We start from the raw sequence: 72089 nt of genomic DNA on the forward strand, positions 1-72089 counted from the left end.
GACGCACAAATGACGGGGGCGGGTATGATCATTCGTGCGATCGCACGATAGATCGTATTGTGTGACGCCCGCATTAGTCTGTCCATCTGACTACTTCTTCTGTGGAAGGGCATATGTTGTGGATTTCTCACATTGTTTTGGGAATGGAAGCTGCCCTCCAGCTGAGCCTTACAGTGAATTAATTGATGGATTCAGGTGGGACTAATCTGAAATTGGAGCTCGGGCTCTACTGTGGTGGGTTTATTCTGAGTTCACAGTTGCATTGCTCTCAAGGGTAGTCTGAGGTTCCTTTGCTCCTTCAGCCTCATGGCTCTAACAATACGGCTCTGGCCTCTCACCTCACGGCTGTGTCCACTCGGCTCTGCCAATACACACACCACTTATCTCTATTTAAAAAAAAAAAAAAAGGCCTCATTTAGGGGTTTTTACGCCTTGGGATTGTTGGGGCATTACTATCTTGTGGCTTGGTCTCACTGCTTCTCAGCTTTGATCTTCACTGCTCGCCCCTGGCTCTCGATGCCTCCGGGCTGGTGCCTCCGAGCTTGTGCCTCGTGCCTCTGTGCCCAGTGCCTCTGTTGTTTGTGCCTGTCTGTGCCTAGTGCCTCTGTGCTTGTGCCTAGCGCCTCTAGCTAGCGCCTCTGTGTTTGTGCCTAGTGCCTCAATGCGGGTGCCTCTGTGCTTGTGCCTAGCACCTCTGTGCTTGTGCCTATCGCCTCTGTACTTGTTCCTAGCGCCTCTGTGCCTTTGCCTAGTGCATCTGTTGCTTGTGCCTCTGTGTTTGTGCCTAGTGCCTCTGTTGCTTGTGCCTCTGAGCTGGTACCTGGTGCTTCTGTTTGTGCCTAGCGCCTGTGTTTGTGCCTAGTGCTTCTGTGCTTGTGCCTAGCGCCTATGTGCCTGGTGCCTCTGTTGCTTGTGCCTAGTGCCTCTGTTGCTTGTGCCTCCGAGCTTGTGTCTGGGCGCCTTTGAGCTTATGCCCGGCGCCTCTGTGTTTGTGCCTGGTGCCTCAGAGTCTGCGACTTTGGTGGCCTTGCGTATATGGTAGCCTCACACCTTGCATCTTTGGGGCCTTGCACCTTTGGTGGCCTTGGTGGTCTGACCAGAGTTATTGGTCAGTGTTCCATGAGGACTACCGGTTTTGGATATTATTACGACCGATGCCAGCGCACTCAGCTGGTGAACTCATCTGTGGAGTCACGTAACTCAGAGGGGGTGGGGTCTCTTAGATTTTCGGAGTTCTAAGTTTGGGGAATTGTGCACGTTGGGAAAGCTCTTCCCGCTTTCTCCTCTGCTAGTAGGTCCCCATGTACGGGTCCTGTTGAACAACAGGGTAGCTGTATCCTACATCATTCACCAGGGGGGTACATAGTCAACCACCCTAATGAGGCTAGCACGCCATATATTCTCCCTGACTCAACTCCACTTATTGTCGCTCACAGCTCTACACATCAGGGGGGTGGACAATGAGACTGCCGAGTTTCTCAGTCGCAGTTTCATCTGTCAGGGGAGTGGTGTCGTTACTAAGAGGAAAATTGTGAGGATGGAAGGCACTCACCAGTTTTTTCTTGCAGAAAAATTCACATTTATTCTTTTTAGAGAAGGAAAAATATCCTAGGAAGGAGGGGGAGAGGGAGACACGGAGCACACAGATGACAGCTGTTTCGCAGCGGCAGTCGGCGCTTAGACTTGTCAAAGCGCCGGCTGCCGGTGCAAAACAGCTGTTGTCTGTGTGCTCTATGTCTCCCTCTCCCCCTCTTTCCTAGGATGTTTTTCCTTCTCTAAAAAGAATAAATGTGAATTTTTCTGCAAGAAAAAACTGGTGAGTGCCTTCCATCCTCACAATTTTTATGTTGATTGTTATTTGCTTATCCTTTGAAGTTGCACCGCCAGTTGCAGACCCGTACTCAGGAGTTAAAAGTCTGTTCACCGAGGCAGGTGAATGAGGCGCAGTGATTACTAGCTGGATGTTAGTGCTCGGCTTTCCTTCTACCCTGGTTGTGTCTTTACCAAGAGGTCTTCAAAAGCATAATACACCTTTGGGGGCCCCAAGGGTTGGATTATTTACTACCAGGGCCGGTAGGAAAGTGATCAGGGATTGCTTCCTGAACCCCATTGACAGGCCTTGAGTGGTGGTTGCCTTTCAATTTCCATGGTCTTCAGTCTCCTCTACGCCTTCCCTCCCTTTATCTTAGTTCTGGCGGTGGAGGAACGTCCAAGGTGATGCGGCTCATACCATTCTAATTCGCACCTCCCCCCTGGCCCAAGAGACCTTTGTTCTTTTTGGCTCAGGACACGGTCAGTGGCAGATCCCTGGATCCTGACGGAGAGACAGGATCTTCTCTCCCAGGGCCCAATTCTTTATCCTCAGGTTTCAGGCCTCCATCTACGGCCTGGATTTTAAGAGGTGACTGTTAGAGAATCGTAGTTTTCCTGGAACCTGGTGCCACTCTTTTAAGCAGTAGGAAACCTTCTACCCCTGGGTTTTATAACAGAGTAGGGCAGAAATTCGGTCCTCTGCAGGCCGTTGCCCAGGGGAAGAGGCCCCTGTTCAGGCGATTCTAGAGTTAAAAGCAGTCTGGAATTGGGGTTGTCAGTCAGTACCTTAAAAGTGCAGGGGTCAGCCTTAGGGGCAGTGTACAGTTGCAATTTGGCAGGAAATAGAGGGGTAAAAGATTAATTTCATACTTGTTTCTTGTGTAGTTTTTCTCCCTTGGGATCTTATTTGGTGTTAGATGGTCTTATGGGGCACCCTTTGAGCCCATTGCCCACTCCTCTGTTCGGTTCCCTGCCTCTCAAGGTGGCTCTCCTAATTGCACTGACCTCGGCCCGAAGGGTTACTGACCTTCAGTGCCTCTCTATCACCCCTCCATACACTCAGATTAGAGATGATGGGGTCATCCTGCATACAGACCTTGCCTTTCTGCAAAAGGTGGCAGGGACTTTCCACCGTTCTTAGGGGATTGTCCTTCCCTCTTTCTATTCCTTTCTCCAGGACCCGATGGAGAAAAAGTTAATTCCTTCGATTTTAGAAGGGCTCTTTTTCAGTATCTAGAGGTTACGGAACCCTGGAGGGAAAGTAGGGCTTTGTTTAGTTCTATAGTTCAAGAAAGGACTTTCAGCATCAAAGGGGTCTATTGCTAGCTGGGTCAAGGAGGCTATTAGAGATGCGTATGTAGCTCTAAGCTAGTGCCACAGGGTGTTACGGCACACTCTACCAGGTCTGACTCTACCTCCTGGGCTAAATGTGCGGATATGCCTCTGGATTAATTTGAGGGGCAGCACTTGCTCTTCTCTGACCAACTTTTTTAAGCACTACCGGCTAGGTATTTCTGCCACGTCTGATATGACTTTCAGTAGAAGGGTTCTACAGGGTGTGGTCCCTCCCTAATGGTGTTATCTTTCTATTCTCTCTGGTGACGCTGTCGTGTCGATGTGAAAAATAAGGATTACTTATGGTAATGTTTTTTTCCAAAGCCACGACAGCGCCACTACTTCCCACCCCCTGTTTTTCCTTTTCACTCACGTTTTTGACTTGAGTGATCCTTGGTGTTGGATTAACCTTAGTTTTTTCTAGTACTCCTCTCCGTAACCTAACTGATGTGGTGGAGGAGTGCCGCCCTTTTATTTTAGTGGTTTCCTGTCCAAATGTGACCTATATCTCTGGTGGCGCTGTCGTGGCTTTGGAAAAAAACATTACCGGTAAGTAATCCTGATTTTTACAACAAATGAGATTGACAAGCAAAAAAAGAAATTAATGAATAAGTGCAGGTAGGTTACTGTAGTTGCAATACCTCGGTATATAAACAAACACAAGCATACTGTTTAGTTACGAGATTTATTTGTATGCTGTTACCATGTAGTCACAACAATCTGCACCTGTTCATTTATTTCAGTTTTCTGGGTAATGCTTATCTATTTAATGTTTTTGCAGTGTACATTTGGGGGGGCAGTGATGAGTGAGTTCTGATCTTTGGTTGTGCCACTGGCGCGTCCTACACGGATTGAGATATGGGGGAATTTTTATCCCAGATGGGATACTTTAATCCGGTTACAAAATGGCACAGCAAGTCAGTCACCCAATGCCTGCTTCATTCACCAATCAGAAAGTTATCTCCTAGCCAGTGGATAGCTGAGAGCTTGATTTAAGCAGACAACCCCTTTAATGTTATCTTTACTTCTGAGGAAGCTGCACAAGGTGGGGATTCTATCTGCAGTACCAGGGTGTTGATCCTACTGTTCATTCTCTAACCCCTTAGTGACAGTGCCAATATTAACCCCTTAGTGACAGAGCCAATTTTGACCTTAATGACCAGACCAGATTTTGGAAATCTGACCAAAGTAACTTTATGTTGTAATAATTTTGGAACGCTTCAACTAATTACAAATCCCAGTGATTCTGAGAGGTTTTTCATGACACATTGTACTTTTTGTTAGTGGTAAATTTAGGATGATATTTTCACTTATGAATGCAAAAACTATCAGAATTTTGGTGACATTTTTTAACCTTTCAATTTCTATGCCCTTAAACCTAAGCGTTAAGTCACACAAAATAATTCATAAATGCATCATTTTTAATATGTAATTCTATTTTGTAAGGATCTTAGAAGGGTTAGAAGTTTAGCAGCAATTTCTCCTTTTTTCAAGAACTTTACAAAACCTGTTTCTTTAGGAACCTATTGAGATTTAAATTACGTTTGAGGGCCTGTATATTGGAAACTCCTCAAAAGTGATAGCATTTTAAAAAATGCACCCCTCAAATACTTCAGAACTACTGTCAGGAATATTTTTGAACCCTTCAGGTGCTAAACAGGAATGCAAAATGGAATGAAAAAAATTTAATTTCACCTCTAAAATGTTGTTTTACGCCCAATTATTTAACTTTTGCAAGGGATAGCATGACAAAATGGACCGGACAAATTGTTACCCAGTTCCTTCTGAGTGCTCTGATACCTCACATGTGGTCAGAAACGTCTGTTTGCATAAACGTTTGCAAGCGATAACACGAAAACGTGGACAGTACAGTTTATTACCCACTCTTATGAGATACGGTGATACTGCACATGTTGTCAAACAGAACGGTTTGGACAAATGGGAGGACCTGAAACAGAAGGAGCGCAATTTGAATTTTGGAACACAAATTTGACTGCAGTAGATTGCGGGCACCATGTCATATTTACAGGGCCCCTATAGTATCTAAACAGCAGAAACCCCACACAAGTGACCCCATTTTGGAAACTACATCCCTCAAGAATTTTATCCAGGTGTACAGTGAGCATCTTAGACCCACTGGTACTATACAGAATTTGATATTAGGTCATCATATTGGAAATATAACCCCTTTACAACCAAGGGAGACCAAAAAATTTGTAGAGCTCCTGAAGAGCAGAAAAACCCCAAAAGTGACCCCATTGTAAAAATTGCTCATCACAATGAATTAATTTACAGTTTCAGTGATTATTTTGTAACATCCACACCGTGATTTTTTTTCTGGATAATTCCAAACATGCCAGCCTAGTGCCCACCATGGTACCCATAACTTCTCAATTGGGTTCTCCCCACAATACAGAACTGTTTACGACGTTTTATTCACAAAGGAGTTTAGAAGGAGAGAGGCATTTAGATTTGGGAGTGCAGATTTAACTAGATTTTATTTTCCAGAGCCTTTACCCTACCAGTAACATGGGAACCCCCGATATTTCCAGTAAAAGATGACGGAACTGAGTGGGGGCTGGTTTTGTGCTGAATAAGTTAGTGGTTTTGTATGTAACATTTAGAGGTAAAGAACATTTTTTGATCGCTTTCAGTATAAGGCTGGTGTAAAGCTTGCTTCCAGAGATGGTGCTGCGGCAAGCTGAAGTGGACCCACTGGACCACAGGGAAACCCTAGGCATACCCTTTCGTGGGGTAAAGTCCAGGACTGTGGCAGCTGATCCCCATGGAAGAGGTGGACACAGGAGGAGACAGGACAGAGTCTCAAGTGCAGACAGGGACCACCAGGGTAGATTGAGGCAGACAGCACAGGCAGGACAGACAGGCAGAGTCACTAGCAAGGCAGATGGCATGGCCAAGATAGACACAGTCCATAGTATCAACAATGCAGGACAGCCTGGGCCTAGGTACAGGCAGGAACAGGACTGGAATCAGGCGCCAAGAGGCAGGATGAGCAGGGACCAGGCCCAGGCAGGAACAGGACTGGACCAGGTGCCAACAAGCAGGACGGGCTGGAACCATGTATAGTCAGGACAGGTACAAGCGGGACAGGATGAACAGGGCAACCTGATAACTAACTGGACAGAACACACTAAACTTAGTGGGCGCGTGCCTTAAATAGCCAGTGCCTCTCAGCAATAGGCTGCGAGGCACTTCCTAGGAGTGGTGCACTGGCCCTTTAAGAGAGGGTTAGCAGTACACACATGTGCTAGGAGCATTCCTGGAGGCCCTGTGCTCACAGGCCCCGTGAGACGGGATGAGGAACCCACGTGGAGAACAGGGACGCTGAGCAGCGTAGAAGGAGCCAGCTGCGACGGTGACAGTGCGTCCTTGCAGGAGGGGAGAGCAAGGAGTGCCGGGACACAGCGTTACAGTACCTCCCCCTTACGCCTCCTCTTCCTTAAGGCTGAAGTAGGGTTTCTCTTCTCGAAGTTGATGGTAGGCAGCAGGTAGGCGTAAATCAGGACAGGCTGGCAAGAGAAAATCACATCAAAGTCTATGGTAGCCGGCAGACAGGCGGAAATCATGACAGACTGGCAAGACGAAAAAACACAGGAAGCTGGCACGGAGGGGCAAAAACCGGGCAGTTCACGTGGCGGAGCAGGACCCAGCGGGGCATGTCACCGGATTTCTAGTCCAGAACAAACTCAAGAGCACGGATCCAAGGCAAACCTAGAAACACCACACAAGACAGACAGGACAAAACAAAGAGGAAGATCTTCTCCAAATGCATGTCTCCCATAGGTTCAGTAACGAGGCATCTGGGTTCAAATCGGAGCATTCCATCCTTGCACGACACCAACAAGGGCTTCAGGAGGCATCCAAACACTTATTTAGCAAGCTAAGACCTGCTGTGTATGTGCATTTTTTGCTAATGTGAAGGGCCTGGTGGCGTCCTCTCCTGCCCCGATATGTGTCAGCCAGAAGAGAGAACTGTGTTGCTACATAACTCTAAGATGATTAGGAACAATGCTATGTCTGTGTTCTCCTTCATTAGAGAAAAGTTGCCTCTGGACTATAAGACATGCACATTTTAGATGTTCTCTTGCTAAAACACAGGTCTTATAGTCAGAAAAATACGGTATTTGATTTTACTAAGACATTTAGATGTGCTCAAATTTATGTATGATGTATTGCTGTTTCCACCGATATCTTTAAGATAGGTTATCAAAAATCACATCAGTGAAGATCCAACATCCAGGCCTCTCAATCATCAGCTTGACCTTGCATTTCCCAATCCAGCCAGATGTATATGCTGTATGTCTCTGTACAGTGCATAATGGCTAGACTCAGGTAATACAGTCCAGCACCCACTGACTTCAATAGAAGCCGATTTTCAGAACCTGAGGGTAGCCACTTCACATTGTATGGATCTCTGTTGTCCTAACTCTGTACACTATTTACAACCTGCTGTAGTGGGAACTTCAAAAATCTGTATATGAGTGCTGCTTGTTGGATCCCCACCGATCTGGTATTGATGACATATGCAAAATTTAGGGCATCAATATATAAAGACTGGAAAACCCCTTAAACTGCTGCATCCCAAAATCAACAAAAAAGTGAGCTGGAGTATGAGATGGTATACATGCAGCTTGTAAGCTCATGTTCACACTGGCCATAAGACAAAGAAAAACCAAGGGGAAAAAATTGTGGACATATACTCTGCTGTAACTGAATAAAAGTATAGTGCATATAAACATAGGGTACTTAGTAAACACTGTTTTTGATTAAAAAAAAAAAAAAGCATAAAGCCATCCCACCAACGACAAGGTGTACCCAGTTGGGACACTACCTACACTCTCTAATATTAAAACCTTACCATGGGTCAAAATAGGACTCAATGTGAATAAGGGCTGAGAGTGAACGGGTCCCAACAGGACACACAGCCATGGGACTGCACAGAATGAAATGCCCAGCTCACTGAGAAGGAGGGTCACACCCTATTTGTACTAAATACAAGGGACTACATAAAAACAAACAAACGTTTGTTGGATCCCCACCGATCTGATATTGATGACATATCCAAAATTTAGGGCATCAATATATAAAGACTGGAAAACCCCTTTAACTGCTACATCCCAAAATCTGTGCTGAGACTAATGATGGAACTTGTATTATAACCAACCTGGTCGTGTGTTTTGATACAAACAGCAGAGAACAAGATAACCACCGATACCAAGCAAGAAAATATGAAGTTGACATTTAGTTTCCCTCCTAGATTATGAAACATATCTTCCAGAAACAATTGATTTTATAGTTTACAAGTTCATTTTACAGTATGAGGTAGTAGATATCTCATAAGCTTAGTTATGAGGAAAACTGGGTGCATAAAAACATCCATAATGGTCAATGATCCTCCATCAACATGTCCTGATCAGTTTCATCACTTGGAGCACTTGGGCTCCTTTTAACACGAACAATCAAGTCTATAGTGACAAGTTGACTAATGCATTGGACCACAGAAGCTAGCAATTGGTACTTACAGGAAACAGGTTCAAGACCTGTCTCTGCTATGTTAAGTGTATCTATGTGTTTCATTTTTTGAGTACACTGTAAATAATTTAATGGTAAATGGACGTGTCCTGTCTTTGCTTTGTAGAACTGCCTGGGAATACATAGAAAAGCATTTCCGAACAATGTACATATAGATGCCAGTTCTGCATCCTGGCATGTCTTGGCAAACTTGTGGAGATAATCTTTCAGCAAAAGTTCAAAAACACCAGTGCTGGGAAAAACTAGTCCAATATTTGCAAATGGTACTGTACCTGTTAAATCAGTAATATTACTAGAGTCGCCGTGGTTTATAAATGGCTCTTGATCCGGTTTTCTTATCTCATTGATTGTGTCCCCACATCTGTAGGATGGACTTAAGTTTGCTGAACAAGAAGCACTTGCCAAATTCTTTTCCTCTGACATTGTGAGGACTATGTGCATGGCCCGGTCAGTATTTTCTAGATGGCATTTGACGCCAACTGAGTCATTCTGGCAGCCCTTACAAGTCCCACTTTGTTCTTTAGTGAGAATGGCTCTTTCTGGAAAATAGCGGTCCGCATGATTTGGTGGCTGTTCCTGAATGGCAGTAAAAGGATGGAATAACTGTGTTAGCATTTTAAAAGCACCATGAAAGGAAGAAACAAGCTGCTCAATCAAACCTTTCACAGGGCCACATAACACAAGGCTGTGTGGCCTAAAGGGCAATGAACTCTGGAAAACAAGCTGCACATACTTCTTACAACCAATAACAATGGGTTTACAACTTGCTATTGGAAACGTTTCAGTCTGAAGGTGTTCATTGAGTGGTCCAGACATTTTGGATGCTCCAGTGATCATGCAAAGTAGATCAATCTCCTCTGATGGCAAACATTCTACTATAGATATTCCACTTAGTTTGGCATAATAAAGTACAATCTCATGTTGCTTCACACTTGAAAATATGACCTTGACTTCTTTGTGTTGTAACTGTCTCAGAACACTTTCGATTCTTCGATTTAAGAATAGTTGGGACTGTTGTAGTTGATGACTTGATGAAACCAAGAAACCTATATCTGTATCTGAGAGAGACTGGTTGAGCTGCTCTGTCACAATTAGCGCTCTTACTTCCCCCTCTGCTGGACAGTATACAGAAAATGTCCGGTGAAGCAGTAAGCCAGGCAATATCCTGGAATCAGCTACCGGAAGGCCAGATACTTCTGTGAGAAGCTCATAGAAATGTGTGTTCACTAAACTGACCACACTGGGAATGTCATCAATGTGCAGAAAACATCTGAAAAGGAATTCACAGGCAAGTTTACTAATGAACTCTCGGAGGTTGCATCCAATTCTTCCACTGAAATATGTATCTAATATTTGCTGTACGGATACTCTGCATAAAGTAATATTTCCTTCCATGTGTTTGAAAACTGACAAAAAGTATGGACTCAGGTGTGTGGCTATAATGTGATCCAGAACTCTACTGTGGAAGGTCAAAAGTAAATTGCTTAATCTTCTTAATGCGTGACCTTGTCTTTGATATTGGTTCTTCAGTGTTGTCTTCCCAGATAAAAGCAGATCTTCATTTTTATTAGCTGTTGCCTGGAGCTCTCGGAGGACAGCACATAGGAGAAGAACAAAGGATTTCACACCATCACCAGTAATACTGTAATGCCTGGAGGCAGAGTTCACGATCATTCTAGAGAAAAACAAAATAAGACTGAAGATTAACTTCAATGGTAGATCATTTATTTATGTAGTGACTACATAACCGGTATTAAGCTCATTTTTAAAAGGTTTATTGAGAGACAAATATCATCTTAATGTCATAAGATATCTGTTTCTCCACACATACTGATCAGCCAAACATTAAAACACAGGTAAAGTGACTAAAATTCATCATATCGTGACAACAGCATTTATCTAAGGTTCAGATATATCAGGGAGCAAGTGAACAGTCAGTTCTTAAAAATGAAATGGCGGGGGTAGGAAAGTGAGAAAGTGTAAGGATAGTGGCAACCCTGACAAGCCCAAATGTACATCGGATAGATGGCTGAATTCGAAGGTCACCAAAACTTCAGGTCTTGGTTATTCCTAGGATGCAGTGGTTTGCGTTTGCAAAAAGTGGTAAAAAATTAAGGCTACTTTCACACTGCGTTTTGCCTTACGTTTAGTGCTCTCGTCGGGGCATCCGTCCAAACCGCCCCTCCCCACCCCGCACAGTGTGTTTCAGACGCATGCGCCGACAGGGCCATTGACTGTAATGGTGCAGACTCCGGTGTCCTCTGTTTTGTACTATTTTCGGGCACATAAGTCTTCTGCAGGCGGACACCCGAACGTAGTCGACTACGTTTTGGTGTACGCCTGCAGAAAACGTATATGCTCGAAAATGGTACAAATCAGAGCACACACTAACGTAGTGTGAGCCATTACAGTCGGTTTTACAGTCGGTTTACAGTTTTGCAGCCGGCCCGCTATGATAAAGGGACACAGGAGCAATATACCCATGAGACAACCACTCTCAGCTTACCATATCATGGAGGGGGTGGTTGCTGGTATTAAACATGCATACAAATGAGGTCTGCATAGGGTGTCAGTCACACAGACATCTATGTTGGCTATAATAGAAGGGTATGGAGTCCAAAGCTAAAAGAACCAACATCACATATGAAAGAATCAAAATTGAACTATAGAACAATGGAAGAAGGTGGCCTACCCTGGCCTGGTGTGTTATATAACATCATGTGGACAGCCAAGGGAAGAGCTGTATCTGAGAGACACTGATTGATCTGCTCTGTCACAATTAGCGCTCTTACTGCCCTCTCTACTACAGTATACAGAAAATGTCACATATACTATTAAGTATTGAGTGTTATTTAACACCATGTGGACAGCCGAGGTAACAGATGTATCTGAGAGACATTGATTGATACACTACAGAAAGAAGGCAAGCTGATGAAGGCAGAATGATGCTCTTGGCAATTCCTGCATCTTAGGAGTAAGCTTCTTTTGCATATTATTTCAAATATGGTGTCTACCTTATCATCGGGTCAGGCAGGAGCCAACAGAGGGAACAACGCCTACTGCTGCTGTCTCTCTCTTCCATCCTGTGCTGTTAAAGTGGACTTATGACTATGAGTAAAAAACATTTTTTATTTACAAATAAAGAACAACATTATAATTGTGTGTTTATTTGTTTTAGATACTGACTTTCAAAGCAGTCAGTATCTATCTAAAGTTGTTTATGTAATTTTTAATGGAAGCGTGCTGCCATCTTGTGGATAGCACGGCATTGATCCTTCGCTGAAGTAACTGAGGATCACTGCACCCTTAGGGTATGTGCCCACTATCCGGACATGCTGCATCCAGGAAAAATAATAATAATAAAATTATATATAAAACTTTGAATCACCCCTCTTTTCATCTTTATCCCCATCACAACATTTGATATAACTGTACATCATGATCAGGCAGGAGGTACAGTTATGTCATGGCAGTAATGTGGGCACGTAAGCTGTACTCACAAGATCGCCGTCCGGGAGCTCAGCTTAAGTGATAGCCAAGCTCCAGCTGTCACAGCCAAGGGCAATGCTCACACTGCCCCCAACTGTTTAACACCTAAATGACAAGATTGAAGCATTTAGAAATCTTGAGTGGGATGGGGCTCCCTCTCCTACCCAATCAGCACCCCTACAATTACATTGCGGCCTTCTCATAGTAGTCATGGTAACCAGAGGTCTAGCTTTGCCAGCCATGGTAATCTTTTATACATGCAAAGAGTATAACACTAACAGGTGTGATGCATTGCAATGCATCACATCAGTGATCACAGAAATAAAAGTTAAAGTCCCACTGAGAGACTAAGTAAAAAAGTAAATAATTTAAAAAGTCACAAACCAACAAAAAAATTATGAAAAACAATTATGCCAATAAATCCATATCGTTATGTAAAAAGAAAAATAAAAAAGACCACAAATTTGGTATTGCTGTGTCTAGAACGACCTGAAGTATGAAACTGTCTCTCTAACCCCTTCAAATAAACACCGTAAATAAAAAAAAAAAAAAAAAAAAAAAAAAAAGGGATATGGCAAAAACTATGTTTTTTCATCGTACCGCTGAAAAAAAAAGTGGAATAAAACACAATAAGTAGTTGAATGTAAATAAAAATGGTATGGCTGAATACGTCATCTTGACCTGAAGAAAACAAGCTGCCATAAAGCTCCGTCAGGGGAGAAAAAGAAAAAAAGGTATGGGTCTTAAAATATAGTTATGCAAAATCAATTCTTGTTTTCTATAAAATAGTTTTAGAAGCGGCAAAATATATAAAAAAAATTATCTAAATGTGGTACTACTGCATTCGTACTGACCCAAAGCTAAAGCTGTCTTATCAATTTTACCACATGGTGAACGGCACAAAAAACCCCAAAAAATCCCTGAATTGCTGGGTTTTTGTTCATTCTCCCTCCCAAAAATAGGAAGAAAAAGCAATAAAAAAAAGTTTATGTGCCCAAAAATGGCACCAATAAAAACGCCAACTCCTCCCGCAAAAAACAATGACTCAATTGGCTGAAATATAGAAAAATTATAACTGTCAAAATATGATGATGCAAAAACTTTGTCAAAAAAAATAAATAAATAAAAATAAGTGATTAGTAAGCAAACATAAAAAAGCTCTCTGGTATTGCCTGTAATCACATTGCCTAAAATCACATTTTAGGCTGTGTTCCTACGCTGCATTTTTGCATGCGGTTTTTCTTGCAGATTTTCATCACTACTGCAAAGAAAACTGCATGCCAGCAAATTAAGCCTATGAGAATCCTGAATTGCTGTGATCATGTTGCAGATTTTTTCCTTGCAGATTTTGGTGCATAAAAAATCTGCAGCATGTCAATTCTTTCTGCGTTTTTTTTGTTGCGTCTGATCTAATCCACTGCAGTGGTGAAACTTCAGCACTGTAGTGGATTATATCTGTCAGTCCTGCATGCACAGCACTGACAGTTCGCCTATCACAACATGCAGCTGGCATGGTGTGTGAGGCAATCCGTAGCGCAGTAACCTTGGGTCGTCACGCTCTGTATATGGCGGCCGCAAACTTCTAAGAAAATCTATTCCAAGAGTAAAATAACAGTCCTTCCATCCAAAGTCTAGCTGTGTGGCTAAGCAGTACTGTACAGCCATTTATTGCGTATTGCCACGTTCAGCAGAAAAGGTGTGATGAATTTTGATATCATTTTTACCATTTCCTAGTGTGAAAATGTAAAATCTGGGGCTAAAATAACATGTTCGTGGTAAAAATGTAATTAGTTGCTTCACCATCCAATGGTATAAAGGCACGTGACACATCTGTGGTGTCAATATGATCACTGCAACCCTACATGACTTCATTGATGATGTTCTTGCATCTCAGATGCTCTGCCAATGTGACATTTCACACGCAAACAATAAATGAAAAATACACATTATAATATAGCTATGCTTCCCTTTTGAGCTTTGCACTTTCCCTGAAAAGTAGTTCACGATTAAATGTAGGGTATTGGTATACTCAGGAGAAATTGCACAACAAACGGTATGTCCATTTTTTCTATAAAAATTAAAACCTTGGGGCTAAAACTAAAATTTAGTTGTAAAAATGTAATTATTTTTTCTTCACCACCAAATGGTATAAAATTATGTGAAGCACGAGTGGTGTCAACATGCTCACTGCACCCCTAGATGAATTTATTGAGGGGTGTAGTTTGTAAAGTGGGGGGTCTTTGCATGTCAAGTGCCTTTCCGCCATCTATTCCAGCCGGCGCTCCTTCCCTTCCGAGCCCTGCCGTGCACCCAAACAGAGGTTCTCTACTACATATGTCAAGAGACATTGCATAACAAATTTTGGGGTCCATATCTTCCTGTTAGCTTTGTGAAAATAAAAAGTTAAGGGTCAAAGCCACATTTTTGTAGGAAAGATGTATTTTTTAAATTTCACAGCTCAATGTTATAAAATTCTGTGAAGCAACTTCAGGTTCCATTGTCTATGCACATCAGGGACTCTACAAACTATCTATTCCAACCAATTACCGTATACAGTATATGCTACAAAAGTCAAATTGGTGCTCCTTCCGGAAAGCCCTGCTTTGTGATCAAACAGTAGTTTTCCACCATATATGGCACATCAGTGTACTCAGGAGAAATTACACAACAAATTGTAAGTTCCATTTTCTCCTGTTACTATTGTGAAAATAAAAAAATTTGAGACCCATGCAACACTTTTGGGCAGAAAATTAAAATCTTCATTTTTTTTCCTTCCACTTTGCTTTAATTCCTGTGAAGAACCTAAAAGGTTAATAAACTTTCTTGAATGTGGTTTTGAGCACTTTTAGGGGTGCCATTTTTAAAATGGTGTCACTTTTGTTTTTTCTGTCACATAGGCCCCTTAAAGTCACTTCAAATGTGATGTGCTCACTAAAAAAATTGGTGTTGAAAGTTTTGTAGGAAAATTAAAAATTGCTGATAAATTTTTATCCATTGTAAAGGGGGCTTTACACGCTAAGATATCGTTAATGTTTTATCATCGGGGTCACTTCGTTAATGACGCACATCCGGCGTCATTAACGGTATCGCAGCGTGTAACACTTACCAGCGACCTTAAACGTCCTCCAAAGTGGTGAAAATCGTTCACCACGGAGAGGTCGTCCTAAAACCAAATATTGTTAATGGTTGTTTATAGATGTTGTTCGTCGTTCCTGCGGCAGCACACATCGCTGTGTGTGACACTGCAGGAGCAGGGAACCTCACCTTACCTGCGGCCGCCGGCAATGAGGAAGGAAGGTGGTGGGCGGGATGTTATGTCCCGCTCATCTCCGCCCCTCCGCTTTGATTGACCAGCCGCTTAGTGACGTCGCGGTGATGCCGAACGCACCTCCCCCTTGAGGGAGGGTTTGTTCGGCAGTCACAGCGCCGCCGCCAACCAGGTAAGTGCGTGTGACGCTGCCGTAGCGATAATGTTCGCTGCGGCAGCGAGCACACGATATCGCATGCACAACAGGGGCGAGTGCTTTTGCATACGATATCGCTAGCAATTCCTAGAAATATCTTAGCGTGTAAAGCCCGCTTAACTCTCTTAACTAAAAAATTATGTTTCAAAAATGGTGCTGATGTAAAGTAGACATTTGGTTGTTATTTATTATCTATTTTGTGTGATATACCGTATTTTTCGGATTATAAAACGCACTTTTCCTCCCAAAAATTTGGGTGGAAAATGAGGGGTGCATCTTAAAATCCGAATGTAGATTACCAGGGGTGGTGGAGAGGGGTCACAGGAGGCAGGGGCAATGCTGTGCTGCTATGTGCGTCTCTGTACAGCGGGCGGCGCTGCTCTGTACAGCTCTGAACGGCGGCCGCTCTATGCAGCAGCTCTGTATGGTGGCCAGCGGCGCTGCTCACTACGGTGGGTGGTGAGGTACGGGCAATTCTGAACATGCCAGTGTTAAGGACTTCAAATAATGGTGAGCACAGTCCGCTTGTGCGCAGATGGAGCTCTAGGCTCAAGATCTCATCTGCGCATGCGCCGCCTCCGGGAGCAGTTTCTCTGAAGCCCTCACCACCGACATCTTCAGAATGGCCCGTGCCTCACTGCCCGCAGCACGGAACAGAGCCAGGACAGAGCGGAACAGAGCCAGGACAGAGCAGCGGCAGGACAGAGCAGCGGCAGGACAGAGCAGCGGCAGGACAGAGCAGCGGCAGGACAGAGCAGCGGCAGGACAGAGCAGCGGCAGGACAGAGCAGAGCTGCCTGCAGCCCCAGGACAGCAGTAAGACACCACCGGATTATAAAACAGACCCCATTTGGGATTTTTTTACCTTTTTTTTTTCTCTGAATTTGGGGTGTGTCTTATAATCCAGTGCGTCTTATAAAACGAAAAATACAGTAACTATCTGGTTTTAAGGCATTAAAAAAAAACAAAGTTTGCAATTTGCAAAATTTTCATATTTTTTGTCAAATTTTCCATATTTTTATGAAGAAACGCAAATCATATTGACCAAAATTTACCACTCTGTCAAGAAAAAAATAAACAATCTCAAAATCACTGGGATCCGTTGAAGCGTTCCAGAGTTATAACCTCATACGGATACTGCTTGGAATAGTAAAATCTGGAATAATCAGGAAGGTGGAAACAGGCTGGGGAGTAAAGGGTTACAAAGAAAAATACACATGTGGCATCTGCACATCTGTAAATGTTCGTCTATCATAACATAAAATGAGTTAACCTGATTGGTAAACGCTGTGATGGAAAAATAAATAAAAAAAGCCAGAATTTCAATTTTTGAACCACCGAATCACAGCAAAAATATGCAAAAAGAAGAGATCAAAGCCAAAATGGTATCAATAAAAACGATAGCTCAGGGTGCAAAAAAACAAACTCATCAACCGAAAAATGAAAATGTGGTGAATCTTTGAAGATTATCACAAAAGCAATTTTATTTATATTTTTTAATTTATTTTTGCCACTAGGCAATTTGCGATCACCCTTATTGTACTGACCTGGAAAATCATATTGTCAGGTAATTTTTCTGTATAATGAACGCTGTCAAAACAAAACCAAAAAAACAAATTGTGAAATTGCACTTTTTTCACCATTATGCCGCTCCTGCAATTTTTTTTCCCCCATTTTCCAGTACATCACATGATAAAATGGATGGTGTCAATTAAAAGTACAGCTTAAAAAACAAGCCCTCACTCAGCTATATTGATGGAAAAAAAAAAAAAAAAAAAAAAAGTTATGGTTCTTGGAAGAAAAGGAGCAAATAACAAAAATGCAAAAAAAAAACAAAACTGAAAATCGCTATGCCAGCAAAGGGTTAAAGGGCTTGCTAAATTTCCCGAGGAGGCAAGGACTGAGCATCAATGAGATCGGACTGACATTTTCTGCCTGAAGAATTTCGTTTGATTCATTTTGCAGATTAGGAATCAAATCATTCATGTTTTTGAAACCAAATGTATTGGCCAGTTATATAAAAAAAATAATAAATAAAAGAACATAAAATTAGAGTTAGGTCAGGGATCACTCTTTTCTATCCACTTTGACAGGAGTCAAGATTGAACCTTCAATTATTCACGTAATAACTTCAATCTAAAGTTTTGTGGGCATGAAGTCAGTGACCAGACTATTAATTTCACTAACATATTGCCATCTTACAGTTGATGAAAATAAACTACCTATCAACCTAGTAACTAAGTTGTTATAGCCAAGCATTCACCGTTATGATCGATGTCAATTGACACAGCCGAAAAGTTTGCCGATAGAAACACAACAGTTTAGCTGCACTACAACAAATTACAGCCCACTCCCTAGTTCAAATGCTACTCTTCTCACAATGCAAAGCATCAGATCAGGCTTTACATGAGCCAAGAAGGAAAGCTTGAAGGTTTAGATTTTGGAGCTTTTAGATCTTGTAGCTCTGGGCTATAATACATTCTGAAAATTAAAGATGTTGTCCTCTACTGATCAGGAGAATGGGGGTTCAGGAGAAATAGTGTGGAGCCACATGCTCTTTACCGTTCTAAACACAAAGAGTTCTTTTTGTCCCCCCCCCCCGTTTTCTGGGTTGTTCTTAGCAGCAGGACCTCCAGAGAACATACACGTATCATCTATCCTATGGATAAGTGATACATGATTTATTAATGGACAACTCCTTTAATGGTCTTATCCAAGAGTGAAAATTCCCTTCAAAGCATATATTCAGTGATTTGCTTGAAAATCTCTTTGGATGTGGACCTCAGTGTGCAATTGTATTTTCTAGTCTGTGAATAAAATACATGTGATCTATGGTGTTTCTATGCTTCTTGGACATGAGTTGTTGAAGTCCTTTACTTCCTCCTTGATGAAACAGACAAAGTAGCTCTACATATAGATAATAAATAAAAAAATATATAAATATCTCAAATACAGTATATCACAAAAGTGAATACACCCCTCACATTTTTGTAAAATATTGTATCATTACTTTTCATGGGACAACACTGAAGATAAGACAGTTTGATACAGTGTAAAGTGGTCAGTGTACAGCTTGTATAACAGTATAAACTTGGTGTGCCCTTTAAATAACTCCACACACAGCCATTAATGTCTAAACTTTTAGCAACAAAAGTGAGTACACCCCTAAGTGAAAACGGCCAAATTGTGCCCAAAGTGTGAATATTTTTTGTAGCCTCTGTTAGTTTCAAGCACTGCCTTAACTCTCTTGGGCATGGAGTTCACTAGAGCCTCACAGGAGCCACTGGACGCCTCTTCCACCCTAAATGACGACATCACAGAGCTGTTGGATGTTAGAGACCTTGTGCTCTTCCACCTTCTGTTTGAGGATGCCCCACAGATGCTTAATAGGGTTCAGGTCTGGAGACATGATTTACCATTAGTGTCATACGGTGTTCGTCTTTGCACTTGTTGGGTGTCATGGCAGCTTCGGACTCTATTCACACCGTAGGATCAGACAAGCAACCTGAGGTCGCTTAGTTGCTCAGCCTGACTACGGCGTTGACTGTTTTAGCTTCACTGCTCTCCAGTTCAGCAGGGGTTAATTCCTGCTGGCTTTGTGAAATGTTACTAGGAGCTCAGACTGCTATAACCTATCACAGCCGCCTTCACTCTTTATAAAAGGTACAGTATCCGGTTGCGCCTCGCTGAATATAGCTCAGCGTTGTTTCACCTATATCGGTCCTTATTGTAGTGATCCAGAGCCTGGTGACCTGTGGTGTGCTTTCTTGTGTGGTGTGGAAATATCCCTCTTGATAGTTATTTCCTCCCTGTGTTTTATTTCTTCTTGGGCACTTGTTTTCTCTCTCCTTTGCCTGATTGCAGTATGCATGTGTTTTGGTTTTCCCGTCTGTGGAATTTGTTGGGTTGCTTCTCCACTCTTGGCCCACTCCTGGGGCGGGGGAGAGGGGGTGTCAGTTTAGTGTTTGAACAAGAGTTAGGCCCTGTGCGCACTTACCGGATTTTGCCACGGATTTTTCGCGGATTTGCTGCATGTTTCGCTGCAGAAAATGTTCATAACATCTCTGCAGTGAATCACCAGCAAATCCTATGGAGAAAAAAAATCCTGTGCGCACTGGGCGGAATTTGACAGCTGCATGTTTTGCTGCGGGAATCCCGCAGCAAAAACAAGTGCATGTCACTTCTTTTCCGCACATCGCTGCGGGATTTCACTCCATTGACTCCAATGTTAATCATGAAATCCCGCAGGGAATAACGCAGGCAGCAAATTCTGTGCGGTTCACTGCGTTTTCCTGCGTTATTCCCTGCGGTATTTCGCGGTTTACCTCCGGTAATGTACATCGCCTGTCTGCGGTTTTGCAGGGAAGTGATGTCATTACAGGAAGAGGAAGCGGAGCAGAGAGTAAACACAAACACATCACAGACACACACAGACATAGATCACAGACACAGACACATAGAACACACATAGAAAGAAAACGGACATATAGAAAACAAAGAACGTGGGCTCCGCTGTATATTTACCGTCCAGCCGAGGTAAGCACACAGCGGCGGCCCGGTATTCTCAGGCTGGGGAGGGAGAGGGGCAGGGTTAATGTCCCCCGCCTCACTCCCACCTCCCACAGCCGAGAATATCAGCCGCAGCTGCCCCGGGACTGTCGCATGCATTATGCGGCAGTACCGGAGTGTCCCCGGCTCTTCCTGCCGCCATGTAGCAGTGGCGGTCAGGGTAAAATAACAAGGGGTTAATGGTGGTGGATCACCGCCATTAACCCCAGGCTTGATCATGGCAGCGTCTATGTGACAGCTGAAATGATCAACCCGTAAGTAAAGTGACTAAAACACAGACACCGAAAAATCCTTTATTTTAAATAAAACCAACAAGCCTCGTTCACCATTTTATTAACCCCTCCCGCAACAAAACTCCGGCGTAATCCACAGCTCCGACATAATCCACAGCTCCGGCTCCGGCGTCCTGCACTGCTGACATCCAGCCGCGACTGTCACAGACACAGGCTGAATGCAGCAGACAGCAGAGGTAATTACCAGCAGAGTATCGCAGCTACAAAGATTGCACCTCAGTCGACAATCTATCGCATCATCAAGAACTTCAAGGAGAGAGCTTCCATTGTTGCCAAAAAGGCTCCAGGGCGCCCAAGAAGGACCAGCAAACGCCAGGACCGTATCTTAAAACGGTTTCAGCAGTGGGATCGGACTACCAGCAGTGCCGAGCTAGCTCAGCAATGGCAGCAGGCTGGTGTGAGTGCTTCTGCACGCACTGTGAGGCGGAGACTCTTTGAACAAGGCCTGGTTTCAAGGAGGGCAGCAAAGAAGCCACTTCTCTCCAGAAAAAGCATCAGGGACCGACTGATATTCTGCAAAAGGTACAGGGAGTGGACTGCTGAGGACTGGGGTAAAGTCATTTTCTCAGATGAATCCCCTTTTCGATTGTTTGGGACATCTGGAAAACAGCTTATTAGGAGAAGAAGAGGTGAGCGCTACCACCAGTCTTGTCTCATGCTAACTGTTAAGCATCCTGAAACGATTCATGTGGGGGGTTGCTTTTCAGCCAAGGGAATCGTCTCACTCACAGTCTTGCCTAAAAACACAGCCATGAATAAAGAATGGTACCTGAATGTCCTCCAAGAGCAACTTCTCCCAACTGTCCAAGAGCAGTTTGGCGCCCAACAATGCCTTTTCCAGCATGATGGAGCACCTTGCCATAAAACAAAGGTGATCACTAAATGGCTCATGGAACAAAATAGAGATTTTGGGTCCATGGCCTGGAAACTCCCCAGATCTTAATTCCATTGAGAATTTGTGGGCAATCATCAAGAAACGGGTGGACAAACAAAAACCAAAAAATTCAGGCAAAATGCAAGCATTGCTTATGCAAGAATGGACAGCTATCAGTCAGGATTTGGTCCAGAAGTTGATTGAGAGCATGCCAGGGAGAATTGTAGAGGTCCTGAAGAAGAAGGGTCAACACTGCAAATATTGACTTGCTGCATTAACTCATTCTGTCAATATAACCTTTTGGTACTTATAATATGATTGCAATTATATTTCTGTATGTGATGTAAACATCAGACAAACACAATTAAAAACCAGAGGGCAACAGATCATGTGAAAATATAATTTTGGTGTCATTCTCAAAACTTTTGGCCATGACTGTAGAGATCGCGCGGAAGAATCCGCAGGAATAATTGACATGCAGTTTCAGGGTATTGGCAATCTTTTTATAGCCTAGGCCAGTGATGGCGAACTTATGACACGCGTGCCAGACAGGGCACGCAGAGCCCTCTCTGTCGGCACACGCGCTGTCTCCTCATCCTGCCGCTTTGAACTGCTAGTGCAATCGCGCTGGCAGTTCAAAGTTGTGCTCGAGCGGAGGAGAAATCTCTTCTCGCTTTGACACTCCTCTCCAAGGCCGCAGGCCTGTTGCCTAGGAGACATCGGGAGCGTCAGTAAGCAGCGCCGGCGTAATGACGTCTTGTGACCGCGTGGGGACTGAGGGCCCAGCGACGCGCAGCGGGAGTCGAAAGGTGAGTATGCATTTTTTTTATTTTAAAACTGTGTGCGGCTGTGCCATGCTGGGGGTACAGGCCAGGATGGGAGAAACTGCCAGGATGGGCAAAACTGCCAGGATGGGGGTACAAGTCAGGATGGGGGAAAGTGCCAGGCTGAGGGTACAGGCCAGGATGGGGGAAAATGCCAGGCTGAGGGTACAGGCCAGGATGGAGGAAACTGCCAGGATGGGGGGAACTGACAGGAGGCGGGGGGGGATTGACAGGATGGGGGGGTGGGGGAACTGACAGGATGGGGGGGGGGAACTGACAGGATGGGGGGGAAACTGACAGGATTGGGGGGGGGGAACTGACAGGATTGGGGGGGGGGAACTGACAGGATTGGGGGGGGGAACTGACAGGATGGGGGGAGGGCGAACTGACAGGATGGGGGGAGGGCGAACTGACAGGATGGGGGGAAACTGCCAGGATGGGGTACATTTACCAGGATAGGGTACATTTACCGGCATGAGGTACAGTTACCAGGATGAGGTACATTTACCAGGATGGGGCCAGGATAGAGACAAATATACCAGAATGTAGGAAATATTTATCAGGATGGGGGACAAGTTTACCAGGAAGTGGCCAAGAAAAGGGGACATAACTATGCAATGAAGGGGGAGGGGAGCAACTCGTTTATCTTCATGGGATTTTGAGATGTTTGTAGATTTCAGGGTGAAACCTGATTGCATTCTATGCTAAAATCTGTCTGTGTGTCGAATATTCTGCATTTTTTTCCATAAACATCAGTCCAACTGCTGGGTTGAATTGATGAAAATGCTGAACTACTCCTGCTAAACCGTGGGTAGAAGGGTGCTCAGAATAGTCAGCCCTCAATCACCTTTTTAGCATCTGATGTAAAAAACATTCTCTTCAAAACTATCCATTGCTTTTTGAGCCTAGTTCCCCAAAAGTATCTTTGCTTACCTGATACAGATTTGGGAGATGACAGACTCCCTTGAAATACACAAAGTATGCCTAAGTACCTTGCAACAGGATGATCCAATAAAAGGCTCTCCAGTATTCTTCGTCCATCTTTGGTAATGAGAATTTCACCTGTGGATTTAATGAATAAAACTTGTCCTCCTTCAGGACCAAAGCAGCCACGAAGAATATTCTCTAATGACTCCGCCACCTGCAGGATTTTACTAATGTCTAGGTGTTCTGTATGTCTTTGCATTTGTGCTGCCTTTAAAAAGAAAAGAAAAAAAGAATGTACTTGAGTCTACAAAGATCATTTTATCATGATGTCCTAAGTAATAAAACGCTGATTGTAGGATATAAGGAAGCAGATTAGAACACTAATTTTGAGTTATACACCCCCATATGTTAGACCTATCCAAATCTCTATTTTGAGATCCGTTTCTGTCAATTTTCATGTGTAAAATGATCCACTATACAGCAAAAGGGCTCTATTAACTATAACAGGGTCTGTGTAGTTCCTTTGTCTGCTTTTTTTTTTTTTTTTAAGTTCTCCATACTACTCTTTTTGTTCTGTTCAAAAACTACAAAGAAAAGAGAAACCAGAACTTGTTACCGTCAGTCCGGTTCTTCTGCTTCAGGTTGCATCCTTTTTTTTCTGTCTGACATAAGATGTTCCTTCATAGAGTGCAGGAGTATGGAGAGGGCGCAGGAGCTGCCAGCTATGTTATACAGCCAGCATCTGCTGCTGAAAGAAGCAACCGGAACCAACTCCAATTGCTGCTGTTTAACACCTTAAATTCCGCTATGAATCCTGACAGCAGCATTAATGAGCACAATGCTGCCTATCGTCCATTGCCTTCCCTCCAAAACATGATCACAGGGTTCTAATGGGTTGCAGAAGACCACATGGCTGCCATTTTGGCACTCCTGTAAACCCAGGTCAGAATCAATATTTTTGCTGTGTACTTCAAAAGGTTTTTTATTTTAAAAAAAGCCTACAAGTCTGAATCATACACTGAATCTAACCCCTTAAATGAGTTCTCCGAGAAGAACATAAGAAGGAATGACTGGTATAACTCAAACTGCCTGGTGACGTGTCAGTACAGGCTGCAGACTGAAGACATATAGTTTCCAAGACCTTTGTGTTAACTCACAAGAGCTGTATCACACATACCTCAGTCTAGCTGTCATATGTAAAGAAATGTATCTCTTTCTCACTGAGAACAACAGGGTTATCTCCAAGCTCATTCTCCTCAATGTTTATCTGTTTTCCAGTTGGGCACAGTCAGTCTCCGTGCACTGCTTTAAAGCTGTCAGATTGACAGTGGAGGGGGATGTAGCAGAAGATCTCCTCGCCAAGCATAACATGAGTTAAAATATTTCTCCACACAATCGAGACAGCAGCTGATTGAGGTATATGATACAGCTCTCGTGAGATGAAACACGTGACTACGATGAGCTGCAGTTTAAATTATATAAGGGACGATATTTTCTCTCATTCTCGGAGAACTCCTTTAAACCCTTCATGACCTATGACGTATCGGTACATCATAGGTTGTGTGTGTCACTTTAATGCGGGCTCGTGTGTCGAATCCGCATGCTTCCCTGCATGTTTTAGTTGATCTGATCAGTCGACATGTGCTGCTAACAGGCGCGGGTGGATCAGAGATCCACCTGCTCTTGCTGACCTGTTAAATCCAGCTGTCAATCTTTGACAGCGGGATTTAACAAGAATCAGCGTGGAGCGCGTCATTCCCCTGCCGCCATTGACAGCCATATGACATCATCACGGAATACCGATAGATTCCCACAACAGCTGGGGGTCATCTGACGACCTCTGTCATGTCATGACGTAGTTCTAGTGAATGCCAGCATTCACAAGAGATCGATCGCTTCTGCTGTTCAGATCGGTGCTTAGTCACCGCTCTGTACAGCAGAAATGCTGGAGTGTATGAGCTTCAAGTCCATAAGGGGACTAGTGAAAACAAGAAGGGTAAAAAAGTTTTAAAAAAATATTTATCACAAAAGTACAACCATTTTCCAACACTGAAAATAAAACAATGAAATAAAAAAAGATACACATATTTGGTATTCCCAAGCTCAGGAATCAAAATAAAACTAAATTAATTTAATCACTAAAGGGCAAAATGAAAAAAAAAAAAAATCAAAACTACAGAATTAATGTACATTTTTTTTGGTTGCCACAACATTTGCAACATCGTATCTATACCAAAATAGTATAATTAAAATCTCAGTTCAGGACAGAAAAAAATAAGCCTTCACACAGGCCCAGATCCCAAAAAATGTGAATGCAGAGAGTCTCGAAAAATGGCAATAAAAGGGTAATTTATTTATTTATTTTTATTATTATTTATTTTATTTTTACAAATTTCAGACTTTTTTTTCTCCCACTTAAAATCAAAACTTTACATGTTTGGTAGCTCTAAACTCGTACTGACTTGGGGAATCATACTGCCAGGTAAGTTTTACCATAAAGTGAACATGGTAAATAAAAAACAATCATGAAAATGGGCGGCACGGTGGCTCAGTGGTTAGCACTGCAGTCTTGCAGCGCTGGGGTCCTGGGTTCAAATCCCACCAAGGACACCATCTGGAAGGAGTTTGTATGTTCTCCCCGTGTTTGTGTGGGTTTCCTCCGGGTACTCCGGTTTCCTCCCACACTCCAAAGACATACAAATAGGGACTCTAGATTGTGAGCCCCAATGGGGACAGTGTTGCCAATGTATGTAAAGCGCTGTGGAATTAACAGCGCTATATACATGAATAAATATTATTATTATTATATATTTTTTGCAATTTCCCCGCACTTACATTTTTTTCTTGTTTTCCAGTATATTATGGCTCTTTGAAGAAAGGAAGGAAAAAATGAAAAATGGAAAATTGCCGGGTGGTGAAGGAGTCAATGAGCTATCACATAATAAGTTAGGGACCCACGCAGAGGTTTGCCGTGATGTGGCACTAGGCTTCATACAGTCTGATCAGAATGTTAAACTAAGAACCTCATGTTCAGGTATATACATTTTTATACCTGCGGGCAATGGATTAAAGTGTGATTTTGGGATGTGCAGTTCATGTCTATATCTACAGCTATATCTCCCTATTACATACATGTATGGGACTGCAGGTGTGACTGTGTGTGGAGAGGACTCTGGAGCTGAGCGCTCTCCACACGCTGCAGATATTGGCTATATTAAATAGTCGGCATCTGCCTGTAACACCAGCGCGGCGGGGGACAAGCTGCGGCTGTTAACCATTTAAATGCCCGCTGTCAATTTCTGAGAGCGGCATTTAAATGGAACGTGAGCCGTTGCACACTCTTACCAATTCCCATCAGCGCCCTGTAATGCAATCATTTTTTTTTTATTTTTAATAAACTTCTGAATCTGTAGCAACACTTAAATAAAAAAAATAAAAACCTTACAAATATGAAATTGCAGTAATGGGCCAGAACTAGGTTACCAGGTCATTTTTACAGGATGATGAACACTGTAAAAACCATACCCCAATAAAACTATTGTTTTCATTTTTTTCTTTTTCACCATTTCACTTCCAGCATTTTGTAAGGTAAAATTTAATAATGTTAGTCAAAATAAAACTTATCCCGAAAAGTCCCGATGTGACAGTCAGCAGAAAAAAGGTTATTTCCTCCCATTAGCTGGACTTTCAAGACGGTAGCCACATGGCTTCAAAATGCTATTAACCCCATATCTGCAGGAGAATAAAGTTGTTTGGGGTTTTTTTTACATGATAGGGTCCTTATGAAACCATTCCCAATAATTCCAATTTTTGAACTTTCATTTTTTTTCTCCTCTTCTTTCAAAACTCATAACTTTTTATATTCCTCACTGCAGCCTTGGGCTTACATTCAAAGTGGCACGGCCAGTGTGACTTTAGTCACCGCACAGTACACAGTGGCTGTGACCGCGCTCCGGCACTGACTGACAGGCCGGCTCTGTACTGTTACACGGCTCAGCCAGCTGTCAGTCACTGCCGGGTGGTTACAGCCGCTGCTCACTGTGTATTGAAAAAAAAGCAAAGACCGAGTAAAGCGGATCTCATATTGGTGGGAGTATACATAAACCCCATAGGATACATACAAAGACTTGTGAACAATAAGGGGTATTTATCATGTTTATGGAGTAAAACCACATTTGTGAAAAAGTATACAATTTTTATTATTACAAAAAATATAGAAATATCGGAATCACATGTGATAAGTTAATAGACATACATAGTTAAAATCCAATTAGATGAGACAGAGAAAGAAAAAGGTCCCAGGGAGGGAGACAGACTACCCCTTAGCTAAAACGGGGAAGAAAATAGTATTTCTATATCCCAGGGGGGGCATATAAGTAACCAAAAGATATCAATAGTATATCCTCTGGGCTAATAGAGTGATGGAATACCCGTACATTAAACAGTAACCAGCAGGATAGGGTCCAAATCAGGGCCTAAGTACACTAGTGGGTAACACCCCCAGAAAATATATAACATGATCTCAAATAGAGAATAAAAATCATACAATGGTGGGGAAATTGGCACCTGAGTCTGGCAGCCTCACATGTGGACCAGGTCCCGACACGTGTTTCGCGTGTGCTTCAACGGGAGACCGTGACCAGCAGTGTGCCGGCGGTGTATAAATAGAGACAAGGGGCGGGGACTCACTGCAGTAATCACCGCTGTGTCTGGACTCAGCTGAGTGCGCGTGTCCCTCCGATAACCAGCACTCGATAAGGAATAGGAAAAAGCGGATGCCAAGACTTGAGGCACAAAATAATTATAGTCAATACAGAGGAACACTAATAATAAAATGGTCATAGTGAGGTAGAATAAAACAAAGAGGAATACCTCTATATGCCCAAATAGATGGAGATAATGTTAAAATCGGAAAGTCCCTAATCTACACCCGTTGGGGGATGGCCATACAAAGCAAGCCAAAAAGGGGGGGGGTCAAAAATAGCCATAGTTCACCCAAAGCAGGGGGATGTATAAAATGGTACTAATCAAAAACAGAAAGAAAAGTGTGTGTTATAGGAAGGGTGAAAATGAAAGCCTCTCATTTAGCCCATTGGGGGCAACTATCCCAAGCCGAAAAATCCACTGGGCTTCTCGTTGTGACAGTCTGTTCATAAGGTCGCTCCCACGTATGCCCATGTGTATCTTATCGATTCCACACACCACTAAGCTAGATGGATCACAATTATGCTTAAGCTTAAAGTGGCGTGGTAATGTCTTCAGGTACTCAATAGACTCCCCCTCAGCTGCTGCCGCAATGTCACGTACATGTTCACGTGTTCTCCTGCGGAGTTCACGTGAAGTTAGTCCGATATATATTAGTCCACACCGAAACACGTGTCGGGACCGGGTCCACACGTGAGGCTGCCAGACTCCCCTCTTGGGTGCTATCCACCACAGGTAGGTCCTTCAGGTGCCAATTTCCCCACCATTGTATGATTTTTATTCTCTATTTGAGATCATGTTATATATTTTCTGGGGGTGTTACACACTAGTGTACTTAGGCCCTGATTTGGACCCTATCCTGTTCATTACTGTTTAATATAGGGTATTCCATCACTCTATTAGCCCAGAGGATATACTATTGATATCTTTTGGTTACTTATACGCCCCCCCCTGGGATATAGAAATGCTATTTTCTTCCCCGTTTTAGCTAAGGGGTAGTCTGTCTCCCTCCTTGGGACTTTTTCTTTCTCTGTCTCATCTAATTGGATTTTAACTATGTATGTCTAACTGTTATCACATGTGATTCCGATATTTGTATATTTTTTGTAATAATAAAAATTGTATACTTTTTCACAAATGTGGTACAGTGGTTTTACTCCATAAACATGATAAATGCCCCTTATTGTTCACAAGTCTTTGTATTTCACTGTGTATTGAGCGGTGACTGAAGCCGTGTCAGCTGCACCTCTATTACTGAAAGCCAGAGGCTGCAGGGAGGAATAAAGATCATTTCCTCCCAGTAGCTGAGCTTTCAGTGTAGCAATCGCATGGCATCAGAATGCTACTAACCTGCCGATTAGCTCCATACATGCAGGTTAATTGCCGTTTTTTTATGATGTCAGGTTCCCTTTAATGTATTTGTTTTCCACATTAGTTCTATTTCTGTGTTGCTAAAATGTAACAAATAAATAATATTCAAAACCAAGGTGTGAACAGAATCTTACAAAAATTATTATTTCTGATAAGCCATAAATTCCTACTAGTTCATTCTCTTGTTGCGCTGTACAATGTAGATTAATACTTCTTTTTAAGCCTTAAACTTAACCCTATAAGGATGTACGGTAATAAGATAGGGTTGTCTGGCTGGTAAACTAAATGTGGAGCAGTGTGTCATAAGGAGCACATTACAAGGAGAGGTCATTGCTTCCTCTGCAAGAGCAGACCACTAGAGCAGCCTGAACTGGATCCGAGGGCATAGAGCAGATGATTCTAAAGCCAACGCTTGTTGACTTGTTTAAAGGCTAGACAATCCCTTTAAGGCCTTTTTTACATGTCCGTGTTTTCAGTATGTGACGTCCGTTTTCACACGTAGACCCATTAAAATCAATGGGTCTGCGCTCATTATGCTCATGAATATACACTGCACCACAAACCCGGAAGCTGCAGCCGCTGGAGACAGGTAAGTATAAAAGTTCATGCTGTCCGTGTGCTGTGCGGATGTCACACAAAAAGAACATGGGCAGCACACGCTAAACACACGGAGAAACGCACACACATATGCACCTACACCACAGGCTGGATGTGTGAAAGAGGCCTCAGGGAGGGTTGAGACAGCCATATTTCATGGTTTCGTAAACAGAGCGCAATACACGGACTGAACACAGGACCCCTCACCCGAACGGAAGAGTGAATATTGGCCTATGAGGCTCTAAGTTTAGGTGGAGATCACTCTGTGCATCATGCTCTGTATATGCACTGTGAAATCTGAACCCGGCCTTAGGGTGAAGCAGTGTTTTAACTGAATTTGTTCCAAATGTTTTTCTATTGACACAGCCATGTGAAGTGTTAGCTTTTGTGGAGCATTCTACCATTCTTGTTACATTTTATTACGGTATTCTCTGCGAACTATAACAGACTTGCCAAAAATGTGGGAAACAAACTCATACACAAATAAAATAAGAAGCTTCACAGACCTTCATCAGGGCCCTGTGCAACATGGACCATTCTCATCCAATGTCTGCAGCTGGCACTTCTGTCATACACATTGGGGCTGATGGACGGATGCTAGGAGCACTTTATGGGAGTATTATATATTATGGACAGGTGTTACAAGCTTTTTATGACATTATTGTATATTATGGATGGGTGTTATGAGCACTGAACAGCAGTATTGTATATTATGGATGAGTGAGCACTGTATGGCAGTATTGTATATTATGGACGGGTGAGCACTGTATGGCAGTATTGTATATTATGGACGGGTGAGCACTGTATGGCAGTATTGTATATTATGGACGGGTGAGCACTGTATGGCAGTATTGTATATTATGGATGGGTGAGCACTGTATAGCAGTATTGTATATTATGGATGGGTGAGCACTGTATAGCAGTATTGTATATTATGGAAGGGTGAGCACTGTATGGCAGTATATATTATGGACGGGTGAGCACTGTATGGCAGTATATATTATGGACGGGTGAGCACTGTATGGCAGTATATATTATGGACGGGTGAGCACTGTATGGCAGTATATATTATGGACGGGTGAGCACTGTATGGCAGTAGATATTATGGACGGGTGAACACAAGAGGAGGAAGGGCACTACCCGTGGGATCTCCAGGTATACAGAGAACTGGACCAATTAGAGAAAGAGGAAAGGAGTATACCAAACAAGGGATCACCACATTAATAAACGATCAAGGAGTTAATTTTATTGCACACAAAAAACCAGAAGTCCGCACCGGAAGTGTGGCACACACAAAAGGTAATAAAAACACTTAAAAAGCCCATGGCATTAAACCAATCACATTGGGAAACAATATATATAGTATAGTGTATATAACAAATGATTATACAAATACAATATGCGTAACCTCTCCTTAATGCGACAAACATATATTATAGACAATAACTACACATTGCATTGCTACAACAATGGTCCTGAGTGATGGATCAGTTGGATATACCGCAGATAATAATACAGTTTACAACACTACATGCAATTTGGAAAAGGCCCAGGCCTCCAAATATCCAGAAGGTGTAAATGAAGATGCTAAATAAACATCAGGCTGCGGTATTAACTCTTAGTATGACTGGCTACACAGTTCTTACTATATGGGGACAGCGTAACCAAAAACCAGTGTAGCCCAGAAGATCAGGGCAGTTTATCTACACCAAGCCTTCAGGGTCCCTTAGGTCTATACTCACTATCGGTGAGATGCCAGAAAAATACCAAGAAGCATGCAAATGGAAGTCGCATAAGGAGAGGGTTTCCCATGGGATAACCCCACGCGTATCGCCACCTCTAAGGGTGGCTTCCTCAGGGGAAAGGAGAAAGCTATGTGCCGCTTCGGTATGTGCCCTATATATACAAGAAATTCATTAGGACTCACCAGTGCCGCAGCTGGAGAATCTCATATGTTTGCCGCGTTCTAATGGCGGCCGCCATCTTGCCTGGGTCATGTGGCAGACAGATACACGCCCACAGCTCATACTGCGCATGCGTTGGTCGTAAACAAGTAGCGCTTTATCAAACATACCACTGTATGTCCCTAAGCATGTCGTTTAAATGATATGCACTCTAACAGCACCTGGAAACTGTAATTTGATGATCGATTCAATATGTACACTTATATACAGCGCTGGCTGTCTATTTTACATCACGTGATAAAGAAGGGGAGGAACGACCTCATCCCATACTGCGCATGCGCAAATGTTCAAAATACCGACAGATTATAACCCCATACAAAGTGCAGCATTACAGGTATTAAATATTGACGTGCAGTATCAAAGCTCCCCCCATGTATATCAATGGGTGCACGCATTCATGTGAAAAAAGGGAAAACACAGTAAATATCGCCGAAAACGCACTTTATAATACAATCTGCACTTAGGTAGGAGAGAGGTAGAGATGCTAACGCAAGGCTTTTTAGCCTCTATATTCATATGGGGGGCAGCAACAATACCCCAATTCCATATCTAACCCCAAGTACAGAACAGGACGGAACAGAACAATAGCAAGTCTGCACATAAACATAAAATTCGTTTGACCAATATGTGATCAGTAGTATGGATGTCCAATGGTCAGAGTATGATCACAATTATATTTATTTGGTTAGTGCGAACAAGGTTCGTCCTAATACGCTGTTTCCAGCAAGTGCTGTGCATACGTGGAACTCATCATCAGATGATACAAGGTATTGCCCCTGTGGGGACATGCTCATACAGAAAGGACCACATGTCAAAACCCACCAGGGTGACATACGGTCCCAACCAATGTATAAGCACAAGCAGAAAATATAATACAATCTGTACTTAGGTAGGAGAAAGGTAGAGATGCTAGCACAAGGCTTTTTAACCTCTTTATTCGTATGGGGGACAGCAACAATCCCCCAATTCAATATCCAACCCTAGGTACAAAACAAATCCAGGTTTATACCAAACCGATCAGGATGAACAGAGAACAGGACAATAACAAGTCTGCACATAAAAATGATGTTCGTTTGACCAATATGTGATCAGTAGTATGGATGTCCAATGGTCAGATTATAATCACAATTATATTTATTTGGTTAGTGCGAACAAGGTTCGTCCTAATACGCTGTTTCCAGCAAGTACTGTACAAATATGGGACTCATCATCATTAGATGATACAAGATATTGCCCCTGTGGGGACATGCTCATACACAAAGGACCACATGTCAAAACCCACCAGGGTGACATACGGTCCCAACCAATGTATAAGCACTGTTCATCCTGATATTATGGACGGGTGAGCACTGTATGGCAGTATATTATGGACGGGTGAGCACTGTATGGCAGTATATATTATGGACGGGTGAGCACTGTATGGCAGTATATATTATGGACGGGTGAGCACTGTATGGCAGTATATATTATGGACGGGTGAGCACTGTATGGCAGTATATATTATGGACGGGTGAGCACTGTATGGCAGTATATATTATGGACGGGTGAGCACTGTATGGCAGTATATATTATGGACGGGTGAGCACTGTATGGCAGTATATATTATGGACGGGTGAGCACTGTATGGCAGTATATATTATGGACGGGTGAGCACTGTATGGCAGTATATATTATGGACGGGTGAGCACTGTATGGCAGTATATATTATGGACGGGTGAGCACTGTATGGCAGTAGATATTATGGACGGGTGAGCACTGTATGGCAGTAGATATTATGGACGGGTGAGCACTGTATGGCAGTATATATTATGGACGGGTGAGCACTGTATGGCAGTATATATTATGGACGGGTGAGCACTGTATGGCAGTATATATTATGGACGGGTGAGCACTGTATGGCAGTATATATTATGGACGGGGAGCACTGTATGGCAGTATATATTATGGACGGGTGAGCACTGTATGGCAGTATATATTATGGACGGGTGAGCACTGTATGGCAGTGTATATTATGGACGGGTGAGCACTGTATGGCAGTATATATTATGGACGGGTGAGCACTGTATGGCAGTATATATTATGGACGGGTGAGCACTGTATGGCAGTATATATTATGGACGGGTGAGCACTGTATGGCAGTATATATTATGGACGGGTGAGCACTGTATGGCAGTATATATTATGGACGGGTGAGCACTGTATGGCAGTATATATTATGGACGGGTGAGCACTGTATGGCAGTATATATTATGGACGGGGAGCACTGTATGGCAGTATATATTATGGACGGGTGAGCACTGTATGGCAGTATATATTATGGACGGGTGAGCACTGTATGGCAGTGTATATTATGGACGGGTGAGCACTGTATGGCAGTATATATTATGGACGGGTGAGCACTGTATGGCAGTATATATTATGGACGGGTGAGCACTGTATGGCAGTATATATTATGGACGGGTGAGCACTGTATGGCAGTATATATTATGGACGGGTGAGCACTGTATGGCAGTATATATTATGGACGGGTGAGCACTGTATGGCAGTATATATTATGGACGGGTGAGCACTGTATGGCAGTAGATATTATGGACGGGTGAGCACTGTATGGCAGTAGATATTATGGACGGGTGAGCACTGTATGGCAGTATATATTATGGACGGGTGAGCACTGTATGGCAGTATATATTATGGACGGGTGAGCACTGTATGGCAGTATATATTATGGACGGGTGAGCACTGTATGGCAGTATATATTATGGACGGGGAGCACTGTATGGCAGTATATATTATGGACGGGTGAGCACTGTATGGCAGTATATATTATGGACGGGTGAGCACTGTATATTATGGACGGGTGAGCACTGTATGGCAGTATATATTATGGACGGGTGAGCACTGTATGGCAGTATATATTATGGACGGGTGAGCACTGTATGGCAGTATATATTATGGACGGGTGAGCACTGTATGGCAGTATATATTATGGACGGGTGAGCACTGTATGGCAGTATATATTATGGACGGGTGAGCACTGTATGGCAGTATATATTATGGACGGGGAGCACTGTATGGCAGTATATATTATGGACGGGTGAGCACTGTATGGCAGTATATATTATGGACGGGTGAGCACTGTATGGCGGTGTATATTATGGACGGGTGAGCACTGTATGGCAGTATATATTATGGACGGGTGAGCACTGTATGGCAGTATATATTATGGACGGGTGAGCACTGTATGGCAGTATATATTATGGACGGGTGAGCACTGTATGGCAGTATATATTATGGACGGGTGAGCACTGTATGGCAGTATATATTATGGACGGGTGAGCACTGTATGGCAGTATATATTATGGACGGGTGAGCACTGTATGGCAGTATATATTATGGACGGGTGAGCACTGTATGGCAGTATATATTATGGACGGGTGAGCACTGTATGGCAGTATATATTATGGACGGGTGAGCACTGTATGGCAGTATATATTATGGACGGGTGAGCACTGTATGGCAGTATATATTATGGATGGGTGAGCACTGTATGGTAGTATATATTATGGACGGGTGAGCACTGTATGGCAGTATATATTATGGACGGGTGAGCACTGTATGGCAGTATATATTATGGACGGGTGAGCACTGTATGGCAGTATATATTATGGACGGGTGAGCACTGTATGGCAGTATATATTATGGACGGGTGAGCACTGTATGGCAGTATATATTATGGACGGGTGAGCACTGTATGGCAGTATATATTATGGATGGGTGAGCACTGTATGGTAGTATATATTATGGACGGGTGAGCACTGTATGGCAGTATATATTATGGACGGGTGAGCACTGTATGGCAGTATATATTATGGACGGGTGAGCACTGTATGGCAGTATATATTATGGACGGGTGAGCACTGTATGGCAGTCTTAACCTGCAGAATCTGGAAAAAGTCATCCGTACACTCCATCAGCACAGAAGGTTACCACAAAAGCGGGCCATTCCCTTTCCCCACATAGCAAAAGGAGGGTTGATTGGCAGAGCTGTCCACGCCACTGCATGTATGACCCATGGAATGGCATTAAGCTGTCCAACGCCACTGCCAGTAATAAATGAGGAACTTTTTTCTTTCGGCAGTGTAATAGTTAATAACAGAGACATAGGTAACGGCAATGCACACAACACGTAGAAAACGTCTATTAGAAATACAAGGTATAGTACTACCTACCTCCTCAGCCATTATCATCCGGAGTGCGGGCCTCTCGCCTCTTCCTGTCTCCATGGCAACTAATAACCGGAAACAGCGCAAACCAACCAGAGGAAGCTACAAGCACCCTCTGACAAGGGCGGGCCGACGTAACAGGCACGTGACCATCACATGACTGTGTACCATGTGACCAGCTACTCGGCAGACGTTTGGCAAATCCTAGTTGCTAGAAGGGCCGTCCTTGTTGATGGGCGTGGCAATGCTTCCGCCCGTCGTCTATAATGCAGGGGGGCATCACCACCTCCTGCCTGCACCCCACTCATCTGGGGATCTTAGCGCTTCTATAACTCCATGCCCACGTGCAGTTTCTTATTGGTGTCAGCTATGCTGAGGCCCCGCCCCTTCTGGTCACATGGGCATAGCGTCGGCAGAGGTTCCTTAGGCTATGTTCACACACTACATCTTCCTGTGGTCTCAGAAAATGCAGCTTGTGCCACAAAAACCGCATGACGTTTTGCCACTTTTTTAGTGCGTGTTTGTTAAGGCCCTGTGCGCACTGGAAAACAGTGGGTCTGAAAGATTACCGCACCCGCGGTAAAAAAAACTGCGGCAAACCGCACCCGTAAACCGCATGCGGTTTGCCGCGATATTGCCGCAGTTTTGCCGCGTGCGGGTTGGTATGTGTGCTTTAATGCATTCAATGCAATAAAGCACATTGAAGAAGAAGAAAAAGAGGTCATTTCCTTCTGAGATAGATAGTAGATAGATAAATAGAAGACAGAAGAATAGACAGATAGAGGACAGATCGCTGCATTGCTCACGGTCTGCAGTGAGTTCACATTACCGGCCGTGGGAAATGCCCTGTGGTTACCTCTGCTGTCTCGCTGCGAGGCTGCATTCAGCCTGTGTTTGTGTCACTCGCTTCTGGATCCAAGCATCGCAAGACGTGGATTACGCCGGAGCGGTGTGTTTCGGGGGGTTAATAAAGGTGTTAAAGAGGAGACTTTTTTGTGTTTTATTTAAAATAAAGGATTTTTCCGTGTGTTTATACACTTTACTTACGGGTTGATCATGTCAGCTGTCACATAGACGCTACCATGATCAAGCCTGGAGTTAATGGCGGCGATGCGCTGCCATTAACTCGTTATTACCTGGATAGCCACGGCATCTAGAAGAGCTGGGGACACTCCGGTACTGCATGCGACAGTCCCGGGGCAGCTGATATTCTCGGCTGCGGGAGGTGGGAGGGAGGCAGGGGACATTAACCCTGCCCCTCACCTTCCCCAGCCTGAGAACACCGGGCCGCCGCTGTGTGCTTACCTCGGCTGGACGGTAAAAATACGGCGGAGCCCATGTGTTTTTTTTTCTTTATTTCCGTTTAATTTGTATGTGTATACTGTGAGAGTGAGTGGTGAGAGTGTGTGTGTGTGTGTGTGTGTGTGTGTGTGTGTGTGTGTGTGTGTGTGTGTGTGTGTGTGTGTGTGTGTGTGTGTGTGTGTGTGTGTGTGTGTGTGTGTGTGTGTGTGTGTGTGTGTGTGTGTGTGTGTGTGTGTGTGTGTGTGTGTGTGTGTGTGTGTGTGTGTGTGTGTGTGTGTGTGTGTGTGTGTGTGTGTGTGTACTCTCTGCTCCACTTCCTCTTCCTGTAATGACATCACTTCCTTGCGGGATTTCACGATTACATTGCAGTCAATGGAGTGAAATCCCGCAGCGATGTGCGGAAAAGAAGTGACATGCAATTGTTTTTGCTGCGGGATTGAAAAACATGCAGCTGTCAAAATCCGCCTAGTGCACACAGCATTTTTTTTTCCCATAGGTTTTGCTGGTGAATCACTGCAGAGATGTTATGAACATTTTCTGCAGCGAAACATGCAGCAAAACCGCAGGAAATCCACGGGAGAAAACCGGTAAGTGCGCACAGGGCCTAATGAATTTTTTTTAAAGGAGAAACAAAATAGAATAGGATAATTGAAAGATAGCTAGAATAGATGCATAGAGACTAGATAATAGAACATATAGAATAGATGATAAGAAAGAATAGATAGAAGGATATACCAGAATAGCTTGATAGATGGCTTAACAGCTGTTTTTTGTAATTTCTTGGTTTGTAAAAAAAATGACGTGGGGTCCCCCTCATTTTTTTTCATATCCAGCACAGGAACAGCTGCAACCCTCAGCTGTCTTCTGTATCTTGGCTGGTTGTGAAAAATAGAGAGGATCCCACAATTTTCTTTTTAATGATATTTAAAAAAAAAACAAAAAAAACTGATGTATGGTCCCCCCCCCATTTTTCTAAAACCAGCCAAGGTGCAGCAGATAACTGGGGACTGATATTATTAGGGTGGGAAGGGCCATCGTTATTTGGCCCTTTCCAGCCTAACAATAGCAGCACACAGCTGTCCCAGAAGTAGCGCCAATTCTGGCGCTGGGCCTGGCCTTTCCCGTTGCCCTGGTGCGGTGGCAATTGGGGTAATAAGGGGTTAATAACAGTTACAGCTACAACTACTTATTTTCCATCATAATTTCCAAAAAAAAAAAATCTTGGCAAATCAGACAAGGTGATTTTCTGGATTTGTTTTCTCATTTTGTCTCTCATAGTTGTGGTCTACCTATGATGTCAATTACAGGCCTCTCTCATCTTTTTAAGTGGGAAAACTTGCACAATTGGACTAAATACTTTTCCCCAAGTGTACATCATGTTCACAATATGTGCAAAACTAGAGGAATGCCTAAATAAGCTTTTATGATCTCCTTTTCTACAGCCATCACCATTAATATGGAATGGGTCAGCATATTTGCAGCCAAGACTGGCTTCTCTGAAGAGTGAGAGCTTTCTACAAGATTTTGGAGTGTGTCTTTGGGAACATTCTCCTAGTCATCCAGAAAAGCATTTGTGAGGTTGAACTCCGCTGTTGGTTTAGGAGTCCTGGCTACCAATCTCCATTCTAATTATTTTGAATTGTGTGCAATGTTGTCGAGGAAAGGGCTCTGTGCTAGCCAGATAACTTCTTCCACACCAAGCTCACTCAGCCGTGGCTTTATAGACCTTATGCATTCCATTATAGGCATGCTAAAATAGAAAAGGGCCATAGCCTTCCCAAAACTCTTCATCCAAAGCTGGAAGCATACAATTGTCCCCAAAATGTCTTGATATTTTAAAACTAGAAGGTGGCCCGATTCTAACGCATCGGGTATTCTACAATTTATTGTGTAGTTAATGTATGATTTTTGTTATATATATAGATGTTGTTGTGTGTAGTTGCCAAGTGTTTGTGTAGGGCGCTGTACATGTTCTGGGTGTTGTCTGGGTGTGGGGGTGTGTGAGAGCTGTGTTGTTTGTGTGTTGCATTGTGTGTGTTGCGTTCTTTGTTCAGCGCTGTGCAGTGTTGTCTGTGTGTGGTGCTGTGTGTGTTGCGCGGTTTGTGTGTGTGTGTGTGTGGTGCGTGTGTGTGTTTTGGGGGGAGGTATGTTTTGTGCAATGTGTGTGTGTTGCACGATATGTGCGTATATTTGTGTATGCCGCGGTGTTTGTGTGTTGTGTGTGTGCGGCGTTGTCTGTGTGTGTGGGTGTCTGTGTAGGGCGATGTTTGTGGTTCCCAGTGTGTGTGTTGTGCGCGTGTGGCGGTGTGTGTGTGTTTTGGGGGGAGGTGTGCCCCCCATCGTGCTCCATCCCCCATGCTGCGCACCCCCCATCGTGCTCCATCCCCTATGCTGCGCACCCCCCATCGTGCTCCATCCCCCATGCTGCGCACCCCCCATCGTGCTCCATCCCCCATGTTGCGCACCCCCCATCGTGCTCCATCCCCCATGTTGCGCACCCCCCATCGTGCTCCATCCCCCATGTTGCGCACCCCCCATCGTGCTCCATCCCCCATGCTGCGCAACCCCCATCGTGCTCCATCCCCCATGCTGCGCAACCCCCATCGTGCTCCATCCCCCAACGTGTGCCAGGGCGGGGCCGAGCGGGCCAACCTGTGCCGGGGGCGGGGCCGAGCGTGCCAATGTGTGCTGGGGGCGGGATAGAGCGGGCCAACGTGTGCCGGGGGCGGGGCCAAGCGGGCCGCCGGGGGCGGGGGCGAGCGTGCCAACGTGTGCCGGGGGCGGGGCCGAGCGGGCGAGGCGTCAGCATATGCCGGCTCCCTGCACATGTGTACCGGGAGCCGATGTACGCTGTTAACCATGATACACATCAGGTAACTAAGGGAAGCTCTTCCTATAGTTACCCGATGTGTATCATGGTTACCAACATACACCGGCTCCGTCACGATCCCAGCATCGCAAGGTTATGTCTGGGCTGGGTTGCCAGTGTGGACTCCTGGGAGTGCATTGCAGCAGTCACCTGGGAGTCGGGGCTTCGTTTGAATTCGGGGGAAGGGGCGCGGCCGAGCGGGCGATGTGTGCAGAGGGCCGGGGCAAGCAGCCAATCCATGCTGGGGGCGGGGCCAGGCTGAGGCGAGCGGCCAATCTGTGTGGGGGGCGGGGCCAGGGAGAGCCCAGCGGCCAATCCAACGGTTGTCACTGTAACGACACAATTTTGGAGCAAGACAGACAGAATAAGGCAATTATATATATACTAGAAGGTGGCCCGATTCTACGCATTGGGTATTCTAGAATTTACGTATTGTGTAGTTAATGTATGATTTTTGTTATATATACAGATGTTGTGTGTAGTTACCAAGTGTTTGTGTAGGGCGCTGTACATGTTCTGGGTGTTGTCTGGATGTGGCGGGGGGTGAGAGCGGTGTTGTTTGTGTGTTGCGTTGTGTGTGTTGCGTTGTGTGTGTGTTGCACAGTTGGTGTGGGGAATGTGTATGTGTTTTGGTGGGAGGTATGTTTTGTGCAATGTGTGTGTTGTGCGGCATGTGCGTATATTTGTGTGTGCCGCGCTGTGTGTGTGTTGGGTGTCTGTGTAGGGCGGTGTTTGTGGTTCCCAGTGTGTGTGTAGTGTGTTGTGCAGTGCGTGTGTGGCGGTGTGTGTGTGTGTTTTGGGGGGTGTGCACCCCCCATCGTGCTCCATCCCCCATGCTGCGCACCCCCCATCGTGCTCCATCCCCCATGCTGCGCACTCCCCATCGTGCTCCATCCCCCATGCTGCACAATCCCCATCGTGCTCCATCCCCCATGCTGCGCACCCCAATCGTGCTCCATCCCCCATGCTGCGCACCCCCCATCGTGCTCCATCCCCCATGCTGCGCACCCCCCATCGTGCTCCATCCCCCATGCTGCGCACCCCCCATCGTGCTACATCCCCCATGCTGCGCACCCCCCATCGTGCTACATCCCCCATGCTGCGCACTCCCCATCGTGCTACATCCCCCATGCTGCGCACTCCCCATCGTGCTACATCCCCCATGCTGCGCACTCCCCATCGTGCTCCATCCCCCATGCTGCGCACCCCCCATCGTGCTACATCCCCCATGCTGCGCACTCCCCATCGTGCTCCATCCCCCATGCTGCGCACTCCCCATCGTGCTCCATCCTCCATGCTGCGCACTCCCCATCGTGCTCCATCCTCCATGCTGCGCACTCCCCATTGTGCTCCATCCCCCATCGTGCTCCATCACCCATGCTGCGCACCCCCCATCGTGCTCCATCCCCCATGCTGCACACTCCCCATCGTGCTCCATCCCCCATGCTGCGCACTCCCCATCGTGCTACATCCCCCATGCTGCGCACCCCCCATCGTGCTACATCCCCCATGCTGCGCACCCCATTGTGCTCCATATCCCATGCTGCGCACTCCCCATCGTGCTCCATCCCCCATGCTATAATAGTTCTCCTATTATACTCAGAGAGGAGTATAATAGGAGGACTGTAATAGGAGGAGTAGTCCTGGGGGGAGAGGAGTATAATGCCGGCTCCCTGCACATATGTACCGGGAGCCGGTGTACGCTGGCAACTATGATACACATCGGGTGACAGTGCGCTTCATGCAGCCTGATCAGAATGTTAAACTAAGAACCTCATGTTCAGTTATATATATTTTTGCCTAGCAGCATTAGATCAAATGATGGTTTTTGGATGTGCGGTTCATATCTATTTCCACAGCTAATGTATGTATTAGATAGGCATCCATGAAAGACACGAAAGGGTGTTTATAGCCTTGTTTACCCAATAAGTACTTTCAAAAATTGTACTCTTTCCTATTTTTGATAACTAGCCACGATAAAGCAGACAGCAGGGGGGTAATATCAGGCTCGGAAGGTCCATGTTTATTTGGCCCTTCCCAGCCTAAAGATATGTGCCCACATCGCCGATTTGTGGGAAGATTTTCTGCACAGAAAACAGAATATTTTGGCAGGAAAAACGCAGTAAAAAACACTCAAATACATGTTTATCGCATTTCTGCTTTTTTTTTTTTTAAAGTGTTTTTTTTCTTCATGAGTTTTTAACGTCATGGCAATCGCGAGGGTTTAACCCTTAAATACTATGATCAATCGTGATCGCAGTATTCAGGCAGCAGGGAATCTCTCATCACTGCCTGGCGATCAGGTCCCTGTAATGTGATCATAGGGATGATTGCTGCCATGTCGACCCCGGGTTACTGAGCTACGGATTGCCTCACGGACCATGTTGGATGCATGGTGTGTGAGGTGAAGTGCAGCACTGGCAGATATAATCCACTGCAGTAAGCAAGCACTGCAGTGGATTATATCAAAGGCATGAAAAACTCAAAGAATTGACATGCTGTAGATTTTTTCTGCACCAAAATCTGCAAGGAAAAAATCTGCAACGTGCACAACAACTCTGGATTCTAATAGACTTTGCAGAGATGCGTTTTTCCTTGCAGTATTGATTAAAATCTGCATGTAAAACTGCAAAAAATGCAATATGGGTATACAGCCTAAAACTATCAGCCAGCAGCCGCACCAAAAGTGGCACAATCACATAAGATACGATAATTCTGGCGCTTCGCCTCTTCACAATTGTCCTGGTGCAGTGGTAATCAGGGTAATATTTTGGGGGGCGTAATGTCAGCTAAAGTCAAACCCAGGGGTTAGTAATGGAAAGGAATCTATCAGACACCCCCATACTAATACAATAAATAAAAAGAGTAAAGAACACACAAAATATTTCATTTAAAAAAACTTTTTAAAAGGTTCACAATTTAATAATAATAATAAAAAAAGCTATGAAGATCCGAAGTAGTTCAAGGAATTTGACGTAGTCCATAAATGGGTACCTGAAAGACATAAAAAGAACAAGACAAAGAAATAAAAACAAAATACAGTCCTTTGTTCACGAACTTATAAAAAAAAAAAATCCCTGCAGCTCAGACACTCTGAAGAGAACGACGCTTCAAAAGGACACTCCTGTTCAGGTTGCACTCTGCAGTCGCAGGGTATCTCGGAGCGCAGCCTGACTGGGAATGACCTATGAAGCGTCATTTTCAGAACTTCGCTCCATAGGTTCTTCTACAGAATTGGTGGATGTTGTGTTAACGTAATGGACAACGTCGCAGCAGCGGCAATTTTTTTTAAAATAAATTGGTGAACAAGGGACTCTCGTTTTTATTTCTTTAGTTCTCTCTTTTTATGTCTTTTAGGTTCCCATATGTAGACTACATCAGATTTCTTGGACCTTCAGCTTTTCATGGCATTTTTTTTTTTTTAATACATTTGTGAACCAGGGCAAGAGTTGGGGAGTGTGATTTAAAATAAACCATTTTTTTTTATTTGTGTTCTTTGCCATTTTTACTTCCTGGGTTAGTAATAGGGGTTTCTGATAGATGCCTTTCCATTACTAACCCCTGCGCTTGATGCCAGCAGACATTACATAGCTAACATCAACCCTCAAAAATATTACCCCACTTGCTTCCACATCAGGGCAAATCGGGAACAGCAAGGCGAAGTGCCACAATTGGCGCATCTAATGTGATGCGTCAATTCTGGGGTGGCTGCATAATACTTTTAAACTAGGAAGGGCCAAATAACCATTGGCCTTCCCGGCCTGATAATATCAGCCCGCGGCTCTCTATTTAAACTTTGCTCGTTATCAAAAATCATCATTTTTTAAATTATTTATTAAGTTATACCAGGCTAAAAACACCCTTTAAGCTGCTTTCACACATCAGTTTTTTTGCATCAGGCACAATCCAGCTCAAAAACCTATGCAACGGAAGCGGTGAAAAAAACGTATCCGTTGCATAAGTTTTTCCATGCAGCCCGTACGTTTTTTGACGGATACGGCTTGATACTGCACATGCGCAGTTTTAAAAAACTGCATCCGGCGGCCGAATGCAGTTTTTGCCGCTGGACACCGCATCCGGCATCCATAGGCTTGCATTGTAAATCGCGCCACATCACATCAGCTGCACAATAAAACGTGCCAGGCAACGTTCCATCCGGCTGCCGCATGGGCCAAATATGCCGCATCCGGCAAAAACCGCACGCAACGCAAGGCAATGCGGCACAATACAGCGCTAATGCAAGTCTATGCGGAGAAAACGCAAGCGGCGGCAAAAAAAAACGATTGTGTTTTTTCTGCAAAGCGCCGTATTGTGCAGCTTAGCAAAAACCGGATGTCTGAAAGCAGCCTTAGTGGCATATAAAAGGCAGTAAAAGGTGCAATTTTATAAACCCTGCTCTAATCTAAGCTCTCCCTCCTATATCATCAGCCCCTGAATTACTTCCAGAGAACAGTGTGCCAAGCATCGCACCCCCAGGTCTCATATAAGACCCAATGATATGATGCGGCCAGCCAACCACAGTAATGTCAGTAGCCAACATACAGTTAGGTCCAGAAATATTTGGACAGTGACACAAGTTTTGTTATTTTAGCTGTTTACAAAAACATGTTCAGAAATACAATTATATATATATAATATCGGCTGAAAGTGCACACTCCCAGCTACAATATGAGAGTTTTCACATCCAAATCGGAGAAAGGGTTTAGGAATCATAGCTCTGTAATGCATAGCCACCTCTTTTTCAAGGGACCAAAAGTAATTGGACAAGGGACTCTAAGGGCTGCAATTAACTCTGAAGGCGTCTCCCTCGTTAACCTGTAATCAATGAAGTAGTTAAAAGGTCTGGGGTTGATTACAGGTGTGTGGTTTTGCATTTGGAAGTTGTTGCTGTGACCAGACAACATGCGGTCTAAGGAACTCTCAATTGAGGTGAAGCAGAACATCCTGAGGCTGAAAAAAAGAAAAAATCCATCAGAAAGATAGCAGACATGCTTGGAGTAGCAAAATCAACAGTCGGGTACATTCTGAGAAAAAAGGAATTGACTGGTGAGCTTGGGAACTCAAAAAGGCCTGGGCGTCCACAGATGACAACAGTGGTGGATGATCGCCGCATACTTTCTTTGGTGAAGAAGAACCCGTTCACAACATCAACTGAAGTCCAGAACACTCTCAGTGAAGTAGGTGTATCTGTCTCTAAGTCAACAGTAAAGAGAAGACTCCATGAAAGTAAATACAAAGGGTTCACATCTAGATGCAAACCATTCATCAATTCCAAAAATAGACAGGCCAGAGTTAAATTTGCTGAAAAACACCTCATGAAGCCAGCTCAGTTCTGGAAAAGTATTCTATGGACAGATGAGACAAAGATCAACCTGTACCAGAATGATGGGAAGAAAAAAGTTTGGAGAAGAAAGGGAACGGCACATGATCCAAGGCACACCACATCCTCTGTAAAACATGGTGGAGGCAACGTGATGGCATGGGCATGCATGGCTTTCAATGGCACTGGGTCACTTGTGTTTATTGATGACATAACAGCAGACAAGAGTAGCCGGATGAATTCTGAAGTGTACCGGGATATACTTTCAGCCCAGATTCAGCCAAATGCCGCAAAGTTGATCGGACGGCGCTTCATAGTACAGATGGACAATGACCCCAAGCATACAGCCAAAGCTACCCAGGAGTTCATGAGTGCAAAAAAGTGGAACATTCTGCAATGGCCAAGTCAATCACCAGATCTTAACCCAATTGAGCATGCATTTCACTTGCTCAAATCCAGACTTAAGACGGAAAGACCCACAAACAAGCAAGTCCTGAAGGCTGCGGCTGTAAAGGCCTGGCAAAGCATTAAGAAGGAGGAAACACAGCGTTTGGTGATGTCCATGGGTTCCAGACTTAAGGCAGTGATTGCCTCCAAAGGATTCGCAACAAAATATTGAAAATAAAAATATTTTGTTTGGGTTTGGTTTATTTGTCCAATTACTTTTGACCTCCTAAAATGTGGAGTGTTTGTAAAGAAATGTGTACAATTCCTACAATTTCTTTCAGATATTTTTGTTCAAACCTTCAATTTAAACGTTACAATCTGCACTTGAATTCTGTTGTAGAGGTTTCATTTCAAATCCAATGTGGTGGCATGCAGAGCCCAACTCGCGAAAATTGTGTCACTGTCCAAATATTTCTGGACCTAACTGTAGATACGACATTAACGTGTATGGCAGGCAATCGGTGCCTGTTTATTGCTTGTCTAACAGCCGCAAAACATGCAGGGCAGGGACTTGAGCATGGTGCTCGAGCACCCACAATACTCGGCCGAGTAACATGCATACTTGAACACCACAATGCTCGATCGAGTATCAAGCAGTGCTGGGTACATTTACTCGCTCATCACTAGTGCCAAGTCCTGTACAGTATATGAAGGTTTAAAGGAAACCTGTCAGGTGCAATATGCACCCAGAACCACGAGCAGTTCTGGGTGCATATGGCTAATCCCTGCCAAACAGTCCCTGTATTTAGTAGCATAGATAAAGAGATCTTTAGAAAAAGTATTTCTAAAGATCTTTTATCATATGCCAATGAGGCCAGTGACTAGTCACAAGGGCATTACTTCCCTTGGCTAGTCCGCTCCCTCAGCATGTAAGCACCCCCCTGTGGGCGTACTAACATGCTAATGGATGCGCATCGTCAGAGGCATGGTCGCGCTCATCTGTTGGCTGCCACCGCTGGTATTTCACTCAGTGCGCATGATCAGAAGTTCCAGACTTCCAGTCATGCGTACTATGAAGCAGAGTGTATGCGTCCCATCTTCAAACTGGTAGAGTGTGAATGACCGGAATTCCACGGACGTTCTGATCCTCTGCACTGAGCCAAAAACCAGCGGTGGCAGCTGAGGTGAGAGCAACCATACCGCAGACGCTGCACATTCATTAGCATGTTAGCCAGCCCACAGAGGCATACTTACATGCTAAGGGGGGGCGACTAGCCAAGGGAACTAACGCCCTTGCAACTAGTTCCTGGCCTCTTTAGCATATTATAAAGGATCTTTAGAAATACTTTTTCTAAGGATCTCTTTATCTATGCTACTAGATACAGGGATGTTAGGCAGGGATTAGCAAGATGAAATGCTTGTGGTTCGTGAACCTGTCAGGTGCAATATGTACCCAAAACACAAGCAGTTCTGGGTGCATATTGCTAATCTCTGCCTAACTGTGGCTGAATCTAGTAGCATAGATAAATAGATCTTTAGAAAAAGTCTGGGCACTTCCGGTCATGCGCACTAAACCACTCTAAAGCGAGGACGCATACACCCGGCTTCATGACTGGAAGTGCTGGGCATACTGATCAACGGACACAGTCACGCGCGTCGCCACTGGTGATGCTGCATTGAATAGCATGTTAATACGTCCCTGTCGGTATGCTAACACGCTAAGAGGGCGGAATGAGCACTGGAACTAATACCCTTGTGACTAGTTCCCGCGCTTATTACCATATCATAAAAGATCTTTAGAAATACTTTTTCTAAAGATCTCTTTATCTATGCTAGGCAGGGATTAGCACTATGCACCAGGGCTGTGGAGTCGGTAAGCCAAACCTTCAACTCAGACTCAGACTCCTCAATCTCCCTTGCACCAACTCAGACATATATTGCTTATAGTCAAGTGAAAAATGTATTGTAGTACAATGTGAACATCAGACATTTAATCATTTTTATGATACAATAATCAAGATATTTAGATAGAACATAAAATATATTTATTGGAATACAACTTTAGAACACAAAAAAACTGTAATAAATTGTAAATGTTATACAATATGTAATACAGTAGATTACATATATATCTTGTGTGTGCATGTATAATTATATATAATATCTATATATATATATATATTATACATGCACACACAAGGTATATATGTAAACTACTGTATATTACATATTGTATAACATTTACAATTTATTATTTTTTTTGTTCTAAAGTTGTATTCCAATAAATATATTTTATGTTCTAAATATCTTGATTATTGTATCATAAAATGATTAAATGTCTGATATTCACATTGTACTACAATAAATTATTTTTTTTTACTTAAATATAAGCAATATACTAAATGTTATTTAGCATGTTTTTGTTGAAAGCTGTTTTTTGCCCCTTATAGTGTATTACATAGTGTTCTATATAAGTGGCAAAAAAACAGTATTCAACAAAAACCTAGTAAATAACATTTGTGCAGTCTATGAATTTGTTGTAAGTAATAGAATTGCTTCCATCAGATCCTGCTTCATAGATGACCTCAAATCTGACCTAATAATTTTAAGGCTGGAGAACAACCCCTCTACACTCACTTGGGTTGAAGGCAAAGCTGTAACCACATGGGCAACAACTCTAACAATTTCCGGGTATAAAGGCATTGCCTCATACACAGTCAGTTTTGATGAATGGTTGAATTTCCCTATTTCTTTGAGAGCAAGTGAAAAATTGTACTGAAATCAGGTCAATCTGCTGCTATAGGAGACGGAGTGAAATCTTTTTCCTTGCGGCAACACACTGCTGCTCCATGTCATCCAAATACTTGTCAAAGTTAAACTCCTCATCTGATGAGGATGAAGATATGGCAGCAGTAGCGCTGTCAGGCCCCAAATCCTCTTGCGCCTGGCAGTCCTGTAGGCCACTCATCCAACCTGCTACCTCACTAAAAGCTTCTTTTCCTTTAGTAAGCTGTTGATCATCAAGCAGTATATGATGACTTGGGTCCACATAAACAGCTGCCAGAAGAATTTTATTTTCCAATAGCAGTGTCTCTCTCCGTTTCATTGAAGCAGAAATGCCATCTGCGATTAAACCTCCTCTTTGGGACAGGCAAAATAGCAAGTTCTTCCACTCCCTAATGAAAATTCCAGGAGTTAAATCCTCAGCTTGTAATTTTTTAGTCACGGTAAATGAGTGATTGAGCAATTCCTTCAATTCAGCCACCTGTGTCCATTGACCTTCATTTAAGGTTACTTGAGGGTTCACCATATCTATAAGAAACGATTTTAGTTCAAGCAATCGCTCAGTCATTAAATAAGTGCTGCCTCACCGAGTGGCTTGATCAACAATTGCCCCTTTCCCAGCACGTCTCTTCAAGATGGAATCAATTTTAGGGGTTCTGGCGGCAATAACCAACTTCCTCACTTTTCCAATCAGATTTCCAGCATATCCGCGCAGTTTCACACATCCGGTTTTTCGCCGGTTTGGCAGATGTGGCGCACGCCAGTACAGTACGATACAGTACAGTGGCAGCGCCACAACTTCCGGGTCACATTAAAGCATGTGACAGTCGATTGTCGTGCTGCCACTGTACTGTATACTCTGTACTGGAGTGCGCCGCATCCGCCAAACCGGCGAAAAGCCGGATGTGTGAAACCGGGGTCCCTCTTGCAGACTCTCTCTTATTGCCAGCTGCAGCGTGTGCACAACACAGCGCATGTGATGAATATGAAAGAGTTTTGAAGCAGCTTCAACAAGATCATCTCATCCTAAAGTATCATTTTGCTGTTCTTCTGTTGTAATATCTGTTTGTTTCTCAGTTATATGAACAGCACTGTAGCTCCATCTCAAACATACTAAATCCTAAATTTTCTTCTAGCTGTTGGTCATTACTCTTATTCATCAGTTTAATTGTACTTCTGGTTGAAGCATTGTTCGTTACAATAGCAAGAACCTGTTCTTTTTTGCGTTCCTAATCTTGCAGAACTTTTTCCACTAAGGCCTGGAGAAACTGGCTGGTGTGATGAGCTTTACTATCTTTTACTGCCAGTGTCTTGCTAACAATTTCTTTCTTGTCACAAACATATCGAACATTGATGGCAAAATAATTCAGTGACATGCAGTGACTCTGGCATCCCAGCAAAGGCAATGGGTGAAAAGATAGGACATTCAGACACATCGTTTTGTGAGGATCCTCACACAGAACGAGCATGTCAGTTTGTGTGGCATTTTTCTAATCTGCTTTTGCTATTGAAAGCATTATTTATGAGCTCAAAAACCTTTCAGGTGATACGGTTTTTTAAAAAGCTGATTTGCTTTTGCAACTGAAAAACGTATCCTCAAAAAACGCCGCAAAAACGCTGTGTGTGAATGTAGCCTTAGATCAGGAATAGAACAGCCATTTATAGGGCATTTCATAACTTTCCCAAATTCCTATGAAAAAATTTTCATCACACTCTCCATTGCACTACTGTCCCCAATTTATTATATATTTTAGGAGTCGGAGCATTTTATACCGACTCCACCAAAATGAGCTCCGACTCAGTCTCCACAGCCCTGCTATGCACCCAGAATTGCTGTTGGTTCTGGGGGGCATATTGCACCTGACAGGTTCCCTTTAAATAATTTTATTTCTATTTTTAGATGACAGACTCCTTTTAATATGGGTCTCCCAATACTTTTGTCTATACACTGCATGTTGCATAGACTATTTTCTAATTGAAAATAAGGGACAGTTACAAAAGAGGTATTTATAAATGGAGGACTTTCAGTGCTGCTTGGCTTCAGCAATTTTACATTTAATGAAGAGAGCTGATATCAGAACTAAATCAGAGATGACAGCTCTCAGTGCCATAGGATTTGCTCATATGTAGATGACTCTCTTCCCAGCATTCTTGAAACACTACCATTTCATAGACCTTTTGCATATATTAAAAAAAAGAAGCTCTGGGCAGCGTCTGGATATATTGAATGTGAACCGGATTCCATAGTTACATATAGGATCTAAACACAATAAAAAGGGCAGTTAGAGCATATATAGGCCCCAGTTCATCATTGCCTCTGCGCCTGACCTTCGTCTAATTTTGTGTGTTTTTAGCCTTTTTATACATCCAATTCATCAATCTATTCGCACCTTAAGTTTATATTATATGTGGCCATTTTTCGCTCTGATTTTATTCCTACTGCCTCCCTGAGGTGAGTAAACCATGGTGCTAATTTTTATGGTCTTTACCAACGGAAAAAGGCTTACTTGCTAATAAGGCAGAGCAGCCTAAAGTCACACCGAGATTTGTGTGAACATTGTCCCCTTAGTAAAGGCCATAAAAATAGTATTAACTAAAAAGGTCCACATCTCTGGAACCCTATAGCGGATCCTAAAAATACAAAAAAAATTGAGCAATGGGATAAAAGAAGAGTCAAAAATCGGTTACTTTTCACTTGGTGACAAGTCCTCTTTAACCCCTTCAGCCCCCGGGCACTTTCCGTTTTTGCGTTTTTGTTTTTTGCTCCTTTTCTTCCGAGAGCCGTAACTTTTTTATTATTCTGTCAATCTTGCCATATGAGGGCTTGTTTTTTGCAGGACGAGTTGTACTTTTAAATGAAACCATAGGTTTTACCATATATTGTACTGGAAAACAGCAAAAAAATTCCAAGTGTGGAAAACCTGCAAAAAAAGTGTCATCGGACAATAGTTTTTGGGACGTTTTATTCACAGTGTTCACTATATGATCAAACTGATGTATCTATGTGATGCCTCAGGTCGGTGCGAGTTTGTAGACACCAAACATGTATAGGTTTACTTGTATCTAAGGGGTTAAAAAAAATTCACAAGTTTGTCCAATAAAAGTGGCGCACGTTTTGCGCCATTTTCCGAAACACGTAGCGTTCTTATTTTTAAGGATCTATGGCTCCGTGATGGCTTATTTTTTGCATCTCGAGCTGACGTTTATAATGGTACCATTTTTGCGCAGATGCTACGTTTTGATCGCCTGTTATTGCATTTTGCGTAAAACTTGCGGCGACCAAAAAACGTAATTTTGGCGTTTGGAATTTTTTTTGCCACTACGCCGTTTACCAATCAGATTAATTGATTTTATATTTTGATAGATCGGGCATTTCTGAACGCGGCGATACCAAATATGTGTATATTTATTTATTTTTTAACCCTTTAATTTTCAATGGGGGGAAAGGGGGGTGATTTGAACTTTTAGGTTTTTTTATTTTTTTTTATTTTTTAAAACTTTTTTTTTTACTTTTTTTTTTTAATTTTATTAGTCCCCCTAGGGGGCTATAGCAATCAGCAATCCGATCGCTGATCGCTATCTGCTGATCACAGCAATACAGCTGTAATCAGCAGATTCAGTCACTTTGGTTTTCCCTCTGCTCTCGGCCGAGGGAAAACGAAAGTGAAACATCGTAGCAGCAGGCGTCATCACATGACCCTGTGCTACAATGGCAACCACCGATAGTCACGTGATAACACACGTGACTTCCGGTGGGGGCGGCGGTAAGTAACAAACATGGCCGCGCGCATTTAAATTTTGCTGCCAGACTTTGTCAGCAAGATTTAAGGGGTTAATGGCCGCGGGTGGAAGCGATTCCACCCGCGGCTAGCAGGCACACATGTCAGCTGTTGAAAACAGCTGATATGTGTGCCGATCCACGCCGCTTGCCCGCGGCAGGGGGCGGGGCTTAACGGGACACGATCCTGGACGGATAGATCCGTCCAAGGTCGTGAAGGGGTTAAAGGGTTTACTGGTGGATCTTCTGACTTCAGTTTCTGGCACATGACGTATACAAGGAATTGTGGGAAGTGTGACATTCATGAGGAAGCAGCTACTTACCATATTGCCTTCCAAATGAAATATATATAGCTGGTATATAATTGCATACCAATAAAGATAAGACATGGCATCGCTATGTGTTTTCTGGATCAAGGAGCACACTCTTTATTATGTGTGTGGCTTCTAGAGGTTCCTTTATTGCCGATTCGACTTCGACCGGTTCCACACGAATACCTTGCTGCTGTCTTCCATCAATACATACAAACCAGACACGAATGTGTGTTATGATCATGTTTTATTCTAATTGGAAATACAAAACTACTGACCAGTGGTATTGTTTCCATTTTCAAAAAGCCATTGAACAAGATGTTAAAAACATATGAACACATAACATGCTACAAGACAGCACATTTGTCATTGCGTCCTAGCTCAGAGACACGCGAATCATTGGACCTCATGTATAACAACTAAGGAAGGTCAGATGTCACTTCCTATGTTTCCTACCCCAACTGGTGGCTATTGACAAGTTCTCAATCTCTGGCTGAAATGGTAATTATACATGAGGTTCAATGTGTATGGAGTCCAGCTTAAGACAGCGTTATTCCTTCTCACAGGTTCACCATGGAAAATTATCAAATGTACATTTTATTAGATATAAATAATTTTGTCTTTGTTGTCTTCGATTAGTCTTCTCACATTCATTTGTCATGGGTTCTGGCTCTTCATCGATACATAACACTGGTCTTTACTTAATGTTGATATAACAGTCTATTGTAGATAAAAATGTAACAGTACAAAACAAGCAATGGTGGAAAAGGAACAGGTGAGCAGAAAAGTACAAGGTGGAGATACAGAAGCCTTCGGTCACACCTGGTTTAACCTCTTCGCTGCTGAGATCCTAGCGCATATGTTCGCGCACTAGGATACATTGGTATACAGAACTATATATATATCACTGGATTTCTTGTACTTAAAAGCTGTGAGATGCAAATAAAAAAAAGAACATTTTAAACATTGTAATGAAGTCACACTTCTGTGTAAGAGGTCACTGCTTGTTGCTATGGCTATTAGGAATATGCCACAAATTGTAATGACTTCATTGTATATATACACCCAATATGTGGACATAAATGCAACAATTTAAGATACGTCACAGGCCCTCCCTCTGACCCTGCCATTCCTCCCGACACTTTATGGAAGGGAGTCCAGTCAGAAGAAAGCCGATTAACTTGATAGTACGCACAGCTTACCCTTCAAGAGCGAAGGAGATAAATATCTGACCAAGTATTGCAAATCCTCTTAGAAAAGTAAGAGCATGGGCTTGAAACCTGTGATCGTATGAATATGGCACAAACCCCAAACACAAACCCATTTATCAAAAAGGCACAGGTAACAATGTTCAGACAGCTCTCTGGCTTTCCATGTTGTCCAAAAAGTGCAGATGTAGGACATGAAATACATGATCTACAGAAAAATTATAACGCACCACTGTATTCTACTCCATATACTCAAATATACTGCACTAAAAGGACTGTCTCGCTTTCTCACTGGCAAAACAGCAAGGCATTATAGGCTTCCTTTAGTGGAGGAGAATGTACACAGTAATGTTATATCAGGACTTCATGAAAATATGCCAGAAGCTGTCATTTACAAGATAGCGGAGTTCCAGGATACAATTACACTCAACCCCATGAAATTCATCAAAAATGTGACTGTACCTTATACTGTATGTTTGTCATGAGCTTTAATTAGGAACCATTCCCTGGTACGTACATGACCACATACCGCTATATACGTACATGTGATGTGTGGGGACGCCTTCCATATATACACAACACTGCCTTTCTTATAAACATGACCATTATGGTTCTGTAACAACAGAATAAGCCATAGAAAGCTAGAAATTACAGCTGATGATATGTCCTATTTATATATATTGCTAACCAGTTTTCTAGATTAGTAAACCACTATACAATTCACATAAAAAGTCATCATGGAGTGCACTGTACAGTTCCTTATCACTAAAGGTCCTCTGTACAAGAAAGAGTACGTTTCCAAATACACACTTCTCTATACAATTATCTCTGAAGAAATATGTGGTTAGGTAATTAACCCTTCAGTGCTGGCAGCAGGATATTATTATGATACATCTCTGCACCATTAAGGATATGTAATGCTTCAAGTGGTGTTATGGGCTACACAATGTATTTATTATCAGCTGTACATGTGATTTGAGGATTCTGATAGAAATCTGGAAGATACAATGTTTCATTCTTCATATAAGAATACTTACTGTACAAATAATTATATTACTACAGCTAAAATGATTAGAACCTACAGTATACATAGACAGTCCATATCATATGGACACAATAATAGATAGATTTTGGTATGACACAAGGGTCAGACATACAGTAAACCCTCAATTCTCCACGTGGTGGAAGTTTACACTGTATAGTATGGAATGTTCCAATTACTTTGGCAGGAAGAGCTGTCATCTTTTACCCCTTTCCGGTTCATTTTGGCAAATATCTAAAGCTGTCACTTCTATTCAGAAAAGGAAGATTTTAGCATCAAAGGCCATTGATGCATCACATTAAGCACTGAGTATGTTCACATGTTCATGTTTGAAAGGAATAAACTAAATTTGAGAGCGGGATTTTAAGAAATTCATAATTCACTTCACAATAAAACGTTATTTGTGATGTATGATGCAGCTTTTTGAAACGCAGCGTTCCATATTTATTTGACTATGTGGTGATTTGTCTGCGGTCACAAAGATTGGCCAATGGGAAAGTAATGACATCAATAAAACCTATACTTTCCTGGTATATCCTCCAGCGTTCCAGTGCTTCCACCATTCCTTGTTTACATTTATGCGCTGTCTGCTGATGACTGCTGCAGCCCATCACCAACCTCAGTGGTCTTGTGCTCTAGCGCTGAGACTAGTGACTGGCTGCAGCACTTACATTGATAAAGTTTGGAAAGTTACTGCTTCACCCAACCAAGAGTTTGGGGAGCACCGGAGTGCAGATGCTAAAACACAGGGGGATTTACCTGGAGAGTATAGGGTATTTTTTATTACATTTTTTTATTGCTTATATCTACTTTTTTATGATTTGTGAAAAACCATTTTTACGGATGTAATTCCATCATCATTTCATATCATGTACTGCTACTGCAGATTTGGAATCAATGCACAGTTTGCCGCGAGTATGAATTGTGTTTGTTCTGCTGCTCCGTTGTCACACTATTTACTGCACAAGGGAGCCCAGCTTTAGGATGTCCATTTCATTAGTCTGTATCTTATACTATGTAATAACTATAACCAACATAGCCGTACCAAGAACTAAAATGGGTAGAAGGTATGGCCTTCTCCTATATTTGGTTGTACATGGTTCTGGCAGGTTAGTGCTTTATTGGCCAGGACTTAAAATGTACATGAATTAATCTTTATTAAAAAAAAAAGAAAAAAAAAGTGAATTATTCACCTTGAAATGTATATTTACAACTAATCTATCTGGAGCCATTGAAAAAGGAGAAAATGCCAGCATTTCCAAAGATTACATGAAGATTAGAGGCACAAGGATGAAAATTTAGCATATCTATCCTAGTACAAAAGTGCATGAAATGTTTTATTTTAGAGCTGGATTTCAATCACCTGATTTTTTCTTTTACCTTTTGGGCTGGATTGTGGTCTATAAATGTATCTAGCCATGCACAACCAAAGAAAAGGGAACATATAGTTACAATAACAGAATTATACCCGGGTATTTTCCACTTGGCTTCTCTAGTCCGGTGTACAGCAGTGTGAAGTGCCCCAATAGGCGTTCAGCTGTAGGCTCTTAGGTGGGGCCTAATATTGCCTGATTAGAAATTTATGGAACCTAGGCTTTACTTCTAAATACTAATACAGTAATGAAAGTATATGATACTTAAACTGTTATCAAAGGCAAAACATCTTCGCCAAAATATCTGTGCTTCTCCCGCAGCAACCAATTCAGCGCTTCTGAACCATCCTTTATCTAATTAGCTGGTACTCACTTAATACATAGAAGAAATTAGGGAGCGAGGAGATGAAACATACATTCAATGTGACAAATCATGTTGAGTTTTTGCACTGCCACTTGTCTGAACAAGTTTAAAAGTGGGCAACTCAAGATGTATTTGTAGTGTACCCATCAGACCCAGGAACAAGTGCTTAATCGGGCTTATAGTTAAATACTGCAAAAATATAAGGGCCATGATCCTGATATGATTTCTGACTGTACACAGATGACGTGCTAAGCCTCACAATAATCGCGCTTATTCACATGTCAATATTTGGTCAGTAATTTTGCATCGGTATTTGGATGCCAAAACCAGGAGTGGAACAGAGAAACTAAATGGAAAGATCTGTTCTGAGTTTTGGAGACAATCCTGGTGTTAGCATACAAACACTAATTAAACACTGATTAAAAATACTGATGTGTGAATAAAGCCTAAAAGCTTCATAGACACTATAAAATACAAAAAAATCTGAGCACATTGGGCACAATTTATAAACTAAGAAGTAAACAGTGAGGCGTGCCAGGCTAATTTGACCAGTCTGGTCTTTGTGATTGTTACAGCCATGTGATCACCTGCATTGGAGCTATACAAACTAGTGGGACAGTGCTAATAGTTGTACAAAGGCCCTCATACACATTACATGAAAGTCAGCCAGCTTGGCCAACCTCAAAGAGTCCAAGGCACCAGAGATGGATTAAAATGCCATCTTTTATTCATTCCATCAGGTTAAAAGACAAAAATAGTAGCAGAACCATGTAGCAAAGTTTTGGGCATACGGCATTTATCATGCAAACAGAGTTAAAAAAAAACCTATTGAAATCTGAATCCATCTTTGGCGCCTTGGACCCTTGAGCATTGTTGGTTTCTTCGGGTGGGAGGAAGGTTGAACCAAGTTTTTAGAGTTCTTGTGGTGCATGGGACTCTTCTCAAAATATAGGACCATCAGAAGTTGGCAGAGGAGAAAAGAATCAGGCAGATGGAATTTCAACACCCAATCCATTTTGTTTTCAGGAGACATAAGCCACTGACAGATGTGTCTGGCAGCGACTCTCTCCTCTATTCCCACTGAAAACACATAAGTGCTCAGAACAGCCAGGCAGTCATGTGCATGGGGAAGTCAGGAGAGTTAGCAGCCTGCTGGTTCTTTTGGCTGACTGCTATTTCATGTGTATGGCCAGCTTTACATGTATCTATAAATGTATAATGGTCCTATACGGAATTAAAGTACTCCAGAGAGAGGCGCAAAGATATGTAATCTAAATCCTGACACACAGGATTTGCCACACTTAAACTAAAGCCCAACATTTAATTAAAAAGGTTATCCAAGACTAAATGTATTTTTTACTGTGGGCCTAAGAACTAACAGGTAAGTAGTTGCGAACTACCTGCCTGTTCTTTCCAGCACAGATCTCTGCCATCAGACAGATGACGGCTGTAATCGCTCCTACCAGCGATTCTGTGGCTTCTGCTGACGTCGTGTTTACAGAACAGCTGCTTCACTTCCACACTCCTATTTGATGGTGCATGACTGCCGATGTCATGCTGATGGGCAGCTGGCTCCCTGCTGCATAGCTGCGGGGAGCCAGCTGTAAACAAGCATGATGTCGGCAGGACACCCCGTTGACAGAGCAGCCAGGAAGAAGAACTGCTCTGTTGATGTGAAGCAGCTGAATTGCCAGCAGGAGAAATGAGAAATGCCAGCACTAAAATACAACTAGTTAGGAAAGGTTTGTTAGTTATTTGGCTCATGGTAAAAAACAATTTAGCCCTGGACAACCTCTTTAAAATGTGCTGTGAAGTCTATATTCTCAAAATGTCCTTGCTATAGCATGATTTGCTATAGTTACTCCTTATTTTCTTGTTTGATGCTTTTCTCTGAAGTGTAGAAAAAAAATAAATCAGAAAGCAATTGTTGTTACTTGCTATTACCATTTTCATAATTATTATTTAAAATCAAACCTGCTATTTTTAGTAGGAAGCTTCAACCATCTAATTTCTTAACGGGCTTTCTGAATTTCTCTCCACAGATGTTGGGGGGAGAAAAAAAAAAGATCAGCCATGTTGGATCAGCCCTATCCATAAAGAACCTAGTTTGCCCAACATCTATCTCTCCCGAGTCCCCTACACAAGAGAGATCGAGCGCACCAGTTTTCTCCACTTATCTGTTTTCATCCTTTTGTTTCCTTGGAGAACAAAAGGATTGGCTGTCAGATCCTTCTCTTCCCCCACATCATCTGTCAGGAGCCCTCCTACACATTAGACTGTTAGGCCGATACCGGCAGTATCAGCTGACAGTAGTATAACGTGGATGGGGGCCTTAAGGGGGTCTGACTCTCTTTCCCAGAAGCTGGATGATTTCTGTACAGCAGAAAACTCCGCAGTGGCTTTTAAAATGTCTCCAGAGTTGTGTGGACCTAAAGACACTGGTTTAGTGATCACTTGTTATATACGTAGTAATGCGCTGCGACATTCTAAGTATCACATAAGTAAGTAGAACAAGAAAGGATACATCCAACAAAGATCCATCAGAAGCATCAGTGTTGGCTGTGTGCTGGTGCAATGCAAAGGATGACAATGAAGCAAGAAATAGGAAAAGATTATAGAATAGTAAATAAATAAATGACATTACCAGCTAACCAATGTAAATCAAAGCTATGGCTCCACGGTGGACTTAATTGTGAGCTCACCTATAAAAGTCGTCCTGACGCAGGTTGCCTGATGACATATTTTATCATTAACACTCACTTCTTTCTGATGACTTCCCTGAACTAAGTAGAGAAAGTCTATTAAGTGCTCTATCAGTTTAGGGGTAACCATAACGCTCCAGAATACTAGTGAAGGATTCGCTTAGGAATATTATTCAATACAAAAGTGAGATTCATCATGTACCTGAATTAACAAGACCTTTGCTTTCCAGGCTGTAATTTCAACTCAGAAGGCTATTAGCTCAATTTACCCCCCAAACCTGCAATGGCAGCCATCAACATACTTCGAAATTGTGTTCATATACACTTGTAACATGGACATTAGTGAACAGAGTGGTGTGTAACAGTGAATACAAATGAGAAAGCTCCCTAGATAGTGCGGCCACTTTCATACTTGTTCTACTGGCGATGTGGACAAAGTGACAAGATGTACAAGATTCCAGAGTCGAGGGCGGATATCTTAAAAAGAAGAAGAATATTGCACCCAAAAGTTCAAATCATCTGACCTCCAACATGGCGGGGATGAAAAGCACTAAAAATGCTAGTGAGGCAAGAAGTGGTCCCAATCCAACAGCGACAGTTCAAGACTCCACATACTTCTATGGGAGTCAGTTTCTTTCACTTGAACAAATAGTTAATGGCAATCTGAAGAAAAATCAGGAAGATAATAATACAATAGTCTCTTTGCTGAAGGAAACTACCTTCTGTGTTTGAGGCATTTGCAGTTACTCGATTACGGAGCGCGATGATGTTCCTACAGGAGAGAACAAGAGGGTGGAGATTAAAATCAGCAGACCATATACGCGTATGGTATACGAGAAATACACTGTAGACGCTGCATAATAGCAAACACTTAGCGTATGTGTGCATGTTAAGGCCTTGTGCGCACTGGGAAATGGAATTTTCTTGAGAAAATTCCGCATGCTCTCAAAGATTACCGCACCCGCGGTAAAAAACCGCGGAAAACCGCATGCGGTTTGCGGCGGTTTTACCGCGGTATTATTCGCGGTTTTGCCGCGTGCGGGTTGGGATGTGCTTTATTGCATTCAATGCAATAAAGCACATTGAAAAGAAAAAAAAAAAAAAAGTCATTTAATTCTGAGATAGTAGATAGACAGAAGAATAGATAGAGGGACAGACAGACAGACAGAGGGATAGATAGATAGATGACAGATCGCTGCATTTCCCACGGTCGGCAGTGAGTTCACATTACCGGCCGTGGGAAATGACCGGTAATTACCTCTGCTGTCTGCTGCTTTCATTCAGCGCTGTGTCTGTGACAGTCGCGGCTGGATGGAAGCAGCGCAGGACCTGTGGATTACGCCGGAGCGGTGGATTACGCCGGAGCTTTGATGCGGGAGGGGTTAATAAAATGGTGCACGAGGCTTGTTTGTTTTATTTAAAATAAAGGATTTTTCGGTGTCTGTGTTTTTTTCACTTAACTTACGGGTTGATCATGTCAGCTGTCACATAGACGCTGCCATGATCAAGCCTGGAGTTAATGGCGGTGGTCCCCCACCATCATTAACCCCTTGTATTACCTTGCTGCCACTGCTACACGGTGGCAAGAAGAGCCGAGGACACTCCGGTAGTGCCGCATAATGCATGCGACAGTGCCGGGGCAGCTGCGGCTGATATTCTCGGCTGTGGGAGGGGGAGTGAGGCGGGGGACATTAACCCTGCCCCTCTCCCTCCCCAGCCTGAGAAAACCGGCCCGCCGCTGTGTGCTTACCTCGGCTGGACGGTAAATATGCAGCGGAGCCCACGTTCTTTGTTTTCTATATTTCCGTTTTCTTTCTATGTGTGTTCTATGTGTCTGTGTCTATGTGTTCTATGTCTGTGATGTGTTCTGTGTCTGTGATGTGTGTGTGTGTTTACTCTGCACGGCTTCCTCTTCCTGTAATGACATCACTTCACTGCAAAACCGCAGACAGGCGATGTACATTACCGGAGGTAAACCGCGAAATGCCGCAGGGAATAACGCAGGAAAACGCAGTGAACCGCACAGAATTTGCTGCCTGCGTTATTCCCTGCGGGATTTCATGATTAACATTGGAGTCAATGGAGTGAAATCCCGCAGCGATGTGCGGAAAAGAAGTGACATGCACTTGTTTTTGCTGCGAGATTCCCGCAGCAAAACATGCAGCTGTCAAATTCCGCATAGTGCGCACAGGATTTTTTTTTCTCCATAGGATTTGCTGGTGATTCACTGCAGAGATGTTATGAACATTTTCTGCAGCGAAACATGCAGCAAATCCGCGGAAAATCCGCGGCAAAATCCGGTAAGTGCGCACATAGCCTTAGGATTCGCAGCAGGAATTTCTGCACCAATAATCCTGGAGTTTACAGAATCAGCAAAATCTCATTCACACACTGCTTATTTTTTTTAGCTTTTCCTTCTGCAGCATGTCGATACTTTAAGCATTTTGCAACATTTTTTACCATTACAAATTAATAGGGAATAGGGAAAAATAATGAAAAATGCATGCAAAAAATGTGGGTATTTTATGAGGAATCTTCCTGAAAAGACAGTTTGGTGCTGAAATTTATGGCTGGAAATACTCAGTGTGTGCACAGACTGCAACAAGTAGCCGTCATAATAGCACAATTTTTACTACTTTGTGTACGGCCTCCTTCACACTTCCATGTTTCCGGTAGGTGTGGTGTCGGTTTTCACACATACCAGAGACAAGGACATACATACACCTATTAAAATCAATGGGTTTGCCGACACATTCATGTTTTGACACAGATCGTGTGTCCATGTGGAGCACAGGCGTGTCTGTGTGCTCCACAAGGTGACATGTAAGTTTTTGGCCAGTAGCACGAATGTTACACAGACCACACATTGATGTCATCCGTGTTACATCAGTATGACATGTAACGGAGAACACCCATTCAGTGAAACTAAATGGATTTTCCGGTGCTGCTGTTGCTTCTGGTCCCGTTCATTATGCCTCATGAATATTCACTGCACTGACTGCGGACCTGGAAGCAAGTGTGACAGCAGCGCCGGACATAGGCAAGTATACAAGTACATGCTCTCCATGTGCTATGCGGATGTAACACGGATAGTACACGGAGAACACACACATGGACACACGGATGGCCTTGCGGACCTGCACCATGGACCCTTACACACATGTGTTTAATGCACGGACGTGTGAAGGGGGCCTAAAGCTGGAAAACTTGTGTCAATGTTCAAACTGCTATTCATTTAGACACATCTTCTATAGTGCGATACCCTAATAGGAAGTGCTGATAGATTACAGTTATTCCATTTTAATGGGGCTGTAGATCATTAAAAAAATGGCTACTGTCTTTGAAAAGCAGCAGCAACAAGCCCAGTAAATATAATATTGAATATCGGAGGCGCCTTTACTTTCAGATCAATCTTGAATACAGCAATTATGTGGTCTATGGAACAGAACACTGACCTGCATGAAAAGAAATGTCCGTCCCATGACCGTTTAGACTGCCTACAAGGAACGTTAGTAATCCCGGAAACATGAAAGGGCATTCAGCATTCATATTGGTTTAGAATGCATCGAGTCTTCACTAAAAGCATTCATTAAAAGGGACGCCATCGCTAACTCGCTTCAGGTTATAAATACAGAAAGATCCAAAACACATTTCGCACACAGTAAACTGACATGGATGCTATATTCTCTCATATTTATTTGATGCTTTATGCTCAGTGACATGTACGCTAAATCCACTCATTTCCTTTTTTTATGTATATGGAAAGTGTGGATTTCAGAAGGCCGATTGTTGTAATTAGAGGCTTATGGCCAATTTAGGCAAGTCAATAATATATCAAATATCGATCAGTCTACACAGTCTGGCAGGCTTAAAAAGGGGTTGTCCACCTTTATTTAAATACCTGTATGTGTGGCTCAAAATAATTTTTATGATTGGCAGAACGAGTTAACTCCAGTGAGCATGGTTTTTTACTGTCCAACAAGTTTTTAATGCTTTTACTTATAGGTTATGCGATTCAAAAAAGTGTAACATCCAGTATACAATGTGCAAAGAGATACGATCACCTGTTGATCTCTTCTTGCGTTTTCTTGATGGATTCTATGGCACTTTGTAGTTCTCCATGATCTGCCCCTTTTTTCCGGCTTCTACTGCTGTGTGCTAATACGTGTGCTGGAAGAGAAATGACGACACTTTCAATAAGTCATTCTGCATTTACCATTATTTAAATCCTCAACGACGCCACTGCAATCTGCGATCCTTTTTCAAATGGGATTTTAATATATGTAAACAATAAACTATAATACACTGACTTAAATATTTGGGCAATGTATTGTATGAATTCATTTTAATTTACAATGTAATTTTGTTGTTCGTTTTGGGTTTGATTTTTTTTTTTTATAAAATTCACTTTGCAGAAAAAATTACTTAGCAGCTTTGTTCTCTGTGTCAGTAAGGTTATTGGTGATACTATATGTATAGAGGCTTTTTTTTTTGTTTTAAAAATTGAAAAAATAAAATGTAGAAAACTTCAATAATTATTTTATTTTTTGGTAGATAAAGTTGTATGTGAGCTTGTGTTTGCGGAGGGCAAGCTGTAGTCCTGATTGGTAACATTTTGTACGTCAATACAACTTTCTGATTAGCTTTCATTCCATTTTTTGGTAGTGAAGCATCCATAAAACGTCCATATTTTTTTTCCCTTTCACAGTTTACCATATTGAATATATATTTTATCAGGATGTACAATTACACACACATTGATACCAAACTTAGTAAGCCCAGGAGCACTAACAGTAGGCTTTCAGAAGTCTCCAGACCGCCAAAAACGCTCATGGGCACCCTGTGATTGGGGGACCATGGAAGTTGTGTCTCATTTCTAACCTTCTACTTGAACGCTGTGTGGTGTAGGCTCAGCTCCTAAGTCGACAGTGAGGTAGACAATGGAATAAAGGCAGCTCACCAGATCAGCTATTCCAGCACTGCATGTCATATAGAGGACCTGAAGCTGGTAAAGTATAACCGTTGATGCATTTCAAACAGTCATCCTTAGATATACAACAGTCAGTCAACGGCCATATCCTGGGAAGGTGGCGTGCAGAAGGAAAATATCCACCCCACCAATGTCTAAAACCTCCTCCTCCACATGAGAGAAGTCTGCAGGAGCCTTTATCAGATGGTGTTTATCTACATGTCCTCTTACAAGCACCCAAACTTCTATGTGATCCACATGAATATATAAAGATAAAAGCTGGAAATCTCTTCCATTGGAATACATGTACACGAATTCCTTCCAGCCAAAAGAAATCTAACCTGCTTCTAGACTTCATCCTCTGGAAAATCTTGTATCATAAACTATTCTTAGTGGTACTCCTTCCATCCTGCTCCATTATTTTCTTCTCTTCTGAAACAGCCCTCTTGTGGAGCGACTATACATGATAAAGGCCGTTGGGCCGAAACGTCCACCATCTTTTGTCGCCATCAAATAAATAATCACTTTTTTGCAAAGAAAAAAACTTTTTGTCTTCATTTTATCAACAAGAGAGTGCAGTGTCTATTATATAATAATCACACACAGGAGAGCAGATTCTGCCCACTTGACTGCAACTGTAATGTGAGTTTTTTCTACAGTTGGATTTCTGTAGGATTTCAGAAGCTGCTCCCCCTAGTGTTTAACAGTAGAAACAGTGGAAAATATCAAACTTTTTAATTTTTTTTTTATATTTTGCTCAATTAAAAAAAAATAATATTTAAACAAAACATTAAAATATTGTTACTTTATATTTTTTCAGTTATTGAATTTTTTTTCTGATGATACATTCCCTTTAAAGGGGTTATCCGGCTTATTTTGACTTTTTTTATTATTACACTATTAGGCTACATTGGGGCAGGTAAGTAGATAGAGACCACTTACTTGCCCTTCTGTCAGCTCCTCTCCCCCGGCTCAGAGCGGTCATGTGACTGCTCCTGCCGCGATTTTGCTGCTTCCGGTCATTTCATGTCAACATGGGCAGGACCATGTTGACATGCAAATCTGGAACAGCATGTTACCGCCCTGCTGGGCGGGTACAGTGCGTGAGTCCCAGCCCCCATTCCCTGCACCCTCCCACACATTCCCCCACACCCCGTACTCTCCCCGCCCACGGTGTCACTGCCAGCACCGGGCCCCCTGCTCAGGATAGTAGGAGTGCCCGTGCAGTCTCGCTTCAGCCCCGCGGCTGCCTTCATTGCAGTGTGTGTCTGCCTGTATGCAGATTCTCACCCTGCAGTGCTGGCTGCCGCGGGGATGACGAACGCTGCTGCCAGGAGGTTAGATGACATCATTACCTGCTGTGACGATCTCCTCTTCACTCCTGTCACCGCTGTCACTGCCGCCTATGCCCGCAGCGTTCTCACGTCACTAGCGGTGACGTCACAGGCAATACTGCTGAGAACGCGGTGAGCATAGAAGTCAGTGACCGCGCTGACAGGAGTGAAGAGGAGATCGTCACAGCAGGTAATGATCTCATCTAACCTCCTGGCAGCGCTCGTCATCCCCTGCAGTGACCTGCGCTGACCTATTGATGTTAGCTCAGGTCACTGCATTGCTCTCCCAGCCAATGGGGAACATTCAGTTCTTCATTGACTGGGGGGACATTGTCTATGGTATGCATTGTCATGTGTTCCCCTTATTGGATTACGCCGGATCCGGATTTGATTGTTCTTTTCAATAAATTGGTGAAAGAGGGAATGTGGGGAGTATTTTTTCAAATAATTTTTTTTTGCTGTCTATTTTTTATTTATTTCTTACTGACTGGGTTTGTGATGTCGGGTATCTGATAGATGCGTGACATCACTAACCCCAGGGCTTGATGCCAGGTGACATTACACATCTGGCATCAACCCCATATATTACCCCGTTTGCCACCGCACCAGGGCAATGGGATGAGTTGGGGAAAAGCGCCAGGATTGGCACATCTAATGGATGCGCCACTTCTGGGGCGGCTGCGGCCTGCTATTTTTAGGCTGGGAAGTGGACCTCCCTAGTCTGAGATTACCAGACCCCAGCTGTCTGCTTTACTTCGGCTGGTGATCCAATTTGGGGGGGATCCCATGTTTTTTGTTTTAAATTATTTAGTTTAAAATAGCGTGGGGTGCCCTCTGTTTTGGATTATCAGCCAAGGTGAAGCTGCCAGCTGTGGTCTGCAGGCTGCAGCTGTCTGCTTTACCCTAGCTGGCTACAAAAGATAGGGGGGACCCCATGTCGTTTTTTGTTTTTTTTTAATTATTTATTTTTTTGGCTAAATACAAGGCTAAGCACCTTTAATTGCCACTTGAAAGTTACTAAAGCCTGCCAGCTTAGAATATGAAGGGGGGTGGGACATTATATGTCTTTCTCATCTATCTATCTATCCCTCCATTCATTCATTCATTCATCCCTCTATCTCTGTCTCTATATCTATCTATTCATCTCTATATCTACTCATCTATTTATCTTTCTTGCTGCTTCCGTTTTTTGCTGTCCGCAAAAAAACCGGAAGGAGCACAGATGACACACGGATGCATCTGTGAAAAAATGGACCGTTTTTTGCGAACCGCAAAAACGGAACGGTAATGTGAATGTAGCCCACATGTGTTCCCTATGGGGGTAGGGATCGGTACAGAATGCCGTGTGTGTGTTTGTGTGTGTGGGTGGGGGGAGGGTTGCAGAGCCTGATGTGATGTGGGGTGCAGAGTGTGTGTGTGTGTGTGTGTGTGTGTGTGTGTGTGTGGTGCAGAGCCCAATGTGGGGCTGTTATTTCCATTGCTAGAGTGATAACAGGTCAGGTGCTGGGCAGAATACAGAATGTGTGTGCAGGGGGCGGGCATAGGCCGGGCAGGGGGCGAGGCTGGACAGTGAGGGCGGGCAGGGGACAAGGCTGGACACTGAAGCCGGGTGGTGCCAGCTCTGGCTGAGGTTTTGCACAGGAACTGGTCAGTTTGCTTGTGCTGAATGTAAACAAAGAGCTGCAAAAAATAAAGGGATAATTCAAGAGGAACAAAAGATAGAAAAAAAATAACAATGTAGGGGTGTTTTATATGACAATACAGCACAGATAAACTCAAAATTTTTTGGTAAGCTAATGTCGGACAACTCCTACAAGATATATGAAAAGAAAATTAATTATAATTTGACTATTGCAAAAAGAAAAAAAAAAGCAAATTTTTAGTAAATATATATCAAGTAATGAGGAAAATTCATACTATGTGGAAATACAGTATTTAATAGTAGATAGTATGGAGGTACTGACTAGTTTTGAGGGATTCGAGCGGACAAATACAGTGGAACCTTGGTTAAGAAGAACAATCCGTTCTGGGAGTGTGCTTGTAAACCAAGTTACTCGTTCAGCAAAGCAAGATTTCCCAAAGGAAATCATTACAATGCAGACAATTCGTTCCACAACTAGTTAAATGTCCCACCCTGGTCCCCGATTGTACGTGTGTGGAATGGCACAAACACACACAAACACATAAAATCCTGCACAAACACATACAAACACACACACACATATTATGCTCACCTTACCTTCCGTTCCATCGCCGGCCTTGCAGTTTGCCGGTACAGGACCATTGCGACGAGGGAGGAACTTCCGCTGCCAGAGTGCTGACATCAAAGGCAGGAGCCACTTACCTCTGATTGGCCAGCGTGCTGGTTTTGAGTAGCGGCTGGCAGCAGAAGTTACTTCCTCGTCGTGATGGTTACCCGATTCACATCCTGTAGAGGCGAACTGCAAGAATCAGGAGGCCAGCGATGGAACAGAAGGTAAGGTGAACATAATATGTGTGTGCGCACGTGTGTGTTTGTGTGGACTGCACGAGCGGGTTAGAGCGCGACGGATGTAAGGAACTGGAAGTGTGTGCGGTGAGTATTTTGCTCGTACAGCAAAGCTTGCTCGTAAACCGAGTTACAAATTTACAGCAAGCTTTGCTTGTTAAGTGAAATACTCGCTAACTGGGTTACTCGTTAAGCGAGGTTCCACTGTACTATGTTACAGCCATTTCACAGAGGACATTCTATATGGTGTGGATAGGTGGTGAGACACCGTGCCAGAATTCATGAATGGTTATCACTACAACTCAAGATTCACAAATTCTATCCCTGCTGTTTAGATTGCGCCATGGAATTTGTTTTGAATAGGAAATGCTGATTATTATAAACTCCTTACTATTATTTACAGGAAACCTTGTCCTGGTAATACTTTGTTGGAAGCTGATAGCTGCCTTCCAAAACATACAATTTGTGCATGACCATATGGGAAAATGGTCAGAGCTAAAAGAATTTCTCTTTTCTAAACAATGTGATAGTATTAGAGGAAGACTAAAAGATAGGGGATGTGACAAAAAAAAAAACATTTGGATGCTGCACAGAGAAAAATTAAAACAAAACAAGGTGGATTTTTGAATGGGAAAAATAACCATAATAAATCGAATAATAAGTGTTTAACGTTCAGTACTCCTATAAAGAGTTTGATGTATACCCATCCTAAATCAGAATGGTGTTTGGGAAAAACATTCCAGACAGGCTTTTTGAGTTGCCACTAAAAATAGAAGATCTTTAGAAAAAAAAAGTTCACCCCCAGACACTTCGCCCATACTCAGATCAATAAGGCTGGGGGACAATCAGATTGAAAATTGGTATGAGTGCAATCTGATGTCTTGACAGGTACGACTCGGACCGAAAATACGAGACCGACTGGTCAAAACGTGTTAACTGTTAAAATGTTATGTCCTGCTATGCTTTTATTTTTAATGGATTTCTGAATAATATAAATTTTAAATGGAATGCCCAGCTATTGCTCAGGAGTCTACTCCATATAAGATGATGCACATCCATACCATACATAAATGGTGCACAACTTCTAGTATTCATGAAAGGTGCATCTCCCCTCACCATTCCTCTCTTTGGACACCGACACTATACTGTGTGCCATCTGAATCATGGGACTCCTGTTCCTTCAATCAGTAGAGGTCCCAGAAGTTGGTCCTAAAGTCTTCAGACATTTCTGGCATATCTCATAAATGTGTGATAAGGGAATAACCCTTTATACATTGGTTGAATCTATGTATGTCAACCATGCTAAGATAATAATGAATGACATACTGTTAACCTTTTAGTATGATATAGCAACTTATGTTGGATGGTAATGACAAGTCTCGATGTTCACATCCTCCTTCTCCTTAGCACAATGCTTTCTGCAGTAATAGTTGTGGGTATCACGCAGCATTCTAGCAGGAGACACACCAGCTTCCTATCCTCTTGTAAGCTAATTTACACACCTTCTCATAGAGAATAAACTGACCTGTAATCTCCCAACACTGGCTGGGTCATCTCCACAAGAATCTTAAAAATGAAAGCTCACCTTCACTGCCAGAGGAGTCCTGATTATCCAGCTCTGGGGAGGAGCACCCACTTTCTCCTTTCTTCGGCTGGCCACTTGATTTGTGTTTCAGCTTTGGAACACAAACCTGTAATACATAGAACGGTACATGTAGAATTGCAATCTAAAGACATTCTAAAGCACAGCCTAAAACAACAGCCTAGAAGGACAAGAATCCCTATCCAACTGTTAGATAGAAATATATTTCTAAGAAGCATCTCCAACATGCCTTCATCTAATTGCTCTATATACATGACATTAAATTTGGACAAACCCATCAATATCAGCTGATTATCATCTCAATAAATTAGAATATCTTCAAAAAGTTAATTTCAGTAATTCAACACAAAAAGGGAAACACATATTATATAGATTCATTACACACTGAGTGATCTATTTCAAGTGTTTATTTCTGTTAATGTTGATGATTATGACTTACAGCCAATGAAAACCCAAAAGTTATTATCTTAGAAAATTAGATTATTATACAAGACCAACTGAAAAAATGATTTTAAGCTCAAATGTTGGCCTACTGAAAAGTCTGTACTGTAAATGCACTCAATGCTTGGTCGGGGCTCCTTTTGCATGAATTACTGCATCAATGTGGTGTGGCATGGAGGTGATCAGCCTGTGGCACTGCTGAGGTGTTATGGAAGCCCAGGTTGCTTTGATAGCAGCCTTCAGCTTGTCTGCATTGTTGTGTCTGGTGTCTATCATTTTACTCTTGACAATACTCCATAAATTCTCTATGAGGTTTAGGTCAGGTGAGTTTGCTGGCCAATCAAGCACAGTGATACTCTGGTTATTAAACCAGGGATTGGTACTTTTGGCAGTAAGGAGAGGTGCCAAATCCTGCTGGAAAATGAAATTTCCATCTCCAAAAAGCCTGTCGGCAGAGGGAAGCATGAAGTGCTCTAAAATTTCCTGGTAGACGGCTGTGCTAACTTTGGTCTTGATAAAACACAGTGGACCTACACCAGCAGATGACATGGCTCCCCAAACCATCACTGATTGTGCAAACTTCACACTAGACATTGGATTGTGTGCCTCTCCACTCTTCCTCCAGACTCTGGGGCCTTGATTGGCCCAGATAAGACGCTTCTTGCATTGTCTATTAGTCATGAGTGGCTTGACAGAAGGAATGCGACAGTTGTAGCCCATGTCCTGAATACATCTGTGTGTGGTCGCTCTTGAAGCACTGACTCCAGCAGCAGTCCACTTCTTGTGAATCTCCCCCAAATTTTGAAGGCCTTTTCTTAACAATGCTATCAAGGCTGTGTTTATTCTGGTTGCTTGTGCACTTTTTTCTATCACACTTTTTCCTTCCACTCAACTTTCCATTAATATTCTTGGATACAGCACTCTGTGAACAGCCAGCTTCTTTAGCAAAGACCTTTTGTAGCTTACCCTCCTTGTGGAGTGTGTCAATGACTGCCTTCTGAACATCTGTAAAGTCAGCAGTTTTCCCCATGATTGTGTAGCCTACTGATCCAGCAAAGGGACCATTTTATACGCTTAGGAAGAAGTTGCAGGTGTTTTGTGGTAATTATTCCAATTTTCTGAGATAATGACTTTTGGGTTTTCATTAGCTGTAAGCCATAATCATCAACATTAACAGAAATAAACAATTGAAATAGATCACTCTGGTTGTAATGACTCTATATAATAAATATGTTTCCTTTTTGTATTGAATTACTGAAATAAAATAACTTTTGGAGGATATTCTAATTTATTGAGATGCACTTGTATATTTGGTCCTCCTGACTCTCCATCAGCAAATTATGTCGGAGAAGCTAAAGGGTAGGCAGTCAACTCATTTGCCCAATCTTTTTGCTTTCCAGGAGATGTGCCCATGACAGAGCCGCCTGGCTGTGTCTACCTCTTTTCGCTCTATTGAAAACATATGAATGCTTGGCCAAGCCAACTCTTTGTGGGTGCAGGGGAGTCAGGAGAGATAGCAGACTGCCAAATGTGCCTTCAACTGACAGCTATCACATCTGTATGGCTATTATTAGAAAAGACAAAAAGGTATGCACTATGCAACGTAAAGTCAGACTAATCCAAATTAGACTGTAATAAAAAAAAACAACCTTCAGAAAATAAGAATCCTGACTCCATGCAGCAGTAAAAAATAGTACACATTCAAAATGATTGAGAGAAATGCATCCCAATATGTACTGAATTCTCGTGTATAACTTTTTTTTGAGAAGAATGCATCATAAAGAGCAGTCATGCATTTAGACTGTTAGTAGTTTTT

At 42.9% G+C, this 72089-nt stretch overlaps 2 protein-coding genes across 9 annotated transcripts in view; both read right to left on the minus strand.

Moving 5' to 3' along the window:
* Positions 1-8392: 8392 nt before the first annotated feature.
* BBS10 (Bardet-Biedl syndrome 10) lies at positions 8393-36049 on the minus strand. 2 transcript variants are annotated; one of them, XM_075342479.1, is made up of 3 exons: positions 36005-36048; positions 23205-23407; positions 8393-10375 (listed from the first exon to the last, which is right to left on the minus strand). In XM_075342479.1, exons 1-3 carry the CDS (start codon positions 36020-36022, stop codon positions 8554-8556), a joined length of 2043 nt encoding a protein of 680 aa, XP_075198594.1. In that variant the 5' UTR covers positions 36023-36048; the 3' UTR covers positions 8393-8553. The 2 variants fall into 2 exon arrangements, with proteins under 2 accessions (XP_075198594.1, XP_075198595.1); XM_075342480.1 differs by lacking the exon at positions 23205-23407 and having other exon boundaries at positions 36005-36049.
* Positions 36050-52977: 16928 nt separating this feature from the next.
* OSBPL8 (oxysterol binding protein like 8) overlaps positions 52978-72089 on the minus strand; it is a 351787-nt gene continuing 332675 nt past the window's right edge. For all 7 annotated transcript variants that reach the window (XM_075344912.1, XM_075344911.1, XM_075344913.1 and 4 more), the window contains 3 exons: positions 69815-69920; positions 63503-63608; positions 52978-60210 (listed from right to left, as the gene is read on the minus strand). In XM_075344912.1, coding sequence (XP_075201027.1) covers positions 60075-60210; positions 63503-63608; positions 69815-69920 — 348 coding nt within the window. In that variant the 3' untranslated portion in view covers positions 52978-60074. The remainder of the gene's footprint in view (positions 60211-63502; positions 63609-69814; positions 69921-72089) is intronic.

This window comes from Anomaloglossus baeobatrachus, chromosome 4 (assembly GCF_048569485.1).
Source record: "Anomaloglossus baeobatrachus isolate aAnoBae1 chromosome 4, aAnoBae1.hap1, whole genome shotgun sequence".
Lineage (NCBI taxonomy): Eukaryota > Metazoa > Chordata > Amphibia > Anura > Aromobatidae > Anomaloglossus > Anomaloglossus baeobatrachus.

Excerpts from the sequence above, each read along its gene's own strand:
- BBS10 (XM_075342479.1), bottom strand. Across the intron at positions 10,376-23,204 it reads TTGGATCATCCTGTTGCAAG|AATGATCGTGAACTCTGCCT; the intron begins GTACTTAGGCAT and ends GTTTTTCTCTAG.